General features: G+C 47.8%; 1 protein-coding gene and 2 pseudogenes across 1 annotated transcript; 2 read left to right on the forward strand and 1 right to left on the reverse strand.

The window, feature by feature from the left end:
• Positions 1-6,196: 6,196 nt before the first annotated feature.
• Positions 6,197-7,533, forward strand: LOC144108654 (uncharacterized; annotated as a pseudogene).
• Positions 7,534-7,699: 166 nt separating this feature from the next.
• LOC144108655 (uncharacterized) lies at positions 7,700-34,042 on the forward strand (annotated as a pseudogene).
• Positions 34,043-36,758: 2,716 nt separating this feature from the next.
• LOC144108656 (uncharacterized) lies at positions 36,759-41,027 on the reverse strand. Its single transcript, XM_077641836.1, has 6 exons — positions 40,969-41,027; positions 40,709-40,852; positions 38,577-38,729; positions 37,726-37,787; positions 37,155-37,372; positions 36,759-36,881 (listed from the first exon to the last, which is right to left on the reverse strand). Exons 1-6 carry the CDS (start codon positions 41,025-41,027, stop codon positions 36,759-36,761), a joined length of 759 nt encoding a protein of 252 aa, XP_077497962.1.
• Positions 41,028-67,092: the final 26,065 nt, after the last annotated feature.

Raw genomic sequence — 67,092 nt, forward strand, 5'->3', positions numbered from 1 at the left:
GATCTGCTTCCAGCGAGACCAGGAACAATAATATATAGGGGGACGTGGTCACTTCCATGCGTTTCTTCGTCGGCAAACTACCGGACGCGTCTCGTAAGGCACCGAGACACAAACGCAAAGTCTAGAGAACTGCTGTAAGACAGACTGCGACTGTACGTAGGAGAACCGTCTTTAAGGCATTGTAGGTCGTGGTCAGAGGAAAAACAGAAAAGACTTCTTCCCTTCGAGTTCATCCGGATGCCTCCCCACATGGCCTGATGTGCATTAAAGCCCCCAGTGACGATTGAAGGCCCAGGTGTTACAGCCAACAAGTCCCTCAGTCTGTCGACGTCAAACCTTGTTGTTGGAGATGAGTACGCGCCAACTAGCGTAACGCCAGGGTGCGCCGGTTCACCGTTATACAGACGTACTGGTTATGGTTGTGAGGGGGAACCGTATGGTGCACATAAGTAAGCTCCCTTCGAATGTAGAGGATGACTTCGCTGTTTCCCCAATGCGTGGAGGATGCAAACGCTTCATAGCCGGAAATTCAGATGGGATTTTTTAAACTGGGCCCACCAATAACAAGGATTGAAAATCTGCGTTTATAGACGTACTAGCAAATGTCCGAAATGCGGGAATGGAGTCCACGGGCATTCCACTGGAAAGTAGATGCTTCTCTGATTTGGCTTTCAAATGGTAACACAGGGTGAGCCATTTCGTCTGCTACTGGAAAGCTGCAAGGACTAGATGCAGCGCCTCCTGAACTTGTAATGCACTCCGTGCTGCTGGCGAGTGAAAGCTAGACAGAATCACACGCATGGCGTCCATAAAAGACCTCAAGATGGCGAACACCTGCACTTCCTCACCTAGGGCTGGATCTCTGCTTCGGGCTCGCTCAGCTGTAGGCGTGGGCCCGTGGGGGCGTGGTGCCTGCTCAGACACCAAGGTCGAGCGTGGCTTTGGCAATGGTGGCCATGTCACCTCTGAAGCACTCGTTCCGGCTTCACCAGTCACCTGGCTTACATTGCTCGGTGGAGGGCAGGACAAGTAGCAAGAGCGATGGGGACTTCCCTGCCGCTGTGGGCCTTTCGTCTAGCAGATCGTCGACGACGATACCGACGCCGACGTGCCGTAGCTGCGGCCTCTCTGTGCGTTGAATGGTTTCGCACTATTTGCTTAAACACCGTCCGTTCTTTCTTCAGGCGGGGACAGACTTTCGAAGAAGCGTCATGAGGGCCACGGCAGTTGTCGCACTTCAAGACAGTGGCGCGGTAACTGTCATCGCTATGTGGTTCCGAGCAGCGCGGACACGCTATGGTGTTATTACAAACACCACTTACATGCCCAATTTTCATGCACTTCCGACACTGAAGCGACTTCGGGACGAATGGGTGAACTGCATGTTGAAAGGGGCCAACCTTCACGTGCGATGGAATACAATCGCCCTTAAAAGTGAGCTTGACGCACCTTGACTTGCCAAGGCGCTTGACCTTGGTTATTTCGATGTTGTCGTCGCTGGTTTAATGAATATCGGCAGGTCGGAGTCACAGATTTTCACATCAATGTAGTGATGATGGTGATTATGGATTTTTATAGCCCAAGGGCGTCTATGGCCAAAGAGCGGAATAACGCAAGGTATTTTTCCATTACTCAAGGTGGGGTTAAGGACCCATTTTTCAAGCATTTAAGCCCTTACTAGCCGAGCAACAGGCCAGGGGAAAGCTTGTACCCATTGTATCACAGGTGGATACCCGGCGGCACTGGGGATCGAGCCCCGCACCTCCCGCATGCAGAGGCGGATGCTCAACCACTGGGCCACCGCTGCTGTATCGATGTCGTAGATCACGCCAGTGGTTGTGCCATTGTTTTCAAGAACAAGAGAGCGGACGGGGATGTCGCCGATCTTCTTGATGGTGGCTAGACATTCCAAGGCGCTCCGCTCCGTTACATCGATGGAAAGGAGGTTCCTTCGGCTGTTGATTCTGATGTTTTTGATCACCCCCGGCACACGAGCCTCCAGGAACACCGACGTAGCTTCTCTGTTCAGCAGGTTGAGGTTGTCGGTGGGCGTTTCAGGTGCAAACAGGACTGTATGCGCCAATGCACCACGCGTCGTGACGGCGGTAGATGTACTTGATGAGGACGAGTCGTCACTCTTACGCAGTCTTCTCTTTGCTTTATTGCTCATCACTGGGAGGAAGCCGTCGTCCGCCGAGGAGTCCTCGCTTGTAGCTGAGTGCAGCACGGTGGCCTGGCTGCTTGTCTCGCTCGATTGGTAGAAGCGCTTCCTCTGGACGGCTGCCGCCGACTCACCGGGTTCCAGAGGAAGCCTGACGTCCTCCACTTCCATCGCCGTCACGAAGAGAGAGCGGCGCCTCCCTGATTTTGAGAAAAAAACAATAAAACTTCATAGGCAAAGAGAATGCGTTCTGGTCTGGAACAACTTCGTCTTTTTAGTCTGGTGCAAGGTTGTTCTAAACAATGGTACCTCGATGGCACTCCCCAACCCTTCTTCCAGTTAAGCTATACATTATCGTCCTTAAATGCAACGTGTATTGATCTCGGATATTTCAACTTACCTAGCATAGACTGGCTCTGTCTTCGGCTGAAATTACACACTTGTTCGCCTGCTTACGGTGTCTTTCGTGAAATAAACAACGCGCATTCACTGTTTCAATTTGCAGAAGGTCCTACGAGAACAACCTCCACTAGCACAACTCTGTTCCATTAATGTGTTGCTCCGATCGCATGCTTATTTCTTTGGTCGATTTAATACCCGGAAATATGTGACCATGAAATTGTTGTTGCAAGCCTTCCTTGCTTTGCAAGCCGATCCCGCAGTCCGCCACCGCGATTGGTATTCCAATATGACCGAGCAGATTACGCTTCACTATCTAGAGAATTAGACGCATTCCTGTCCGATTTAGAGAACGCACGTCTTCCCTTGATGTAAACTCTGCATGGTATCTACTGAAAACCAAACTTCTATCGCTAACAAAGTGATTTGTTCCCTTCTATGTTGTCTTCCAAACGCGGTACTGATAAGCCTTGAATGAACAGGAATGTTCAGGCAGTGGTAAACAGGAAAGACCGCTTATACCGCCTGTACTGCAAATCGCCGAAACCTGAGCTGCGTAGAAAAACGAAAAAACTCAACAAAGAGATAGCAAAAGAAATGCGCGAGGCAGAAAGTGCGTATCTGGGCGTTCTGGGTGAAAAATTAAAAACCAATCCGAAAGAAGTTTGAAGTACGTCAGAAGCAAGCGAGGAGCAAAGGATGCTATTCCGGATGTTACAGATGACAATAATTATGCCAAAGACCTGAAAGGAAAACCTGAACAATTTAATAGCTATTTCAAATCTTTGTACTCAACAGTCCGATCCCCAAGCTAGTGACATATGAACTCGGAAGAATTTTCCACAAATGAACAAAATATCCTTTTCAGAACAGACCAAAACAACAATTCTGCAAAAAGTGAACGAGAACTCTGCACCCGGTAACGATCATATTTCAAATTATGTAATAAAAAACTGCCGCGTCAATTGCCCCATTCCTAATGACCCTTTTGGAAATCTTTCCATCTTAGATCATGACCATATGATTGGAAAACTGCACATCTGGTTCCTGTTTTCAAAAGTGGGGAAAAATTAAAGTTCAGAAACTATAGACCAATATCCCCCACCAGTGTTTCACGCAAAGCATTAGAACACATTATTACTCCAACTTGACGGCTCATCTCCAAGAAAACAATTATTTCTGCCCAAAACAGCATGGTTTGAGAAGAGGTTTTTCCTGCGACACACAATTAATTCAGTTTTCTCATGGCATAGCTCTATCAATTAATAATAGCAAGCAGGTTGATTGTTGCTTTTTAGATTTCAAGAAAGCGTTTGGCTCTGTAGCACATAATTTGTTAATGGTAAAACTGCGCTGAATCTTCCCAGTGTTCTTTTACGTTAGATTAAGGCCTAAATAGGTGACAGAAAACTGTGTGTAGTGCTTAAAGAAAGGAGTTCATCGCATAAAGAGGTCCTCTCAGGTGTCCCCCAGGGATCTGTCCTGGGACCTTTTCTTTTTTGATATTTATTAATGATATATGCGAACAGGCATCGTGTCGTATGAGATTGTATGCTGATTATTGTTCTCTTTAGTGTGAAATTAATGGCTCACATGACAGTGCACATTTACAAAGTGACCTGAACTCCATTACTCTAGTGTAAAATGTGGAATATGACACTGAATTTTACCTAATGGAAAGGTGTCCAGTTTACTAACAAACGTCATGTTCTGCGTAGTACATATTCTTTTGAAGGTGAAAATCTGTAGATTGAATCAAGTTATAAGTACTTGGGTGCTTTCTTTAAAATTGACTTCTTCGGCAATGAACATATAGACTACATTGCAGCTAAGGCTGGTCCTGTCCTTAACTTCTTAAAACGGAATTTCAAACAAGCCCCTGCTAGAATAAAAGAAACACTTTACTTTTCAAACGGGCGCACAATATTGGAATACGGATGCTTCGCGTGGGTTCCTGCCACAAAAATATGTACTGCCGAATTAGACCGCATACAAAAGCGTGCAGCCGGGTTTCCCTCCTCAAATTATATTTTCACCCAAAGCTTATCTGACATACTAATCAATCTCGGCTGGCCCCTTCTGCAAGAAAGAAAATACATCCGCCTAAAGTTATTCTATAAAATTTGTTTAAGGGCAACGGGCATAAGGAAAGAAACATATATACTTCATCCTACCTACAGATCCGCCAGAATAGATCACTCATTAAAAGTTCATGAATGCAAGTGTCGATCAGCATATTCAAATGTGCTTTCTTCCAAAAACAGTTCATGATTCGAATGCTTTGCCGGAGCATATTGTATCAGCGCCGTCCTTTGGTTTGACGGTGCTCTTGCCGAATTTTTGTTTACTTAGTGTGTAAAATTTACTTCGTGGGTTTTGTATACACAAGTGTAGTTTTTGTATCCAGTGATTGTATATACGTTGCTTGAGCATTTTTTTTGTTTGAATACGTTGTGTATCTTGCTTTATCAGTGGAACATAGGTTTACATTTTTTTTACTGAATTGTGCTACTTGTACCATTTTTCTAGGTCTTTCCGGTTACAATAATGCCCGTTTCAGGGTGCTGTTGGTATCTGAAAAATAAATAAATATATAAACACATGAAGAGCTCATTGCTTCAACGTTTAAGGACTAGAGCGCTCCAAAAGACGTCAACGTGAAACTCCACCGCGTACTGTGCTTTAATTGAGCACAATGACAACCATGACGTTGCGCACATTTGGTGTGATATCGATGCTGCCTCACCACGCTGCAAGAAACCGCATACATCATCATTCGACGGTTGATAAAACTTCTGGCACTATTTGGAAAGTTTGCATGAATGCACTCCTTATTGCTTGCGAATTCGTTGATGTTTTGCGTTTCCTGAAAGTATCCGCGTCCTGTGAGTTATTTTAGCATAAATCTTTGCTGCAATTTTTGTTTTATGCAACCAGCAATCTGGCGGGCTTGAACCATGGCACAAAATATTGCTCACAGAGCAAGCGCGAAAAAAAAGCTTATTCTCCCTAACGGCACACATTCTATCAACTTTATTTGCAGAAGTGTTATGCTTTCCTGGCTGCTGAGAGAAAAGTTACGTTATGGGCTCATCGGCGACAATGACCAGCACGAAAGGGCGCTGAACACTACCAGAAAAGACCACAGCTCCTGTAATCTCTGATGAAACAGAATTCATTTCAGCGGCAGCCACTTCCAGTGAGAGAAGATCTGTTCAGCTGCCGGTCCTGCGCCAACGTTTCATCGAAATTTGCCGATGTTACTAGACACAGACAACTTGAGAAAGCACGAAATGCTTGTGAATGCCGTAGGGATCCATGGCTATTTGCGAAGTGTGACGGTGAGCGTGATATGCTGTGTTCCACAGGACTACAGTGCGAATCTCTTCCATGCCCTTCTACTACTCCAGACCCTAACACATTAACTCGACACGAGCCTACGCACACTGGAGAAAGCCCCTTCAGTCGCGATTGTCCTGTTACAGCTGCAGACTAGAGAAACGTCACTCCACAGGATAGTACGCACATTGACGAGAAACCCTTAGAGTGCGGTACGCAATCTCTTGCAACTGCAGACTCTTCAGCCTTAACTCCGCACATCCTTGCCCACACTAAGCAAAAGCCTTCAAATGCGATATGTGCCCTTTTGCCGCTGCACATTCTTCTAACTTAATCCGGCACAAACGTACACGCACTGGAGAAAGACCCTTCAAGTGCGATATACACCCATTTACAACTGCACTGTCTTCGACCTTAATTCGGCACAAACGTACGCACACCTGCGAAAAACCGTTCAAGTGTGATATCTGTCCTTTTACCACTGCATACTCTTCACCCTTAATTGGGCACAAACGTGCGCGCAGTGGCGAAAAACCGTTCAAGTGTGATATCTGCCCTTTTACCACTGCATACTCGTCACCCTTAATTGGGCACAAACGTGCGCACAGTGGCGAAAAACGGTTCAAGTGTGATATCTGTCCTTTTACCACTGCATACTCTTCACCCTTAATTGGGCACAAACGTGCGCACAGTGGCGAAATACCGTTCAAGTGTGATACCTGTCCTTTTACCACTGCATACTCTTCAACCTTAATTGGGCACAAACGTGCGCACAGTGGCGAAAAACCGTTCAAATGTGATATCTGTCCTTTTACCACTGCATACTCTTCACCCTTAATTGGGCACAAACGTGCGCGTAGTGGCGAAAAATCGTTCAAGTGTGATATCTGTCCTTTTACCACTGCATACTCTTCACCCTTAATTGGGCACAAACGTGCGCACAGTGGCGAAAAACCGTTAAAGTGTGATATCTGTCCTTTTACCACTGCGTACTCTTCACCCTTAATTCGGCACAAACGTGCGCACAGTGGCGAAAAACCGTTCAAGTGTGATATCTGTCCTTTGACCACTGCATACTCTTCACCCTTAATTCGGCACAAACGTACGCACACTGGCGAAAAACCGTGCAAGTGTGATATCTGTCCTTTTACCACTGCATACTCTTCACCCTTAATTGGGCACAAACGTGCGCACAGTGGCGAAAAACCGTTCAAGTGTGATATCTGTCCTTTTACCACTGCATACTCTTCAACCTTAATTGGGCACAAACGTGCGCACAGTGGCGAAAAACCTTTTAAGTGCTATATATGCCCTTTTACCACTGCATACTCTTCAACCTTAATTGGGCACAAACGTACGCACAGTGGCGAAAAACCGTTCAAGTGTAATATCTGTCCTTTTACCACTGCATACTCTTCAACCTTAATTGGGCACAAACGTGCGCAGAATGGCTAGAAACCGTTTAAGTGCGATATATGCCCTTTTACCACTACATACTCTTCAACTTTAATTGGGCACAAACGTACACACAGTGGCGAAAAACCGTTCAAGTGTGATATCTGTCGTTTTACCACTGCATACTCTTCAACCTTAATTGGGCACAAACGTGCGCAGAGTGGCGAAAAACCGTTTAAGTGCGATATATGCCCTTTTACCCCTACATATTCTTTAACTTTAATTGGGCACAAACGTACGCACAGCGGCGAAAAACCGTTCAAGTGTGATATCTGTCCTTTTACCACTGCATACTCTTCAACCTTAATTGGGCACAAACGTGCGCAGAGTGGCTAAAAACCGTTTATGTGCGATATATGCCCTTTTACCACTACATACTCTTCAACTTTAATTGGGCACAAACGTACGCACAGTGGCGAAAAACCGTTCAAGTGTCATATCTGTCCTTTTACCACTGCATACTCTTCAACCTTAATTGGGCACAAACGTCCGCAGAGTGGCGAAAAACCGTTTAAGTGCGATATATGCCCTTTTACCACTACATACTCTTCAACTTTAATTGGGAACAAACGTACGCACAGTGGCGAAAAACCCTTGAAGTGTAACATCTGTCCTTTTACCACTGCATACACTTCAACCTTAATTGGGCACAAACGTGCGCAGAGTGGCGAAAAACCGTTCAAGTGCGATATGTGCCCGTTTATAACTGCAGACTCCTCATCCTTAATTCGGCACAAACTTAAGCACACTGGAAAAAAACCGTTCCAGTTCAATATGTGTCCTTTTACAGCTGGAGACTCTTCAGCTTTAACTTGACACAAGCGCGCGCACAGTGGCGAGAAACTGTTCAAGTGTGATGTCTGTCCTTTTACCACTGCATACTCTTCAACCTTAATTGGGCACAAACGTGAGCAGAGTGGCGAAAAACCGTTTAAGTGCGATATATGCCCTTTTACCACTACATACTCTTCAACTTTAGTTTGGCACAAACGTACGCACAGTGGCGAAAAACCGTTCAAGTGTGATATCTGTCCTTTTACCACTGCATACTCTTCAACCTTAATTGGGCACAAACGTGCGCAGAGTGGCGAAAAACCGTTTAAGTGCGATATATGCCCTTTTACCACTACATACTCTTCAACTTTAATTGGGCACAAACGTACACACAGTGGCGAAAAACCGTTCAAGTGTGATATCTGTCCTTTTTCCACTGCATACTCTTCAACCTTAATTGGGCACAAACGTGCGCAGAGTGGCGAAAACCGTTTAAGTGCGATATATGCCCTTTTACCACTACATACTCATCAACTTTAATTGGGCACAAACGTACGCACAGTGGCGAAAAACCGTTCAAGTGTGATATCTGTCCTTTTACCACTGCATACTCTTCAACCTTAATTGGGCACAAACGTGCGCAGAGTGGCGAAAAACCGTTCAAGTGCGATATGTGCCCGTTTATAACTGCAGACTCCTCATCCTTAATTCGGCAGAAACGTAAGCACACTGGAAAAAACCGTTCCAGTTCGATATGTGCCCTTTTACAGCTGGAGACTCTTCAGCTTTAATTTGACACAAGCGTGCGCACAGTGGCGAAAAACCGTTCAAGTGTGATATATGCCATGTTACAACCGCACTGTTTTCAGCCTTAATTCGGCACAAACAAATTAACGATGGGGAAAGAGTGTGACATATGCGCTTTTGCAGCGTCTAGGCGAGAGAGCTTAAAGCGCCATATGCTGTCACATGCAAGCGCAGAGGGCTATCGCAGTATTTTATGCTCATTCACGTCTTCAAATAGAGAGGGCCTCAAAGAGCATGTGCCCGGTCACTGACAGTGAAAACTTCAGACGGGCGCGCCAAAGGCGGGAGTATGCTACTGCCGCGGCAGGCCACTCCCCATATGCCTTTCAGGATGAATGAGATTCCCCAATGAGTCACGACATGAGACGCACTGTTCTTGAAATCTAAAAGAGATCCGTAATGTACAATTAGTTTCCTATTAGAGGGACATAAATGCAAAGTTTTTGCACATTTAATTAATCTTAGAGCATCATATGGCTTAATTCATCATATGGCTGCTGACCCGAATGACGCCGATTCTATCCTTGCCGCGTCGGCTGAATTTTCATGAAGGCCAAATTCTAGAGGCCCATTTACTGTGCGATGGCAGTACGCGTCCAAGAACCCTGTGTGGCCGAAATTTCAGGAGCCCTTCACTACGCTGTTCCTAATAACCTGATGTCGCTTTATGACGTTAAACACCATACCCAACCAAACCATCCAATTTCCCCCTCATCCATAAAGGTTTAGATGAAATCCCAGCGATGGCATTACTGGCAGACCTCAATGCGGTGGCAGTATTCCGCACTACATTCGCCCCAAGATTTTGAGCAACTGTTCGGCGTACAGCGTTCCGGGTGTTTCATAGGGTTTCTCTTTGCATATAGCTTACATGTTTTGGACAAGTTGTAGGCTAACTTGGTACAGAGGTTCGGGTCGATGATATGTGCACCTGCAGTTGCATGCTTTAGGCGCGGTTGTATGCCACGGTGACGTCATCCTCCAGTTTTGTGACCTCTGCTGCTGGCCTAAGGTGAGGCCGCGTTTCGTTCCTGATGAGCTACATAATTTCGTATTAATAAACTAGAGATCAAAGCTGGCTTAGCCGTTGTGCTCTCGCCCCTTTTCTAAGAGAGCGTCACTTGATGTAAAAGATGCGTGAGAACTAAAGCCGAAAGCAGAGTAGCTCCACAACAGTCTTCTGCCAGAATTTGTTTATCATGTTAACGAGAAATTTGGGCACCGGACATTGTGCATGTGGCGATAAAACTTCCACACCAGTTCTCCACGAGGCTCGCTCGTTGACTTTTGCCTACGATGTCTGCTTTTGAATCCACGCTGCTCATCTGCACTTCTACATTCAAATCAAGTGTAAAGAAGAAGATGACAAAGACAAAGCAGATGACTCATGACAACGAAGAAAATGGTCCTGCGCGTCAGCCGTATTGCTATCACCACGTGTTTCTGTGCCCGACCTGGTTGCCCTCGGGCTCTTTTCGCCCCTGCTCCAGTCCTCCCAGCTGTTTTCAATAAACCCCCGCATTACATTTGGTGGATGTGCGAAGTACCAGCCCTGGAATTGCGCAACCGTACACTCCCGCCACCTTCCAGGCCTAACGGCGTTCAACATGAAGCCCTGCAAGTGGGCCCAGCTGTTGCCTGCGTCGGCTTCCTTCGCCAACGGGACCCGGGCATCTTCAGTGAGACCGATGAGCAAGATATCGAAGACTGGCTCACGTCTTACGAGAGGGTGAGCCTTTACAACAAATGTGACGAGGTGATAAAAATAATAACGTAATTTTTTCTCACCGGCGTGGCTTAAATGTGATATTGGAACCACGAGGTGGACATCCGAACTTTTTCTGCTTTCAAGACAACCTTCTCCGAAGTGTTCGGTCGTCCTGCTGTCAGGAAACTCCGCGCCGAACAACGCTTGTGCGAACGGTCCCAGCAGGACGGCGAAAGCTTTACCAGTTACATAAGAGATGTAATCGACCTATGCAAGCGTGTCAACCTCGACATGTCAGAAGCTGACAAGGTTAAACACATTTTGAAGGGTGTTGACGGCAACGCCTTTTATATGCTGGTAGCACGCGACTTGCGCACCGTTGCTGAAGTCGTCACCCTGTGCCAAAGCTTCGAGGAGCTGCGGAAGCAGACTCCTAACTCGTCAGCACCTCCGTCAGGATGAGTCGCTTGCTGGACTGACGCCAGCACCTGACACTTCATCGCTGCTGCAACAAATCAAAGACTTTGTTCGGGAAGAAGTGGCGCGCCAGCTTTCATTTCTGCCGAGCCCTACAGAGCGAGCTCCATATTCGGGTCCCGCTTTTCAACACGCCGTCCAAGAGCAGGTTGCAGAGGCTCTTCCACCCCCATCTGCCACCACCTGTCGCCGCTCCCCTGACATATGCCGACTTCGTTGCTTAGAGGCCTCTCCCTATGGCCGCTCCGCTGGCATACGCGGACGTCGTCGCAGGACCTCGACTGCCTACCAATTCTTTGCCTCCAATACCTGCACGGTGGTGGCTCCTTCTTTTCGACCGGCTCCGCAAGTCAGCAATTCTTGGGGCACCATCGACAACCGCACCATCTGATGCAATTGTGGCTTGCCTGGTCATGTGGCCCGGCTTTGCCGTCGTGGTCTCCCAGTCTACGCGCCACCTCCTCTAGCTCCCGCGCACTGGCCTTCCACGAGTCAGTACTCCGGCACTGCTGAGCCGCCGTCTGGTCAGCCTTTTGAAGCGATAAGCTTCACTAGGCTCGTCAACACCGGGCTTCGCGTTAGCCACACTACAGATTTGCCACAGGTCTGCATGCGCGAAACCGAGTGACGTCACGCGGAGCGCAGGTGGTCGCTGCTGCCGCAGGCGTCGCATTCTCTTTCTCTCGCTTCCCAATCACACCGAGCCACAGGGGTTCCGCCACTGTGCAGCGCCGCGCCTTTCCTCAAAATGCAACTTTCAGTTTTCAGTTTTGTCTTTCTTCTTTTCCTCCCTCCTTTACTTTTTCCTTTACTGCACGGTTCGGCTGTCCACCGAGATATGTGAGGTGGTTACTGTGTCATTTCCTTTCCTCAAAAACCAAACAAAACACGTGAGCCGATGGCGTTGATTCAATTCATTGCGTTGACAATTTTGCAAAGGCCGTTCATTTTCACGAAAGGAAAGGCGCACAACCGGCTCCATGGGTCAGTGGAGACCTCAATCTCGCTTTCATGTACATGGCGTTGGTGTCAAAAGCCTGCTTTGATTACGTTCCGCTCACTGGATAGGCAGCGCGCCCCCGCCTGCCACCACGGGAGGTCACATGCAGTTAATGGTTGATCGCGAGAGATTGATCACCAAATGAACGCTGCAACCTAGGTATTGCTGCAGTGCCGCATGTCAGCCACTGCGCTGTCAGCGCTAATTCATTCATTCCACATCTCTCTCTCACCACGAATAAAAGCACGAATGAGGTGTCCACATACACGTAATTGGCCAACTACGGGACACTTATATACCCCCATCCCTTCAGTCAGCAGATCCAGCCAATCTACCTCCACCTATCCCGGAACTTGATGCCGAGATTACCTTAAGGGCACAGGGTAAGGTAAAATTAGAAAAAAAATCGTTTTTTTTTCTTTTGGAATTTTAGAAGTTCAATTCTTTCTACACATGTTCCATGATCACACTTTCCTCAGAAAGCCATATTTACGGCTGAAAAACGCTTTTTCCGAAACCAAGTAGTGAGCGGCCACGCTCCCTTTCAGGATTAACGTCAATTTTTTTCAACCAAAAAGTCCACCACCTGATTTCAAAACTTGTCTAAAATCAGCTACATATAAAAAATCCTCTTAAAAAGCTCCTCTTTTTCAGCCAAGACAATCCTGAGACGCTTTGCACGTTTTTTCCACGTTTCTGCAACCTTCATGCAGCTGCGTCCGAGTGCTATCCCTTTCGATCAGTATTGTAAATTGTGCCGGTGTTGGTTGCTGCTGATAAGTTGAGATGCCCAGGGCAAAGAAGGCCTTCGTCAGGCATGAATTTCACGGCAACTGCTACGCTCATCGTGAAAAAGCAAAAGGAGGTCCACGACCGAATGAGATCCCGAACGCCGAACGCGCCAGCTCCTCGACATCGAAGCTTTCAAGATTTTCTCTGTGCTTCCAGGAAGAGGATGTGCTACAGAGCAGCAGCCAATATGCCTTAATAAACATGGACGGCATTTGTGCCGCAATTACACAGATTTGTGTGTGCAGAGAGCGCGGTGGAAGTTTTGAGCTCATCGAAATTGTGACAAAACGGGTAGGTGTTGCAAGCGTTTACAGTTTGAACTGTGAAGTGTGTAGTGCCGCACAACGATTTGAGACGTCGAAGAAACCTACTTCTGGCCTCTATGAAGCCAACCTCAGGTTAGTGTATGCCTTGAGGTCCACTGGTAAGGGAATGGCTGCAGGAAATATACTCTGTGCTATGCTAAACCTTCCTAAGCCGCCGACAAAGTTTGCAAAATACAATCAAGAGCTTCTAGGTCACATCGAAGCTGCTGCTCAGGAGTCGATGAAAAGGGCAGCTGACGAAGCTGTGCAGCTGAATGAGGGGGATAAAGACATCGCAGTTGCTCTTGATGGAAGCTGGCAGAAGCGAGGCCATACTTCCAATAACGGCATAGTCTCTGCGACCAGTGTAGACTCTGGGAAAGTGCTGGATGTGGAGGTTTTGTCTAAACGTTGTCCAAAGTGCCGCATCAAGGGTACAAACAGTGACCCCTTCATAGAGAGGTGTACCAAAGCAACTACCAAGGCACCAGCGGTGGAATGGAAGTCGCAGGAGCACTGAAATTCTTCGGCAGGAGTGAGGAGCTTCACGGCGTTCGATACGTCAAATACCTTGGGGATGGTGACAGCAAGGCTTTTATGGCTGTGAAGGCACAAATGCCATATGGTGATTCCGTTGAAATATCCAAGGTTGAGTGCATAGGGCACGTGCAAAAAAGGATGGGCACAAGGTTACGAAGGCTAAAAAGAGGAAACAAAGCAGGAAAACTCTCTGATGGAAAGAGCCTCTCGGGCCGAGGCCGACTGACTGATGCAGTAATAGACAAGCTCCAGACGTACTATGGTTTGGCCATCAGAAGAAATGTAGGAAACCTGGATGAAATGCGAAAGGCCGTTTGGGCAACCTTCTTCCACTTATCGGCCACAGACGATGACCCATGCCATGGACTTTGCCCAAAGGGACCTGATACGTGGTGTGCCTTCAACAGAAGTCAGTCAGAGGGCAAGCCATTTTTCCACAAGGAGAGTTTGCCTGCATCTGTCTTGGAGGCTATCAAACCCATTTATAGGGAGCTATCGAAGGCTGAGCTCCTAGAGAAGTGCCTGCATGGGCGAACTCAAAATGCAAATGAGTCGTTCAACCATGTTGTTTGGGAACGCGCGCCAAAGAATGTGTTTGTTAGGCTTCGGACCCTACGGATGGCAACACTGGATGCTGTTCTTTCATTTAATGATGGTAGCATCGCACGGGCCAACGTTTTGAAGGCGTGTGGATTGAACCCAGGGAGCAACACCATCAAGTGGCTTAGGGAAGCTGACCATAAGCGCATGTACTTTGCGGACCGAGCAACACGACAGCTTACAAAAGAGGCCCGACAGTCAAACCGACAAGCCGAAAAGCGAAAAAATGACGACAACAGTGACTACGAAGCAGGGGGCTATTAAACCAATTACTATGGAGGCGTTTCTGCGAATAAAAAATGGTTTTTCACATCTTTTTTCTCTTTACGCTCTATTATCTCAAAACAGTGTGTTTTCTTACAAAGGTACCATTATTTCCAATGCCTTTCAAGACAGACGGCTGATTTTTTATTGCAATCATCTACATAAGTGTTGCCAACTACTGAACTAGAATTAAGCAATTTCACTGAGCAGTTATTCTGTTATGAATTTTGAAATGCGCAAAGAAAGGCCAGATTTGTGTACTACCGGAAAGAATTTTATTAAAAATCGAATTTTCAACACATTTAAAATATTCTAGTTCAGTAAAAAGAGCACAAAATTTGACAAATATTGATATATGTATTATTAGGCTACTGTTAGTGGTTAGTGAGAAACATGTACCTCAACATGGCCTAAAATGCATGGGAAGTATAGGGCTTACACTGTGCCCTTAACCGAAGTCCGCCGAGCACTATTTAGTATTCACCGCTCTACGGCGCCGGGGTCGGCAGCATAACGTACAAGGCAATACTCAATCTGGACGATGTCTCGCTTCAGGAACATAGGGAGCTCTTTATTAACCACTGGCACACTGGGACGCTCCCGTCATCCTGGACCCATGCCAGCATGCGATTTATACTCAAACCGGGCAAACCCATCACCCTCCAAAATTTTCGCCCCATCTCCTTGACGAGCTGTATCGGCAAGCTCTTCGAGCATGTTATTTTCAACCGCCTGCAACCGCTCCTAGAAAAAACAGGCTTCCCCTCCAACGTTCAATTTGGCTTCCGTCCAAAAATCTCAGCGCAAGATGTACTTCTCGCCCTGAAAGAATCTCTCTTTTGCACCAAGTGCCGTAGAGCCGCTACGCGAGCCATACTGGCCCTGGATATTCATAAGGCTTTCGACAGTATAAGCCATGACCATATTCTGACGACATTAACCACCACCGGCTGTGGCACCCGTATATGGCAATATGTTCGGGCCTTCCTTCAGAGACGCACGGCAAAACTCTGTCTTGGGGATGTCGCCTCCCAGCCTTTCCCCCTGCCTAACCGGGGAACCCCACAAGGGGCAGTCCTATCACCTTTACTTTTTAACATTGCCCTAGCGCCACTGGCAAAGGCCCTTGCTGCTATCCCAGGGCTCCACACGGCCATATCCGTAGATGACATAACCCTCTGGACAACGGGAGGATTCATTAGAACAGCCCAGGATATCCTGCAATCTGCCATAGACATCACCCCCACCCAATTAGCAAACACAGGCCTCCGTTGCTCTCTAAATAAATTGTATCTCTTGCAGCTGAAACCCCTGAATTGAACTGCACATCTACGGGAATCCGGTGCCCATTGTGTCTCAGGTGAATATTCTTGGCCTTCTCATTAACAACACACTCGATGCTACCCCCCCCCCCCCCCCTTCAGCTCTTGCAAAGACAGACCAAACAGGTGGCTGCACTAATCAAGAGGGTGGCAGCACGCAATCATGGGCTGTCTATTCATGTTACTCACAGGCTCGTTTACATTGGAGCATTGGGTGAGTGGGGCAGTACATAGAAGTTAGAGAACAGCGCAAAAAAAAACACAAAATAACAAAACTTTATACAATAGTTAGCAAGAGGCACTCAGAAGAATACAAATAAAGTAATACAACACACAATAATTACGTGTTTCAAAATGTGGCAACATGGAAATGGAACACGATTTGACAGAGAGGCTAAAAAGCGCACAAGTTAGTTCACACTAAGCAGCAATAAAACATTTTTCGCAAGAATACACAGAACTGAGACAACTAGGCGAAGATTGCGGTTATTTTATCACGAAATGTAGCAGGATTTCTGGTATTAGTAGCATCGTCAGGAAGGCTGTTCCAATAGTTTATGGCACGTGGGAGAGCAGACATGTTGAATGCTTTTGTATGACCAAAAATACGCGTAAAGCTGCTATGATTATGGAGGCGATGAGATGTGCGACATGGCCGTGACAAAGGTAATGTGTGACTGTGAAGACTGAAAATCATTTTATGAAATAAGCAAAGAAGGGCTACGGTACGACGTGATCACGAGACCCTCACTATGACAAATGCATCAATCATAAGCCGCATTACATACCACCTCCCATACCACATTCTCACTCAGCGCCAAACACAACAGGCAGACATCCTAATACGCACGGCTGTCACCTCCGCCCTACGTCTTCCACGGACGATTAGCACGGCAGCAGGGCACGGAAAAAGGGCACGGCAGCAGGGCTTACACGCAGATGGTTCATCCGTTTGTCTTCTACGTGCAGATCGTCGCCAGCCTGCTGCTGATAGCAGCGGGACAACAAGAGTTCAACCGGCCTTTCGTGTCTCACCACGCGCATGTGCTACAGAACGCCAGCGTTTTGCCGCTTCCTATCCTGGAACCTGCGGATGGGACCCCATCATCTACTTCCAGCGGAAGTAAATTCTTCAAGCCGTTAAGCGCAGCGCCACCCCCCTTCCCGAGGATAAAACCCGCCAACGCGCCACCGCATTCCAAAGGGCAAAAACTAGTGTCATCCCTGGAGTTAAGAATAGATGACCTAGAAAATCGATCCAGAAGATCTAACCTCATCGTGTATGGTATGCCAGAAGATGAAGAAGAAAACTCCGAATCCCTGGAACAGGCAGTGAACGAAAAGGTCATTAAGGATACTTTAAGGTTAAATGAGGTCTCAATCGAACGGATTCATCGACTAGGCAAACCGGATGTAAAAAAGGCCAATAATTTTAAAGCTGTTGGATTTCTGAGAGAAAACAAATTTTGCGAAGCTGTCACAAACTGAAGGGGAGCGACTACGTCATCAGCCAAGATTTTTCACCCCATATTCGAGACATTAGGCGGAGGCTGGGAAACCAAACAAGGACTCTGGTGATAAAGTGGCTTTGGTTTATGACAAACTAAAGATCAACAGTCGCCTTGATTTTCGGGAAGAAGAAAAAAATGCTGTGTCCCATATTATCCACTTCTAATGAACCAAAAAAACTGGACTCCGATACTCGCAACCTGCGTCCACGCCGCCCCCAGTGTCCAAAATAACCTTCGTTAATGTTAACGCTCGAAGAATAATTAACAAGCTTGATCCCCTCGAATCGGTAATAATAAATTTTGAGCCAGAATTCATCGCCGTAACAGAAACTTGGCTAACCAAACACGTCAAAGACTTTGAAATAACTCCCCCAAACTACGTCATTATTCGGAAACATCGCCCAAAACGAGGCGGAGGCGTTGCTTCGTTGATAAAAAAAGAAAGAAATACCGTTCGTTACCTTGCCGGACGTTGAAGGAGTCGAAGCAGCTTTTTGTAAACTTTGCCTTGTAGATACTACCATCACTGTGGGATGCATCTATCGCTGTCCTTCTTCCGATCTGATTACAATGCAATCTTTGTACGCGTATATGCAGCAGAATGTGAAGGGAAACGAGGTGATATTACTGGGCGACTTCAATCTACCTGAAATTAACTGGCACACACTACATCATCGATCACCTTGCGCCGATGTTCTTTTTGATATCATGCTTTCTTTCGATCTAACCCAGATAACAAATGAGCCTACGCGGGTACAAGGATCTAGCTCAAACATTTTAGACCTAGTATTTCTTACTAATCATTTGCCTATCCATGAGGCAAAATCCGAAGTGTCAGCCGGCCTGTCAGACCACAAACTGGTCGATTGTGCCGTTCCGTATAATGGTCCTCTACCTTCGTCACGATCGACAATAATGTATAAAGATTACAGCAGAGCCGATGATACAGGCACCGTTGATACACTATCACTCGAACTCTCATCCTTCCGTCAACTCGCACACGATACAAACACAAACACAGAATCCCTATGGCATAAATTTAAAACAGTTTTGTCATACTGTGTCACTAACTACGTACCATTGATAACTAGAAGGACCCACAAACATAACCCCTGGATAACTCGAACCGTAATCCACGCAAAAAGAAATGTTCGACGACTCAGAAAGAGACAGAAAGACCATCCGTCACAACGAACAGTTCTAAAACTTATTTCCGCTGTTGATTTGAAATCAAAAATGAAGAGGGCCAAGACATATTATTTAACACAAACACTTCCTAAATTTCTAAAAAATTCTCCCCAAAAATTCTGGCGTTATATAAACCCTAAAAAACAAGGTGAAAGACAGGCATCGCCGGAGGATAACATAAAGGCAGCAACTACTTTAAATAACTACTTCTGCTTCATCTTCACAACGAATAACGGAGAGCTACCAGGAATGAACTCTAGCGCATTCGTGACAATCGAACCACTAACGTTAACTGAACCAGGAGTGTTAAACCTTTTGCTAAATCTGGACACTAAGAAAGCACCAGGCCCTGATAACATCTGTAACATATACCTACATATATGTCGAGTCGATAGCTAAATTCCTGGTACTACTTTTTAACAAATCATTATCCACTTGCACCCTCCCTAGGAATTGGAAAACCGCCAAGATAACACCGATACACAAATCAGGAAAAAAATCCGACCCTTCGAACTTCAGACCTATATTAGTAACGAGCACAGTATGCAAGTTATTAGAACATATTGTTTTAAAGCACATGAACGCTTATCTTCAAGTAAATGACATTTTAATCCCGTGTCAGCACCGCTTTCGTAACGGTCTTTGTACTATTACTCAGCTAATTGAATTAACACATGACATATTCACGAGCATTGATAACGAGAATTGATAGCCTTATATTTTTAGACTTCTCGAAAGCATTTGACCGTGTGTCGCATACTAAACTTATTGCAAAACTTCAACTTATTTTAGGAACTGGCCCTATTCTAAACTGGATTAAAGACTATCTTAGTAGTCGCATGCAATTTGTTAAAATTAACGATGAGAAATCAGCGACAACTAATGTTACATCGGGAGTACCCCAAGGAAGTGTCCTAGCACCAGTACTGTTCCTAATATTTATAAATGACCTACCATCTTGTGTTTCACAGAATATTAAACTTTTCGCAGATGACTGCGTCCTTTACAAGGAGATGAACTCTCTTAATAACCATACAGTTTTAAATAACGCTTTAACAGCAGTGTCCCAGTGGTGGTCAGGACTGGCAGAGAGACATCAATTTAAATAAATCTGTTCTTTTATTTATGACTTAAAAAAACACACATTAGCTTTTCAGTACACGTTTATTAATATTCATCTTGCATCTGTTCTTTAGCATAAGTACCTTGGTGTGACACTAACCTCAGATTTCAGATGGGATTCGCACGTTAATATCATCACATCTAATGCACTAAAACACGTCTTCTTCATTAACAGACGCCTTAAACTAGCACCGTCTGAAACAAAATTACTAGCATATAAAACTATTGTCAGACCAATTCTAGAATACGGCAACACCGTTTGGTTTCCCTTTACTAACAAGCTCATTAAAAAACTTGAAGGGGTGCAGAGAAAGGCACTAAGATGTCTATATAATAAACACTCCCTTGCAGTCTCACCAACACAATTACTAAATCGTGCAGAACTCCTAACCCTGGACAACAGAGCAAAATTCGCAAGACAAAATTATGTATCAGCTAACACACAACCAACTAAAAGTACCCGCTAGAAAATACATAACGACCACAAAAACTAGATCGACCCGCCACAACCTATCACACAAATTAAACGAGTTTCCATTCCGTACTGACATATTCAAATACTCATTTTTTCCTCGAGCTCCACGAGAATGGAACAATCTAAACATAGATATTACGAACAGCTCATCATTAGATGCGTTCAGTGCCCCGGTTATAGATCACCTGTTTGTTTCCCAGTAGTTATTCTCATTTTCCACACTTTTCTGCCCAGTTTATTTTTACCGTTTTGTTTGCGCCTAGATTGAAAATACAACAATAACTGCAGCCGATTTCCGTTTTTGGTATGCTTGTCATCATGTTTGCCGCCTATTATTTTACCTCAACTTGAATTCTCTAAGCAATTTTGTAACTATTTTTGCCGTATTGTATTGTTCAAATTGTTTACTAACCAACATGTGCACTACAGCTGTATCCTTCAGAGCCCTTCCTGTTACAGTCCCTGATAGGACTTACAGTATCAAATAAAAAAAACGCCTCCTGGAAAATGGTACCCACAATACAGTAATCGAATTAATAGAGGCTCAACGCACCAACCCATTAGTTCTTCTGAGTCGCACGGAAACAGGACAATGCCTACTGCGACAGCTCCGTCTCAATCCACCCATTCCAACACCAACAATTCCTACACCTTACATGATTTATCTGCGCATGCAGGATCACATATATCAGAAGCCCCTACCGCGCAATATGAGGGCTAGCCTCCATCAGGGTAGGCGGCAGGCTCGAGCGAGCTATTACACCAAAACATACAGCAACCGCTCCGATATCCTTTATGTCGACGTGGCAGAAAATTATAAAGTAGGATTCTTCACGGCAGTCGCAGCCTATGAAGACGGCACTGTAGGGGCTGCCACCACTATCCGGACTAATTCACCTGCAGAGGCGGAAGGAGCCGCCATCGCACTTGCGCTGGCCCACTCCACCATTGACAAAAACATAGCCGAAATTTGCACAGAATCCAAGGCCGCATACCGCCACTACCTAAAGAGCGTGGCGACGCCGGCCACACACCGTATTCTTGCCACAGCCACCTCTCTCGACCGAACGGTTACTCTGTCGTGGATCCCTGGGCATGCCTCGATCCCCGGTAATGAGCGCGTTCATGCGCTGGCCCGAGAACTTTCCTCCCGGACCCCGGATGATCAGGCACCCAACTCTACGCAAGAGGCCCCATCGGTGCTTTATACATATCATCAAATCACCGCATTCTACAAACTCAGCCGCATGACAATACCACCACCCCACAGTACTTTGTCTCCCTTATCCAGCGCTACACATGGCGACAATTACAGACGGGCTGCTTTATTTCACCCTACCGTCTCTCATGCTTTCACCCCACCCTTCCTCCTTATTGTAGCACCTGTGGCGTGCCCAGATCCACACTTTTTCACTACCTTTGGGAATGTCCTTCCCCACAGGCAGTACCCCCCCCCCCCCCCCATCCCCAATCGAACTCATTCTTCCTCGGAGGCTGCTTTACGGACCGCTCAGCCCGCTGGCCAGAAATGGCTGGCGGATCGGGTCTTATGAGAGGCACAAGCCCGTGGACTCCTGGACCTGTAGAAGACCACCCTGGAAGATTTTTTTCTTTCCTTTTTTCTAATAAAAGTTGTTTCCATCCATCCATCCATTCATCCAGGTAGCCACTTATGCGCCCTTTCTTTGGTCAAAGCCATCGCCATCTAGAACGTTGTCAATGCCAACGCCAATGAACACAGTGAACGCCGAAATCTTTCGTTTTGTATATCCTGGATTAGCCGAGCAAATCCACATTAATTTTTCTCTCCTCACCGTTTGGCCTTGTCTAGACGCCGTTCACCGTCACCGAGGCACCGCTCCGTTTCTATTTCAAAGTACATAATAAAAAACTGTGCCGCGTCAATTGACCCATTCCTAATGACTCTCTTTCCGAAATCATTCCATCTTTGTGCCTTACCATATCATTGGAAAACTGCAAATGTTCTTGTTTGCAAAAGTGGGGACAGAACAAATTCAAGATTATAGAGCAATATCCCTCGCCAATGTTTCACGCAAAGCACTAGAACACATTATTTGCTCATATTTGATGGCTCATCTCCTAGAAAACAATTTGTTCTGCCCAAAAGTGCAGGGGTTGTGAAGGCGACTTTTCTGCGACACCCAATTAATTGAGTTTTCTCTTGACATAGCTCTATCAATAAATAATGGTAAGCAGGTGGACTGTATCTTTTTAGTTTTCCAGAAGGTGTTTGAGTCTTTAGCACATAATTTGTTAATGGTAAAACTGTCTGCGCTGAATCTTCCCGCTGTTGTTTTACGTTGGATTGAAAGCTATCTAGCTGACTGAATGCAGTGTGTAGTGCTTAACAGAATGAGTTCATAGCATAAAGCAGTCCTCTCAGGTGTCCCCCAGAGATCTGTCCTGGAGCGTTTTCTTTTTTGATATTTATTAATGGCATATGTGAACAGGTATTGTGTCGTATCAGATTGTATGCTTATGGTCGTTGTCTTTACTGTGAAATATATGGCTCACATGAAAGTGCACATTTACAAAGTGAACTTGACTCTGTATTACTTTGGTGCAAAATGTGGAATATGACATTGAATTTTACTAAATGGAAAGTTGTCCAGTTTACTAACAAACGTCATGTTCTGCATAGTACATATTCTTTCAAAGGCGAGAATCTTTCGATAGAATCATGTTATAAGTACTTAGGTGTTTCGTTTAAAAATGACTACTCCTGGAATGAACATATAGACTACATTGCAGCTAAAGTTGGCCGTCTCATTAACTTCTTAAACGGAATTTCAAGCAATCCCGTGATAGAAGAAAAGAAAGATTTTTGTTTTCAAACGTGCGTACAATTTTGGAATTCGGTACTCCGCGTGGGATCCTACCACAAAGATATGTATTGTCGAATTAGAGCGCACACAAAAGCGCGCAGCGCGATTTGTCCCCTCAAATTATAATTTCACCCAAAGCTTATCTGACATAATAATCAATCTAGGTTGGCCCCTTCTGCAAGAAAGCAGGAAATACACCCGCCTAAAGCTTTTCCATTTTATTTATTCAGTTGCAACGGGCATAAGGAAAGAAACATATATACTTGATCCTACCTACAGATCCGCTAGACTAGATCACTAAATAAAAGTTCGTGAATGAAAGTGTCGAATCAACATACTCAAATATGCCTTTTTCCCATAACAGTTCAGGATTGGAATGGCTTGCCGGAGCATATTGTGTCACCGCCGTCCTCTACATTTGACGGTGCTCTTGGCGAATTTTTGTTTAATTAGCGTGCAAAATTTTCTTCATGTGTTTTGTATACACAAGTGTAGCTTTTGTGTTCAGTTCTTGTATATACGTTTTTTTGAACATTTTTTTTCTCGTTTGAATAAATTATGTATCTTGCGTTATCTTTTCAATATAGCGTCATATTTTTTTTTGCTGAATTGTGCTACCTGCACCATTTTCTTATGTCCCCCCCCCCCCCACCCTACAATAATGCCCGTTTAAGGGCGCTGTTGGTATCTGAATAAACAAATAAATTGTAGCGAACCATGACGGCCGCGTCTGATGCCGCATAGGCAGATCATTGACAGAGCGGCGATGAAGACGAGGCGCCGGCGGAAGACGAAGTTCACCGCGCTGCACGAGATCGCTTGGTTTTTGGACTGGCCGTCGGCGCTGCCCGCTGTCCTGCTCGCTGTTTTGTGTCGCCCGCCGTGAACTCTTTCCCCTGACCTATTTGTGCACAAACCCCCTTTCAAACTAAATAAATAAATAAATGTCGTCGCAGGCGACCCTGGAAAGTACACTTCCTAAGTGTGCTCATAAAAGACACCGCAGGAACTAGTTACCAAATGCCTCATCATAAGTGACGAATACGCGAGCGATCTGTCTCAAAATGTCCGTAGCGTGTGACAGCACGAGATTTTGACGCAATCAGATATGAGGTCGAAAAAATGATGCGGGACGGCGTCATCAAGTGGTCTAAGGGTCCATCGGCGTCTTCCTTAGTTCTGGTGCAGAAGAAATATTACACTCTTTGGAACTGCGGGAATGACGCTAGCCTATACAGCATAACAAAAAGATTTGTACCGCTCCATGTATCCATGACACCCGGGTCTGACTGTAACTCCAATTTCTTCTCGTTAGTGGTTCTCAATATCGCGTACTAGCCATCATTGACGAGACAGAAGGGATCGACACAGTACTTCCTTCATCACGCCCGTCCCGCATGAGTCCAAGGTTATGTAATTTGTACTTTGCTGCACAGCTTCATTTTATCAGCGGATCACGGGCAAGGGGTCTGCAGGTCTTTGGTGGCAGCGCTCTAGTTTTTGTGAGGAGTTTCTACGAACGCTTATGGAGGCTAAAGCAAGTGACAGACGCAATCATGTCTTATGGGCTTAAGCTGGAGCCGGCAAAGTTTCGCATCGTCCACCATAACTTTTCTTGACCTCGTTGTCAGAAAGGACGAGTAGTAATCCGCCAAATAACGGCAGCGATTTTTTTACATTTCCTGAGTCCAACCGAGAAGAGATATTTTTGGACTGCGCTCCTCTCCACACCAGTCACTATAAATTGCCATTATCTCATTAGAGCCGCTTTTGACGCACATGAAAGACGTAGACGTTCTGTTTCAAGCGGAAACACATCCAATCGAATTGATGAGGAACATCAATTCTGTTTACAAGCACTACCACTCCTCGCCCAGTGTAATGAAGAAGCCGAAGCCATTATTCCTACTGACACATGTAGCATGAACCACGGCATCTTGCTCATTCAATGGATGGATGATTACAGCCAGCAATCTCCTTTTTTATCACCTTCCTATGAGAGACTCAGGGTGACTATTCAACTAGTGAAAAACGGTCTCATAGTGAAAGGGGAAAAATTGCCATTTCATTTACAAACTTGCTCCCACATTTTTTTTTTATTTTTTTTGGGGGGGGGGGTGAATAAACTGTTTATGGAAGATGTGTAATTTTTCCAGGAAGCTTTCTCGTCATTGCGACGGATACGCCGTGCATTGGCTCTCGCCTTTCTAAAGTTTATCAGGTTCTCCTGGGTCGTGTACCTACCAAAAATTACCCATGCCTTATTTTGCACTTTTTTCGCCTCCCTATATTCTTTATTGTACGACACCTTGTGGTTCTGTCGAACCGCTCCGGAGGACTGAGGGATAGCTAGGCGTGCCGCGGCAATGATACAAGATGTAAACATTTCATTCAACCCATCAATACTGCGATGATCTGCGAATAGTTTTTCGAGAGAGGCCTTTTCCCGAAATTGCTCTCAGACAGCTACGTGAAGCTTCTAACGACGCGGTTTACATTGAATGATTGGTGGTGGTGACGACAAGTACATTACCACTGGAAGGTGATCACTTCTTGAGAACGTCCCGTTTAAAGTCTATAAAAACAGAACTAAAAGATGGGCCTATGAAGCTCATTTTTGCAGAGCTTGGAGAGCAATATGTGGGTTTTCCTGCATTGAACAAGCAGATATCATTGGACAGAATAAGATCCTCTAAAATATGACCTCTGGTGTCTGCATGTTCACTTCCCCAAAAACAACAGTGGGCATTAAAATCTGCGGCAACTAGATATTGCTCTTGTAGTTGTTAATGAATTCTTCTGGATAGTGTAGAGTGACTATTAAGTGTGGCTATAGGTATACAGAACATATTGTGATTGTTTTCAAATGTAGAACAGTGACTGCAAGAACTTCGTATCTAGTTTTAGGTTAGACCTCACGTGTTGCAACACCACTCTACCACAATAGGAACAGCTCGTGGGCCAACGGCACGTGTCGTTGTATGATCGCAGCATTATGTCACACATGAGAAGTGGCGGCTTTACCTGCTGGACAATCTGAATGTCATTAATGTGGACCGAGCCGTCGGTACTCTTTGTAATGTGCCATGCGAGCATGTGTAGTACTATGGAATCCATGTGTACCTTGAAATGGGGGTGGGCGGGGACCTGATATGACGTGACATTGCATCGCCGTCACATGACCTGGCATTATGTCACATTCACAAGATGTCATCACTAATACTAATTAGTCATAGAGTTACCTAATCGCATTAATACGCATTGGTTTGACATGCTGATCACTGTATGTTAATTAGCATAAATTACTTATGTGACGTAATCATCTTCGTCTCGTGACTCGTCGGCTCGTGACATCACACGGTGCCGTTTTTTTTTGGACACTTTTCTGCGCATATCACCTTAAAACTGGGCCATCTAATCCATTCGCATTAATGAACGAAGCCACTCACTTCTACATTGACATAAATACAACGCGCCTATGTTGGTGAACTACAGTTGCAGCTCGTTTCCGAAGGCAGCATACAGAGAACTGAAAAGTGCGTTTGCTGGGGGGAAAATTTTCATCTACGCCGAGTGCTCTCGCTTTGTTGTATAGAGCTAAAAAAATCTAAATATACTGATGTGCGTCTGCGCTGCCGTCAAATTTGAAAGCACATCGGCGACTAGTTTTTTTATATTCACTATTCTCAAGTCTAAGAAGCGTATCGCGAATACCTCCCCCCCCCCCCCAATGTTCCTATTTCTGGTAGATGGTGTAGAACATCTGTGTTTGTCAAATGCGTGAATACGCGACATGCTTCCAATACGAACAAGTCTACACGAAGAGTTTCCGTATACTGACACTGATAAGTTTACATTTAGTGTAGCAAACAATCAAAAATGTACCCTCCGACGTACCGCTGGCAATCGCAGGCCATAACCTTTCCGTGGATTCATCCCAGATTATGGTTTATGGGGGTTTAACGTCCCAAAGCGACCCATGTTATGAGAGACGCTCATCCCAGATTATAAGCTTCTCCTACTACGTGGTTATGAATAGTGTCTGTACACACCTTATTAAATATTTACAGACCGCTTAGTGCCTCAATTGTAATAAGCAGTCATTACAATGGTACCATCATCATTTTGGGTTTCCTCTTTCACAAAATTATCAAAATGGTTTTTGTTTGAAAAATTTCTTATTCACTTTGTTTTTATTTGTGGGTTTTGTGAAGTGGAGCAGCCGACCTCAACCTCAAATTTGAGGTTGAGGTGAGGTTGAGTGAGGTCGGAAGTGGCCTCCGGAAAAGTGAGGTGAGGTCGTCTCAGGAGACCTCAGCCTCAACTGATGAGGTTGAGGTTGAGTGATGTCGGCAATTTTTTTTTTGAGGTTGAGGGGTGGTGGAGATTTTTGAAGTGAAATGCCCACCTCTGGGCCTGGGCAGGTGCCGAAGCCTGGTGTGGTGCCCCGCCCCTTCGCACCACATCTGAGAATTTTGTTTTTGCAGTCAAGGAGAACGTGCCAATGGGATGTGAAAGTCGCTTCCGTGCTTCTCTGAATGAAATCTTTTCCTTAGTTTTTGGAGTTATCACTTCTTTTTAGGTTTTGCATGTTGGGCAAGATCTCGAGTAAACAACGTGGTCTCCTTCACAGTTCGCGCAGCGCAGTGCTGCTTCACAGTTATCTGAAACGTGCTCGTGTGAGGCGCATTTCGCGCATGTTTTTCGACCACGGCAACTTTGTGAGCTATGACCGTATCTCTGGCAGTTGTAAAACCGTCGCAAGTTCGGGATGTAGCGGCAGACATTTATTTTCAGATAGCTAACTTCTGTCGCTTCGGGGAGTGTGGTTCAACTGAATGTGAGGACCAAGTGCTTAGTTGGCATTTATCTGTTTTCTTTCCTGAATCTCATGGGGTAGACACTGTTTATATTTTGGTCCTTGACACCCTCCAGCATTTCATGTTCGGTCAGTTTGAGGAAGCCGGCTTCAGAGATTACGCCCTTGATGGAGTTTAGGGATCTCTGTGCAGTTATTGACACTCGTGTTTTGACAACTGACGTTATGGTGGACAGTTTTGAATGTTGTGTCCTGTCTTGAAGCTCCAGTAGAAGGTCACCACTACGCATTTTCTTTATCTTGCAACCCGTGCCCAAGGCATTGGTCAAGTTTTTTGCGACCAAGAACGAGGATATTGTTCTGGCAGTTATTTCTGTCTTCTCACTATGCACTGCATAAAATATGGCAATGTTTTTTTGGTTTCTGTAGGTATTGAGAAGTCAATTCGGTCCGCACTCGGTTTTGTGGGCGTTCTTGTTTGGGCGATCATTTTGTTGCGGAAGTGGACCCATAAATTAAGTGTATTGTTCGGCCATGGTACTAGCCACCCACCGTAGAGCCCAACGAAGGGACGGGACAGGAACTTGCAAGCAAGTCCTGCCCACGCCATTTCTCATGTGTTTCCAGCTCATCGCACAACCCAGAAAAATTTTAAAATACAAAAGCACTGTGGAAAAACAGTCCTTAAAACCACCTGCCAAAACGAACTATACAATACTTTAATCGCAATTCATAAAATAAACGCAGTTTAATCTGCCGGCAAACAGACTGCGCCCGGCCCTGATCAAATTCATTATAAAATGCTGGCACATCTTTGTCAGCCATTTGTGGAAGAACTTATGAGATTTTTAACAAAATATGGATGTCAGAAAAAATACCCCGAGAAGAAAAAAAACGGTTATTGTACCGTTCTGGAAACCTGGAAAACCCTCTACCTCCGCTAGCAGTTACAGACGCATAGGCCTTACAAGCTGTCTCGCTAAATCTTTTGAAAGTGTTGCGAGCATTAATTACACTGGTGTTCTTAGGCCTCGTGAACATCGTGATATCCACTAGTGTGTATTTAAAAAATCTTTATCGACAAATGACCATCTCTTCTGCTTTGAAAATACGGTTAGAGAAGCATTGATACATAGACAACATTGCCTAGGAGTATTCTTCATGCTTGGAGGACAGCCATCCAAGCGGACCTTTGCGGGCAGCCATCTTTTTTTGAAGCGATGTTTAATGCCTCAAGGCATAAAAAGTATGAAATGAACGATGAGTAAGATGCTTAAATAAATGAAAAATGTTGAGCTGATTTGATGAAATCAAGAAGTGAACGATGATATGGACCCTGTGCCCATGTAATATATGAATCCGGATTGTCCGGTGAAAGTCCCACTGCCGCCAGAAGCCTAATTCTCGTCGGCTTCAGCGCCGGGAAGTCCCACAACAGGTGGTGGATATCCGCCTCACAGTCTCTGTTCTTGCAGACTGGACACCCGTGGCGGGGTAATAAATCTTTGAAATGCGAACACTTGCGTGTCACAGTTGGAGTTAGGGCAACCCCGACCCGTATTCTCCGAAGCGCCACCTCCTCTGGACGGGTAAGACCACGGGGGAGGGTTACCACACACGGAGGGATTAGAGCACGTGTGCGGCGCCGGACATGTTCCTTTCTTGTTAAAAGGAGGTTGCTGTCATCCAGAGTGAGGACTCGAGGCAAAGACGAAGTTGTGGTCGAAAGGCGGGTTGCAGAATCTGCGCGGCTTTGTGCGCTCAGGAGGTCACGCGGGACCCACTCAAAACGGATTTGTTGCGGGATGCGTGCCGCTAGACGATGGATGCCTTGGCAGATTTCTGGGGTGTGACTGACTCGTCGTAGTAGGCGTGTGACGTGAAGGGCGTCAGTGCGCATGACAATGCGGGCCGCGGGTAGCATGGGAACGGCGGCCACAGAGCAAAGTGCCTCTTGAACCGCAAGCATCTCCACACAGAAGGAGGATGTTCTGATACTCGAAACCTTGACGTTTTGTTCAGAGGAGGCTTGCAAGGACAGTAAACTGCTGCTGTTGTTTCGCATTCCTGAATTCTTGCGTCAACGTACATAACGATGGAGCCATGAGGCAGATTAGCGTCTTGCTGTAGAATTCGGTCGCCAAACGACGATGCCGCGCGGGCAGATGATGGCCTAAGTAGATCAGTTGGCTTGTTGTCGCTTAGCTGCACCAAACGCCAGGAAGGAAGAACTGGCGGGGGCGGCTGTAGAATGGAGTGCGATGAAGCATATGGCCTTAGTGCACACGTGGTGTGTGTAAGGCTTGACTTTAGGCGGCGAGCATCGCGTCGTTGCTGCACCAGCTCATCTAGTGTATTCAGCGGCGCATGTTCTTGGTGCGCCACGATCTGGGTAAAGCGGGGAAGGCAAGTGATGACCCACATTGCCTCTCGATTAACAGCTTCTAGACGATAACATTGAGATCTTGTCAAATGCTGGAATTGGGCTTGGTAAACGAGGCGCGGTTGCACAACCACCCGCACCAACTGTGGTGCAATATGAGAGCGGGCTCCGCCTGTTTTAGGAGCAATGCGTCTAATCAGACCCAATGCCTGAACTGCTTGCTTTTTACCCGAGAAAGCCAGGCAGTACCTACCTGTTCCTGAGTCGTGTATTGTCAAGCCCAATATTTTTACTGTCGAAATTTCTTGAATTGGAGTTCCGGATAGATGGAGAAGAATTGGTGTTGCAGCCAGTTAAGAGCGCCACCAGCAGTTGGCGATTGACACGAACGTGATTTTGCTCACTGAAAGCTGCAAACCAATTGAAGAAGCAAGAGTCGACGTAATATCTATGGCTGATTGCAGGACTGCTGCTTGAGTCATCAGGTCGTTGTGAGTGCTCCACGCCGTGATGTCATCAGCATACAATAAGAACTTAATCTCGGAGACATCATGCAAGCGCCAAGCAAGGGGGATAAAAGCAATATTAATTAATGCTGGCGATAACACCGATCCCTGAGGAACGCCGCGAAGAGGCACAAATGATCCGATGGCCTCACCACTGAGGCATATGGGAAAGTGTCGGCCTTCATGGAAGAATATAACAAAATTGCGCACTCTAACGGCGAAATGCAGCATGTCAAGCGATTCCAGGATGGCAGCATGACTGATATTATCGTACGCCTTTTCAACGTCCATGGCCAGTACAGTACGTACATTGTGGCTGTGAGTTGAGGCCAGAACTGCTGACGCCAAGGCAGCCAGGCCATCTTCTGTACATATGGACACACAAAAGCCAATTTTGGTGGGATGGTAGAAACCATGGGGCTCAGGCCACCACGACAGTCGTGTGGCAAACAATTTTTAGGTTAGCTTGTATAATGTTGGTGAAAGCGATATAGGCCCGAAATTTATGTCTGTCGGCGGCTTCCCGGGCTTTGGTATGGGGATCACAATAGCCGATTTTAAGGTTTCTGGTACGACGCCTTCTATCCATACCTTGTTAATGGCGGCGAAGAGTTGAGGCAGTACAGCGGAACTTAAGTTCTTCTAAATCTCGTACAGAATGGAGTCCGGACCGGGCGCAGTCTTCCGACGGGCCTCGTCTATTGCTGCAAGAAACTCGGGCATTGAAAATGGGCTTGCAATTTCGTCGGCGTCGGCTGTAGATGAGAGCTTATCGACACATGCTGGAATGGCAGCCAAGGGGGCTCCTATGACCCTTGGAGGCAACACATCATACTTGGGGGAAAAACTTCCGCGCTGCTTCTCTGGCGAAATTATCCGGAGCTGTTAGGTGCGAAGCATGCTGTGGACGCTGCGTCAGGACGACGGGAACCATGTTTCATTGCGCGAAACGTTCGCCGGAGAGCAGCATTCGATGACTTTGTCGAGACCTGCTCACACCACGCATGCCACTGCCGTCGCGAGAGATTTCGTTCATATCTACGAGCCTTGGCAGTAAGGTAATTCAGCCTTTTCCGTGCTTGCGCAAAAGTCGGGTCTCGGGAAGCTGCCATCTGCGCTTGCCGGCGAGCAGCCCACAGGTTAAGCAGACCAACATCCGGCGCCGGGCGATTCCCGTCCGTCCAGGTGACATCATTAGCCTTATTCAGCGCAGTTTGTAAGCAGTCCACAAGTAGTGTAGATGATTGCAGAGAGAGATCTTCGACGGTGGTGCAAAGCTTGTCCCATTTGACCGCAGAACACCTACTGCGTAATTGGCGGGCCCTTGATGGATGGAGACCGTTGATGATAGGATGGTGGTCACTATTCCAGCAGTCTGGCTCCAGGCGCCACGATCGAGTCCCGGGTCCTGATCATCACGTAAGGTCCGGAGCATATGTTGGACTGCGAGCATGGCGCACAGTCTGCGTTGCTGAATCTGGATGGTTGAGAAAACAAACAGCGCATCTGCGAATGCGTCCCGCACACGCCTGCTACGGGGTCTTGAAGTGGGGTGTCCCCAGTCCGGATGAGGGGCGTTAAAGTCACCACCGACTGAAACAGGCCACCCTGGGTGCTGTCGTCATTGTGTTAATAACCACCCCAGATTAATGCGGCATAGAGCTCCACCCATGGGTCTTACATAGAAAGACACGACCACAACAGTTGCCTTGGGAAGCTTCACAGCCACTGCGACTACCTCTTGATATGGGGTGCAGCAGTTTTCTAGAGAGGCGAACTTGAGGAAAACGCTCATCAACGACCAGCGCCGCCTTTCCCGGAGGGGCAACAGTGTGCACACGATAGTCGTTCATTGAAGGAGACATGTATCCATTAAACCCCGGAATGGATGGCAAGGCATTGGTCTCCTGCAGTAGCAGGGCCGACACCTGGAGTTTGTTCATGCGAAGTCGAGATTTGAGATCTCCCAGCTTTGTGCAGAGGCCTCTGCAGTTCCATTGGAGCACACCACAACAACGTGTACTTGTCATTTCGAGACTAGGCCTCGAAGCGTTGTAATAGAATCTATGTCAGGTTAGATAACTGGTTTACCATAAATCGGAGGAGGGATGTTGGTGAGTTATCCTGCTGTGCTGCAGTAGACCTGGTAGATTTTGCGAAAAACGCATGAGGGCTGGGCCGGGATTACGGAACTCGCTCCGACCTCTCTACAATTGAGAGCGCTCTAAAATGCCCGCTCCTATTGGTCGCCGGCGCCATTTTGAAAAGTTGCGTCACGGGAAGCTGCAATGGCTTCACGGACAAGAAAAAACGCATGACGTGGAACACCTAATTATGCCCGCGGTTTTAGACTGTTTTTTGCGACCGCGAAGAGTCGATCTACAGAGTTTTAGAGGGAAAATGGCGGCGGCGGCGTCTGCTGTTTATTGGTGGCGGAGGCGGCAACGTCGGCGCCAGCAACGACGAAGGACGGTGTATGAGGACGCGTATGACTTGCCGGACGAGCTGTTCCGTCGGTTATTTCGACTCGATAAGGAGAAAGTGGAGTGGTTGTGCGGCGAACTTGGAGACGAACTGCGAGGCGTACGGACGAGCGTTTTGTCGGTGCGGCGGCAGGTGCTGTGCGCTGTCCGTTTTTTTTTTGCCTCCGGGGGCTTTCAAGTGTGCGTCGGCAACGAGCAGACCGTCGGCCTCGCACAACCGACGGTGAGCAAGTGCGTGCGGCGTGTGGCTGAGGCCAACTGCAAAGTCGGCGCACAGAAGGGATGGGTGCGTTTCCCGGCGCACCCCGAGGAAAAAGCGGCAGCGAAGGCGACCTTCCTTTCCCACGGCACCATCCCCGGAGTCGTCGGCTGCGTCGACGGCACGCTGATTGCCATAAAAGCGCCGCGGGGAGACCCAGCGAACCGGGCAGCATTCTGGAGCCGCAAAGGATACTACGCGATGAACACCATGATCGTGAGTAGACTGGCTTTCTGACCGCATGGGTTCGAAAGCCGCGACCTCGACAGTGGAAGTTCACGTCCAAGATTGTCTGACTGTGTTTCTCGAAGATCTGCGACGCAGACATGAAGATCCTTGCGGTCGACCCTCGCTGCCCGGGGTCTTGTCACGATGCCTTTTCTTGGCGCTACTCACGGCTGCGTCGGAAGGTGGAGCACGGGCTGCTGGAGGATGGAGAGTTTCTTCTGGGTAAGCAGCACTTCGACAGCACGTATTAAGCTACAGCAGTGGCTCATACCTAAAAGAGGCGGGTTATAACATGGATGACATGCAATAATATGATGTATCGTATTTATTTTTGTGTGTTTACTGTTACTGCTGGTGCAGAGGCACAAGAAACATTGTTATAAAGTGAATCGTATTTCAAGCGTAAAACACCAAGGCAGAAGAGGTGTGCACATCGTTATTGTCGTGTAAGATATCACAGTACATCATTAACCTAGAAGGCTGTGCTTACAGAGGTACCCCTTAGTCATGAATATTCTGCATGCCTATGAATTCTGGTTCAGCATACTGGCTTTGAGCTGCTTGATATGAACCATTTATTACATAGGCAACAACACACTTCACTGCAAATTTTGGTCGTGCAGGATACAGTGGATATCCACTGGAGCCGTGGCTGCTCACACCAGTGTCAGGGCATCCTGGTGCAAACACTGCAGAAGGGCAGTACAACGCAGCACACGCCTCAATGCGATGTGTTGTGGAACGCTGCATTGGTGTTCTCAAAAGCCGCTTCCGGTGCCTTCAAAGGTACCGGACACTCCACTACGAGCCGGAGCGGGCGGTGGTCATCATTGCAGCATGTGCTGCGTTGCACAACATCTGTCTTGAAGAAGCCCTGGCTGCAGACGAAGACGACACTACTGATGACCCTGACAACAATGGACCACCTCTGCCTGCCGGGTACTTGGCGGGGACAGGATCCCGCATGACCTACCTGCGTGGTAGAGCCATGCGAGACCGTATAATTGGCCTCTTTGGCACAACCCGTCCGCAGAGGCAAGCACACTTGCAGATGGTGCGGCGACAGCAGCAGCGGCAGCAGCAGCGGCAACAGCAGCACCACCGGCAGTAAGCCCTACACCATCTGGCAGCTGTGGCTGCAATGACTCGCCGTGCTGGCGTGGCGAGTTGTCGTAGCCACTCTTGCTACGGGCAGTGCCATTGCCCTCTGTTAGTGCGTGAGCCCCTGTGTGATATGATGCCCTTGGCCACTGGTAGCCACATTCCAGCATTTGTAAATTACTTTTTCTTACGTGTGCTTGAAAGCCTTCAGTGTCAAGATATGAAGTGCACACACCAACTGCTGCTCCACCGGCAGTGGTCACCAGTACGCCTTTCAGTGCATCAGCAAGCTTGCCGCACAGCTACTGCACTTTCTCCTTCTCAAGTCGAAATACACGCCGAAACAGCTCGTGCAACAAGTGAAATGCATCCTCGTACACCGTCTTTCGCCGTTGCTTACGTCCACCTGCCCACTTAGTCAAACAGTTGCTTGCTGTAACTATGTGTTTGATGAATGTGCACGAGGGAAAAGTGTGGTGTGGAGACTGCTAGGAACCAGTAAAGCGTTTGTTTTTGCACCACGTTTATTCATTGGTCACAATAATTTTTTTCGCCACAGCTGTTCATACTAGTTCCCCAACTGTAACACACATCAGGGAAACAAAAGCATGCAGCATCAACAGTGATTTGCATATGCCTTGTCGAGTACTGCGCAGAGATTGCACAAGAACAGTTTTATCTTACACTGTGGCCAAACGGGCGAGTTGGCTGTACATTTTTAAGGCGAACAGTGCGAAAGACATAGCCGGAAAGCACAGGAAACACAGGATGAGCACTCGTCCTATGTTTTCTTTGGTTTCCGTCTAAGTCTTACACGCTGTTTGCCCCTTAAAAAAAAAGCTTCATCTTGACTGCCAGCTTGAATGCTAGTAATCACAGGTTTGGCATGTTGTGCAGACTTGTAGGCCCGATGTAGCCCTGGTTTGCACTTTGCTGAAACAGATTACATAACTGGTGGAATGCACAGCAAGTGCTACACAAGACATTGCTCTTCGTAGATTTTACTGGACTAAAAAATCATGTTACGTGTAAAAGACACACGAGTATCACAGACGATGATGCCAACATGGCTGCGTTTGAAGTTGTAAAGGGACCCACAAACGAGAGACATTAACATTGTTGCATCATACCTTTAAAGGCGGAGCTCAAGCATCCGCCAAATTTTTTTTTGCCTGCATTCAACACTAGTTCAGAAGCGACTTTGGACGAATGCTGGCAAGCCTCATTTTTCCTCGGGTCTACTGAGGATAGAACATGTTACAATGCACACAATGGACACTCTACGGAAAAGCAGGAAAAGTAATGCGAAAAAAAACGACTCAGGAACATGCAAACAACCTTAACAGACACAAAATCGAAGTGTTCAAAATTTATCCAGAATCCCCATATTATGATGCCCTTCATAACTACAGTCACTTCAGAACAACTTTGCCCCACATATTGCACTTGCCCACATATTGCAATGAAAGAAAACAAGCACTAGAAATTGCACCTTGTGCACCTGCCACAGCTGCAGGTAAACATTTGAAAGGAATGGAAAATAAAAGAGTATAGGAGGCTTTCACACCTGGCAGAGCTTAAATTACATAACTGGAAGAAAATAAACAGTGTGAAGCATCCGGGCCTGCAGAGCTTACAAGAAATAAAAAAATGATGCTATGGCACATGGCAGAGATGATCTTGAATAAATACAAAAACAGAAACCTGACAAAGAAGCAGACAATGTAAATAAACAAACACATAAAACAGAAATTTTAACAAGCAAACTAAAAATAGTTCAATGAGTCTGCACCTGGCAGAGAAGTAAATAATGTTCTTGAATAAATATAAACATATGAAGATGTTCTTTCATAAAAATAAAAACAAGCAAATAATGCACATAAATATGAACAATTCAATGTGGTGAAGGTGGCTCAAGCTGATTTAGTAAGATTAGCGTCAGTAGGTTCACATTCTGGATGAGCAGCTCTTGCTGACCATTTGACGCCTGCACAGCATCTGTCACCTCCCATATGGCCTGCATGCAAAAATACTTCCAATTACAAATTATTACTGACAACCAATTTTGAGATCTCGCTTAAGCTTTATGTAAAATTTCAGGTGCTGAGATATTTTGGACAAAGTATGGCTGTAGAAGACTCGTGTCAGTTTCATAAACTCAGCTGTCCCAACCACCTCCCACAAGAGGCGTCAAAACAGAAGTAGAGGTGCTCAAAAGAGAGCATTGATATTTATGCTTCAGGTGACGGCTTCGACTCTTCAAAGTGCAGTGTGCGCAGCGAGTACACACCTCCAGCATGCTTTGCTGAAAAGCAGCGTCCTGGCGGTTCCCGGCGTCAGTAAGGGAATCCAAACGATGCGATTCATACAGCATCTGGCGCAGCACCTTATTGGCCCCATCGTCTCGCCGTCGCTTCCCAAGAAGGCTAGGCGTGGCACGCGTTGAGGGCTGCAGTGGGGGCTCTGGTGTGTGCTGCTGTGAGGGCTGCGGCGAGGGCACCGGTGTAGCTGTCGGGAAAGAAAATGTGCTCATCACGTGGTGGAATACGCAAAACATTTGGTACAATGTGTTAGAGGACTTGACATAAATATACAGGACAGCAATCTTGGGGAGCATTGTAGTAGCATATTTCATGTGCACATTTGCTAGACTGCTAGGAGATGTCACAGCCTCACTGCAAGAGAAATAAACATTCTGCACTGCGTGGCAAAGCCAGAGAGAGATAGTTTTGTGTGTACTGTAGAATCACTGCAGTATTTTGGCTACTGCTGCAAATGCTGCCAGAGAGTATAGTGCTATTACTTTCAATCAGCTGCCAGAAAGGGTAGTATGGAGCTTGAATAATGGAAAGCCAACTCACGGTCTGTGGGGCTCCGTGTGTCTTGTCGACAACTTGCTGAGGCTCCCCGTTCTTCTCCTCTGCTGTAACAGGGTAAAAGGTGCGGCTGATTGGTACTGGCAAACCATGAAACTAAAAGAGCACTAGCAAAAGAGAAGCAATCAATAATGCTCAACCACTTGTCTATGCATTCCTGCACCTCCTCCGAGACTAAAATACACCACATATGGAATAAACAGTGCTAGCAAGGCGCAAGGCACAGACATCATGTTTTTAAACGGCCGACCCCTTGTTGTTGAGAATCGACGCAAGCTGGATCCACAGCTCGCGCTTTTCAACAGCTGTGTATGAGTTTGTTAGGTCGGCAGAAGCCCGAGCCAAGAGCGGATGGCTCTCCGTAGACTCTATTACGATAAGCTCCTGCTCGCTAGGCATTCTTCGTGTTGGCGCCATTTCGAGACTATAATTCCCGCTTAGAGAATTGCAGCAGCGAACACAGCGGGGAAAACAAAGAGGGAATAGTTTCTGTTCCGCTTTTCGAAAGCAGGGAATAACAGGGAAAAACCTTTGCTGTGAGTTCGGGCTAATATGTTTTTACAGGAAAGTATGCGTGTGCTGCGCTGCAGCAACTTATAGCACAACCAAGAACGACCGAAAGCGAGCAAGGTTGTTAGCGTGCGCCCAACCGCCTTGCTTGGTTCTTGCTCCTTCCCAACTGAATCATTTGTGCCAGACGTTTATGAAGCCAAAAAAGTTGATTTTATCCAACAAGCCGTGCTTCGTGGACGCCTTGTATTTGCTAAAGTGAAAGAAACAAAACCCAAATTATATGCTTGGCATGTGGCATCTTTAAACCAATAACACAGGCTTACCTCAAGTTGTCTTCGTCGATTTTCGGGCCCGTCGTTTCGTGCAGGTTCCTTTCTGGAGGCCCGTGACCTTCACTGGCTTCGATAATTGTTATCCGCTCACTTTGGACAACCAAATAGAACCTTGATTTCAGACGACGCGTAAAAAAGCAGGAACTAGCCTTGAGATCAGCTGTTTTTTAGAAGGCCGCCATGTTCAGTGTTCACATCTGCCAGCGCGCCCTCATGGCAACAAAACTTACCCACGAAAGCAGTTATTTGCAAAAGTGAATGTCCTTCTTGTTTTACTTCATGGCAGTGAGAGTGAAATACACTTTTATGAAAGAATAAAACAATGTTTATTTTATTCACTGCGTATTCTTATAAAAAAGTTAGCATACGGCCCCTTGCCGTGCAAATTGGCCTCTTCTCGTGCAAATAAACTCTTCCGGGGCGGCACCCTACTAGCCATTGGTTGATTCCGCGTTCCGTCACGCGTTGACGTCTCGCCTTGTCGTCATGCTGTCGTAATTTTGACGTAACGCTCTACAACTTTAGAGAGAGTTCCGTAATTCGGGCCCTGGACTTAGTAGACGGCGCTGCAGCATTGATTGGTGTGGAGTTGGATTCCGCTGGTTGTCTACGGCGAGCAAGCAGTTCACGGCGTTGCCGTAGCTTAGAGACCTCGGCTAAAAGGCATGCAATTTGGTCGTAAATTGCTGCCATGTCCTCACGCAGAGGTTCCATTATGCTGTGCGTTTGTGTAGCTTGAAGGCGACGGCGATCCTCGCGCACTTTATCGCTGTACGACGGTTGGGCAGGGGCTGCAGGTGGATTGGGTTCAGAAAGCTCCGGCCAGTCGTCTTCATCCCACTGAAGAGCCGCAAACCTCTTGGATGTCTTTATCGGGGCTCTGTTTTCATACGGAGGCACTTGCTTACGGATTCCACGCCGAACCTTCTCAGTTGCTTTCTGTTTTGTTGGGCAAGTTTGAGAGGTAATCTCGTGGTCGTCAGTCTTGCAAAGTCCGCACCTGTAAGACGGTGTGCCTTGTGGCCGAGCCTCATCTTGCGTTGTAAAAGGGCATGGTCGGCGCATGTGGCCAGGTTTGAAACAGCTGCAGCAATAGACAGCACTCGGTTTGTAAAGGCGAGGCCGGAGAATACAGCCATAGTAGTAAAGTCGTTCTGAGAGAGTTGGTGGGCCCTGTAGTGTGACGATGCACGAGCGCCCCTTTCCCATATACCGCGCTTGGATGACACGGTGGGTTGGACAGTACAGCTCACGCTGGAGGGTCGTCTGGTCTTCGGCAACGTAGACGTTGTAAACAACACAGCGTTGTAGGTCCGAACCTTCCACTAGGTACACCTGGACCGGCACTGATACCTCGCTTGTAATCGATATGCACTTGAGCGTTTGCTGCTTCTCGACAGCAGTCAAAGTTGGGAGCCACACGATGGTATTAGATTTCGTTCTAGACCTGAAGCCACGAAAACCTTTGATCCCAAGACACTCGTCCAGGTTCGCCTGAAAAATCCTGTTCGGAATGTCTGTCTGGCTTTTGGCTGCCAGAGCTTTAATGACCACTTTACACGATACCGATCCCGATGTCGGCATAGCCACCTGGTTGGCATACGCTGGGCAGGAACGCTTGCCTTTTGAGCTGGAGTTGGCACAAGACGAATCCTGCGCAGTCTCCCCTGATGGGCGCTTTTGAGAAGGGCGGGAAGCCGGTGGCACGGATGGAGATGCTGAAGACAGGTCCACTGGAGAGCTCTCCTCCTCACGCTGCACGTCTGAAGCCCCATCCAGCAGTGAAACTGGACAACTATTGCCGAGTTCGGCCGAGAGGACAGATCGCTCACGGGCTGAGGTGCATTTGGAGAGGGCGGGATGTGCGCTGCCGCTGATGGACCGGGAGCAGGGACCGACGCCGGCGAAGCCACCTCTGCCAGCGCGTCACCGGTGGCTCTAGGCCTAGCCGCGGAGCCCAGTCCAGCTGCCGGGATGACTGAAGGAAATTTGCTTACTGCCACCCAGTCAGACGGCGCATGAGCCTCGGGAGCTTCTTCAGATGGTGCGAAATCAGTTCTCTTGATATAAGGAACGTATTTATGCGGATGGCGAGATTTTTCACAGGAGCGATGTGCAGCCACCTTAGCAGGGACACTTCCTCTTCTTCCGGGCAGCCATCTTCGTCCACAGGACTCTGGCCCAGGCGGAGATTTTGGTGAGTGATGCGGTTGTGGCCCCCATGGAGTTCGTCTGTGTGAGGGTTAGGCTGGGTCGAGTTGACACAGCTGTGGGAAGTGTATATGTGCGCCCCCAGACCCCTTGGGACGCCGAATACTTGCCGCAGCTAGTCAGTCTCATTGAGGGCGACTATTTGCTCTGTGGGGACTTCAGCGCTGCTCACCCGTGGTGGGGATCCCGCAGGGCGGATCGCCGCAGCCGGCACCTAGTACTGGGCTGCATGTTTTGAACACAGAGGTCCCCACGTTTGTCCGTCTACAGGGCGTCCGCACATGCATTGATCTATCCATTGGGACACCCCGATGTGTTTATGGATGACACCCCTCGGCGGACGCCTTGGGTTCGGACCACTACCCTATCATTCTGGCTCAACGGCGCCAGGCAGAGCGGAGGGCTCTCCGCACAGGTCAGCCCGAGCACTGGACCGTGCACAACCGGCTCGACGCGACGTGCCGCCGGTCTCACGATCGATTCCGCAGGGAGTCGTGGGAGGGCATCTGTGCTTTCCTGGTGGCCGCCAGGGTGAGTGCCAGGGCGTGGCGCCTGCTCCGTTCGCTACTGGAGCCTCCCATTCAGCGGACCCCTACCTGGTCATCGCAGTGGCAGGGGGACTCTCCTTCAAGCAGCTGGCTGATAAGCTGGCAGAGGCCCTCTTCCCCCGGGAGCCTCCTCCTGCAGGGCTCTGCCCAAGGAACAACTGCATCCAGCCAGCCTGCAGACATGCTGCGGACATCACGGCCGTCTGCTCCACGGCCCTCACGAAGGGGGAACTCTCCTCTGCCCTGCTACAATCCAAGCGCCGCAGTGCCCCTGGACCAGATGGCGTCACTTATCAGATGCTGCGTAACCTGGACGACGCCATGAAGACGAGCCTGCTCAAGACGTACAACGAGGTCTGGTCCACAGGCTGCCTTCCTGAAGCCTGGCGCACAGCCCTAGTAGTCCCGGTCCTCAAGGCGGGCAAGCCACCTTCTGACCTGCTGTAATACAGGCTGGTGTCTTTGACCTCGGCCCTGAGGAAGCTCATGGAGTCCATGGCCTTGGGGAGGCTGGAGTGGATCGCTGGGGCCACAGGCTTCCTGCCCGAGCAGCAGTATGGGTTCCAGAGGCACCGTTGTACTGCTGATGCCATAGCAGAAATCGTGTCCAGCCTCGTGGAAGCACGTCACTATCGCCAAGTCATCTGCCTCACACTCCTGGGTGTGAAGAGGGCATTTGACAATGCCTCCCTTGAGGTAATCCTCGAAGCCGTGGACTGCTTTGGTGTCACCGGCAGCCTCCGGGGTACATTCGGGGTTTCCTGCAGAACCGCACGAGCTGTGTCCGAGCTGGAGGCGCTACCAGTGCCCCCCAGGCCCTCACCAGAGGGGTTTTCCCGGGCAGCGTGCTGAGCCTCATGCTCTTCAACTTGGTGATAGCCCAGCTGCCCAGCTGCCTTCCAGATGGCCTGAAACTTCCCGTCCGCATTGCCATCTACGTGGAAGGCATTGCCCTCTGGTGCCGCGGGCCGCGGCGCCGGAGGGTTCAGGTCTCAGGAACGTACAGCGGGCCATCAGCAGGGTCAGCTCCTACTTGGAACGGGCTTGCCTGCAGCTCTCCCCCATCAGGTCCGAGGCCATGCTGCTAAACATTCGGCCAGGAGCACGCCCGGGGAAGACTTGCCTCAGCGTCGCAGTACGGGAGCTCCCATGGCGGCATTCCTGCCGCTACCTGGGCCACCTGATTGACCGCCACCTCACCTGGTGGCCAGCTGTCAAGGCATTCGGCAGACAGGCAACCAGGATCCGTGACGCCATCCCGAGTCTCCTGGCTGGAGGGAACGGCATCACCCCACAAATGGGGCTCCGGTTCTTCCAGGCCATGGCAGGGACTCAGTTCCTGTATGCCCTCCCGCTGGTCCAGATGATCATACACCAGCAGTTGGCTATCGAGCGCTACTAGAGGGCTGCAGTCCGCCTGTGCCTGTGACTTCCCCGTGGCTCCCAGGTCCCGGCCACACTTGCAGAGGCCGGCGTGTGGCCCATGGTGCTGCAGGCCCAAAGGACGACACTCCGCCATGTTGAGCGTCTGCACCTCGTTCCTCCTGGAGAGCCTCCTTGGCCATCCTCATTCACGAATGGGGAGGGTTGCCGAGGAGCTCGAGCAGATGGTGGGTGGGCAGCCAGAGCGCCTTCCTCCCCCTCCACGACCGGACCTGGGCCATCTGTACCGGGTGCTCATGTCACCACGTGGTGCCAAGCCGAAGCGCCTCACCACTGCAGTTGGCGTCCGGCAGCAGCGACCCTGGAGGAGGACTTGGCCGGCTGCACGCAGCTATACACGGACGGGTCGGTCCTCACGGGTGCCTGCCCGTCTGCCGCAGCTGCCTGCACTGCACCTTCATTGGGGGAAAGCCGGAAAGCCAGGCTTCCGTTCGTGGCCAGCTCGACCACAGCAGAGCTGGCAGCCCTCCACCTGGCTGCCGACATCCTGGAGTCCCACCCCGCACTGCAGTCTGCGGCCATTCTCAGTGACTCCAGGGTGGCCCTCCAGCTTCTGCAAGAGCCACGGTGCCGGCTGCCAGTTGTAGGCAAGCTGGCCGCCAGACTCAACAGCATCTGTTCCCGTGGCTGCTCTATCTCCCTGGCCTGGATACCCAGCCACGTCGGAGTCGCAGGCAATGAGGCAGCAGACGCCCTGGCCAAGGCTGCCCACGGAAGCCGTACCCTCTGCTCTACTGCTGCGGTGCCCCTGGATGTTGCCAGAACCATCACGGAGCGGCAGCTGCTAATGGAGCACCCCGACCCCAGGGTTGCCCAAGAGACACCCCCTCAATGCCTGCCAGACAAGGGGATCACTAGACGGCAGAGGTCCCTCCTCCTCTGGCTCCGCATCAGATGCTCTTGGATGGGAGCTAGGCTCTATCGCAAGGGTTGGGCCCTCACTGCAGCCTGCTCCCGCTGCGGCCACACGGAGGAGACCACCGATCACCTCCTCCTCGATTGCCCCGCCTTTGCCATCCACCAGGCAAAGCTGGCTGCCTGTTACAGGGACTTGAGCCTTCTTTCCGACTCTGCCAGTGGCCTCCTCTTCCCAATCGGCCCCAACGCTTCCAAGGCGCTCCGGTCTCTCCTCGCCTTCCTGGAGGAGACGGGCCTGGACGGCTATTGCTAGCCTAAGGCAGCTGACTGATACCACTGCGTCTCCCGCATCTTTATTCTCCCCTTTTGCTCTTCCCTCTAAAATTCTACCTATCCTTCTCCTCTCTATCTGAACGCCAGCATTGGTGGTGGTGCGAGAACATCAGTGACAGGCACGTGCACTTTCCTTTCCTCTTCCTTTTTCATATACTTACTACTACTATTCACATCGAGAAGGCTTATGACAACACCTGGAGGTGTGGCATTCTCCGCGACATAGCAGGCCTAGGTATCCGCGAAAAAATGCTGAACTTTCTAAAAGATTTTCTTTCTGACCGTTCATTCTATGTACGCCTATGTTCCACCCTTTCCAAAAAATTCGTTCAGTAGATTGGGGTACCACAGGGGTGTATTTTACATGCTACCTTGTTTGCCGTGAAAATGAGTTAAAGAACTAAAATGGTTCCAAAGTCCATTGTGTCTTCTCTGTATGTCGGTGACCTTCAAATAGCATGCACATCCTCCAGCCTGTCAACCATTGAACGGCAGGTAAAACTGGCATTAAACAGACTCACGGTTTGGGCATACAGGAATGGGTTTAAGTTCTCCCCACAAAAAACAGTTGCTGTTCTGTTCTTGCTTAAAAGAGGTTTGCAGATTGATCCCACCCTCCACTTAAATGAAATTACACCTCCAGTAAAACAAGAACATACATTTTTGGGCGTAACATTTGACAAGTAGCTCACATTCCTGCCACAGATAAACATAATCAAAAATAAAGCCTCCCAATCTCTTATTATAGTGAAAGTCTTGTCACGAAAATACTGCGGATCTGATAGAAAGTGTCGTTTACAAATCTATCGGTCTGTAGTACGCTCTACCCTAGACCATGGATGTGTTGCGTATGGGTCCGCGAGGCCATTATATCTAAAGCGTCTGGTCCCAGTGCATAACCTTTGTTTACCTCTTTCAACTGGCGCACACAGAACATCGCTCATAAATGGCCTCCATATCGAAATCAATGAGCCCTCGCTTACAGAAAGAACTATGCTCACATGCACATAAGTCTTGAAAATCCGTTCCTTGTCGAAACATCTCTGCTGTCCCACAGTTACCAAGTGCACCTCTAGGACACTGTTCATCAACAAACCTCAGCCAATCAGACCTTTACATCTCCGCTTCGAGGATATTTTCCAAAACTTGGAAATACTAAATATCCTTCCTGATGTCGCCTCTGGGCACGTCCCACTGCCGCCATGGTACTGCCTTCCCGCTGTATGTGATTTTACATTACACACTTTCGGAAAAATCAAACTCCACTCAAGTTCATTGCGTGTGACGAGGGGTGAGTTTCCCTCTGCTGGCCTTTGTTTGCAATGCCAAGTGATATGTTTGAGGGTTGATGTGTCGCCGCACCAAGGACAGCAGTCATCGTATTGGGACGGGTGTAGTTTGCTGAGTGTGTTGGGATATGTGTTGATTTGTAGGCGTCTCCTGTCCCTGCATTGCCAGCGTGTGAGTTTAGGGTGGCATTCGCGAGCATAACAAAGTGGCAAGGGAGCAAACACTCCTTGGCTTTGTGTACCTGTGGACAGGATCTAATACCAAATAGGAACCCAGGAAAATGGTAGAATGTATTGCAAGTGACATTGATGAGCTAGGAGCTCAGGGCGAGAAAATTATATTGGGCGACATGAATGCACACATAGAAGACCTGGATGGGTACACAGATTCGACCGGAAGCATGCTGCTGGATATGTGTGGTACGCATGATTTTGTTGTATACAACAGTACTTAGAAGTGTGAAGGGCTCATAACATGGGAGGCAGGAATTCTGAACTCGAGGGTAGATTATGCATTAATATCATAGGGAATGTATAATAGATTAGGGGTAATGAGCGTAGATGAACATGGTTCTAAAAGTCTAGGTAGTGATCACAAACGTATCAAGTTGAGTTTCAGAAGAGAAACCAATGTAGGGTTGAAGCGAGATGAACAATGAGAGGGGAATTTTTACTGAGAAAAGAAATTGGAAGCAGCGGCCAAACAAATTGAGAAAGTAATTTTTGAGGATAATGAAACTGAATGGACTTATACGAAATTAACTCGATAACTTGGGCTGGAGCTAGCTAAGGTGCGAGTCAAGCCAAACGGGAAAAGACGCAAGCCCTAGAGTTGGTGGGATGAGGGGGTCAAGAAGGCGATACAGAAACGTCAGGAAGTGTCCAGCGAACACAGATGCTTCAAGAATAGGGGGGAACCAGAAGCTGAAGTAGACAGAAAATGGGATACCTTCATAAATTGTAGAAGGGAAGCATCCTATTTGACTAATGGGAAAATTAGAAGAAAGGGTGCCCAATGAATGACAAAAGTAAATAAAAAGGATAGAAAAGCAGCTCACAAAATCTGGAAACATCTAAATTCAATGGGTAATAAGAGTAGGCTAGAGCAAAGTTTTATTGTTAGATATCACTGTATTCGACTAGAAGGGGATGAAGCAATGAAACACATAGAAACATGGATGAGAGAAAAATTTAAAGAAACAAAGCACACAATTAATCGAAGGAGGATAGACCGGTTACTGCAATTGCTTCAGTTCAGCAAAGAGAGAGGGAAAGGGCAGAGAAGAAGGTTCCTAGTGCGGCGACAACAGGACCAGATGGTATTCCGATTATGTTAATAAAGAAGCTAAGACCAAAAGCCAAGCAAACATTAATACTGGTAGTGAATAAAATGTTAGTGGATGGCAAAGTCCCCGATGAATGGCGATTGAGTAGAATGAACATGATATATAAGGGAAAGGGGGACAAAGCTGACGTAAGTAACTACCGTCCCATAACAGTGACATCTGTGGTTTACAGTGTGGCGATGCAGATTATAAAGGACAGACTGCAGGCTTAGGTGGAGAACGAGGGAGTGCTTGGGTAAGGTGCAAAATGAGTTCCGGAAACAAAGGAGGTTGGAGGACAATCTTTTTTCAGTGACGCAATATATAGAGATTGCTGAAAAGGAAGACAGGCCTTATGGCTAGCATTTCTGGATATCAGGGGAGCCTACGACAATGTTATTCAAGAGTATTTGTGGAACTTACAGGTCCCATTTGATGTGGAAGATGAAGTAACTAAACTTTTAAAAGATGTATATAAATGCAACACAGTGCTTATAAAATGGGAAAAAATGGACAGGGCCAATAGAGATACAGCGGGGGCTTAGGCCAAGGATGTCCTCTGTCTCTTTTGGTGTTCATGTTGTGCCTGCAAGGGTTAGAGACCAAACTAGAGAGGATCGGACTAGGCTTACACCTTTATTTTTTCAAGCAAAGGAAATGGAGTAAACAGTCATTACCGGGACTAATATAAGCAGATGATATAGCGCTCATGGCTTACAACAAGGAATTTTTACAGAAGCTGATAGACATATGTGGAACAGAGGGAGATAGATTACGTTTCAAGTTTAGCAAGGAAAATCTGCAGTCATGATATTTATTGATGAAGGCGGTGAGCATAGAATACAGGAGTTCACGCTAGAAGTAGGGGATAAGTACAAGTATCTTGGGGTGTGGATAAATAAGGTGCTGAGCACGTGACAGAGCCTGAAAAATATGTAAAGAAAAAAGCTAGTAGGACTCCTGATGTCGTGAAAAACAGGGCAATGTGGAATTACAATAGGTATGAAATTGTAAGCGGGATCTGAAAAGGGGAGATGGTTCCTAGCCTGACTTTCGGTAATGCGGTCCTGTGCATAAAACCAGATGTTCAAGCAAGGTTAGAATTCAAACAACGCGGCGTAGGGAGGCTAGCTTTGAGAGCACATGACAATACACCAAATCAGGGGGCACAGGGTGATATGGGATGGGCGTCGTTCGATAGCAGGAAAGATAGCAATAAGATAGCATTTGTGGAGCGATTGAGAAAAATGGGGGAAAGGCAGTGAGCTAGGGTAGTTTTCAGATACCTGTACATATGGAATGTTGACACGAAATGGAGGCAGCGAACTATAAAATTGACAAGCAAATATCTTGACAGCAGTAGAAAGGAAAATTAGCAATTATCGGTTAAGAAAAAGTTTAAAGAAACAGAGTGACCTCTGCGGAAAACCGGTATGCTGAAGAAATCAGCACTGGCAATATACAGGATCTTTAAGCAGGAAATTGCCAAAGAAAATTTCTATAATAGATGTAGGGGAGGTTCTTTGTTGTTTGAGGTCAGGACGGGAGTTTTGCGGACTAAGACATATAGAATCAGGAACCACGAGATAGACACGTTGTGCGCTGCGTGCGCAGAGCAGGTGGCAACGGCTGAGCACTTGACACTTTTCTGTAAAGGGCTCCACCCTAGAGTGGAAAGCAGTGGGGCTGATTTATCCAAAGCATTGGGGTTTAAGGACAATGAAGGGAAGGTAGATTTTAAGCGGGTAGAGGTAACTGGCAGCTAAAGTCAAGAGAAGAGTAAAATTTCGCAAGACGTAGCTAGGTGGCCTGAACCACCGCCCGATTTAAAGGGCTCAGCCTTATCCATCCATCCATCCATCCATCCATCCATCCATCCATCCATCCATCCATCCATCCATCCATCCATCCATCCATCCATCCATCCATCCATCCATCCATCCATCCATCCATCCATCCATCCATCCATCCATCCTTCCGTCCGTCCGTCCGTCCGTCCGTCCGTCCGTCCGTCCGTCCGTCCGTCCGTCCGTCCGTCCGTCCGTCCGTCCGTCCGTCCATCCATCCATCCATCCATCCATCCATCCATCCATCCATCCATCCATCCATCCATCCATCCATCCAGCCAGCCAGCCAGCCAGCCAGCCAGCCAGCCAGCCAGCCAGCCAGCCAGCTTTTGTTGACTTTTTTTTCCAGCCTGCTCGTCCTGACGTCGTGGTGTGTGCGCTTCATCGGTTCACGAGAACGGGTTTTCGACCACGTTTTTCGAGGTACCGTAGTGAGCTGAAGTGTTTTTAGTGTGCAGGTACAACTGCAAAATTGCGTACGCTCGTTCAGTGCTGTCCAAGTAACGTATATGGCGTATCAGAGCAGAAGCAGCCGCTCTGCCAAATGTGTTTCTTTGTTCTAGATTGGCAGAAAGGGCGGCGCTCGCTCACATTGTAAAGATTTGAAGTCAGAAAATACGGGCGATGTTATTATGTGCGCGTGTTTACGTGCCAGAATGTATTTGCATTGTAGCAATCGTTGTCCTGAAGTCGGCGTTAGTGAAAAGGACGAGCGCTGCCGTGGTGTGCAGACGTAGAGCAGCTCAGCGCTACCACGAACCTGCCTCGAATGGTAAGCAATCCTATTTCGTCATGCATATTGGTTCCCATTTTACAAAGGATATGTTATGGAAGAGCTGTCTCGGGGCTTGCCGTTTCTAAGTACCTAAGTCCCAAGATTTGCAGTGCGACAGGCCGCTCTTTCCTCGTACCCTAGGAAGAGAAGCAGGGCTGAACACAGTTCGCCGAGAATCATTGTGCACACAGGTGTTTTCGTTTTGACGAGACTACTGTTGCACAGTACTGCCGCATGCTGCTTAAGAGCTATACTATGTGTGTTGTGTCAAATTTAAAGCCGTTTAACGCTATTTATGGTTTATGAGGGTTTAACGTTCCAAAGCGACTCAGGCTATGAGGGATGCCGTACTGAAGGGCTCCGGAAATTTCGACCACCTGGGGTTCTTTTACGTGCGCTGACATCGCACAGCACACGGGCCTCGAGAACTTCGCCTCCATCGAAATTTGACCGCTGCGGCCGGGATCGAACCCGCAACTTTCGGGCCGGCAGCCGAGTGCCATAACCACCTAACCACCACGGCGGCATTTAACGCTATTTCGAAAAATTGCTTGCCTTAGAGTTTATTCGTGCGTGGTAATTTTTGCAGCGCTGCGTAGCGACTGTACCGTACCTCTGCGTAACATGGATTGCGTAAGCGTGATGTCTGAGATAAACTTTTAATTTTGTCTGCTGCGCAGACGCTGACTGCAAGTCGTTTTGTGCATCAGGCCGCTTTGCAATTTGTTGGCGCTGCCATCTATTTTGGTTTTTAGTTGTTTTTAGAACGCCACCCAGATTAAGGAATCCTGCGCTGTTAAAGCTAGGTATATTAAGCTTGCCTTCTCAAAATTTTAAGAATTCATTGTTTGGCCAGAGTGACCTAATTAATAAATTTTGGCGGTGTGTAATCAGGATGGTATTAAATGAATGTCTGCAGGGGAAACATCCGCATCCACATTGGAGCCTACAGCTATCACCTTGTTGTCAACTGGAAATATTCATGAGGAGTATGGAAGCTAAGGTAATAATAATTATTGGTTTTGGGGGTAAATGAAATGCCGCAGTATCTGTCTCATATATCGTTGGACACCTGAACCACGCCGAAAGGGAACGAATAAAGTAGGGAGTGAAAGGAGAAAGGAAGAAAGAGGTGCCTTAGTTGAGGGCTCCGGAACAATTTCGACCACCTGGAGATCTTTATCGAGCACTGACATCGCACAGCACACTGGCGCCTTAGCGTTTTGCCTCCATAAAAACGTAGCCGCCGCGGTCGGGTTCGAACCCGGCAACTCCGGATCAGTAGCCGAGCGCCCTAACCACTGAGCCACCGCGTCGGGTGGAAGCAAAGGTAGGTTTAAGTTTTTCAGCAAGCTTCTTTTTATGTTGTTTGTTAGGTTCTCTTTTGGGCCACTTTCGCTTCATTTCTTCATCAAGCGGCTTCATGAAACAGGGTACATAGCCTAACCGTGTCATTTATTTTTACATCCTTGCTAGTTCGTAGTGAGCACAGCAGTATTGCAAACCAATTTGTGTGTTGTTTAACGTAGTTTTTGAAACCCTGCATTAAACGAATAAGTGCCAAATATGTGGATGATTTTTTTACATTTATATTATATTCAACCAAAAACTTTTCCAATAACTTGTGCTCGGCGCATGATGGCCTCAGTTGCCTATGTGCCATAAAACCCGACACAACAACAATAGAAGGCAAAGAAACTGATAAAAATGTTTAAGAGATGAAAACATATAAGGCATGTCAGCAAAAAAATTATATTTTTGAGGCAAGTGACGTGTCCCTCGTCTGTTTTCTAATGGCAGTGGGTTTTACTTCTTCAAGTTTAATTATAACAATATTTGTTTTAAGCGCGAAAAAATTTGCAGTTGTCCCTGCGTTCAATTCCAGCATTGCTCGCTTCACGGTGCTCCAGGTGGATGCTCCTCATATTTTGGTTTTGAAAAGTCCGCTGGCATGTTCATTCACATTTTGTCACTTTCATCTCGAGCATGATGTAAGTCCAGCATGCACCATTGAGAGAGAGATAAAAGCTCGATATGGTGAAACCTGCTTATTGCTCTTAATGGTAGTTGGTTTATGGGTTGGGTTCTGGGGGTTTAACGTTCCCAAGCGACTCAGGCTGAGAGACGCCGTAGTGAAGGGCTCGGAAATTTCGACCACCTGGGGTTCTTTAACGTGCACGTACATCGCACCCTACACGGGCCTCTAGAATTTCGCCTTCATCGAAATTCGACCGCAGCGGCCGGGATCGAACCCGCGTCTTTCGGTCCAGCAGCCGAGCGCCATAACCACTCACCCACCGCGGCGACTGCACTCTTAATGGTAGTGTTCTTATAAATCGCCTAGTGAGTTCACCTTAGTTTTCTTCAATCGTTTTTTGGAGCACCCAGAGGGCTACAACACATTTTATAGTTTTGTTCACCAATGTAAACAGCTCATAGAGCAGTATTTGATCTCTGTGTGGCCTGTGAATACTTTCTGTTGTAGCCAAAGGCCTTACAGTTCCTCCAGTGCAGTCACAAGCACTCTTCGCATGTGACGGGGTGAAAAGGTCCGTTCCACTTAAAACTTGAAATCATTTCCAATGTAGTAGAGGTTTTTAACTCTGATTGGTCAGACCGCAAAATGTGCTTCCCGGCTCAGTACTGTTTGTGTTGAGGAACAATAGCAGTCCTGCCATCCGGCCACTTCATTTCTGCTTTTTGTAAATGTACCCTTCAGCAGGTTTCTGTATTCACGAACCTGGAGGCATTGAAGCTCCGCACACCATTGTATTCGAGCAGTGCAGTGGTGGTTTTGTGTATATTTGCATCTGGCGGCAAAATGTGTTGCAGTGAGGAGAAGGCACGGAGAAATGGCAGATGTGTAACGCAGGCACTGAACTTGCAAAATTGTTTTCTCACTTAAAACAAAAATTCTCCGGTTAAACTTCTAGAAATAAATGCCATTAAATGCCATTGTGCAATTTCCTATCTTTCATAATTTAGTTCACCACATTATGGAATAGACTGCTGATTGTCTCAAAAAGCAAATTTTCTCAAATTTAGATTTTTTTGCTGACAGGCCTTATGCTTTTTGCTCTATGAAACATTTTTATCGCCTTTTTGCCTTTAGGACAGCTTAGAAAAACAGTTGGAATAGCTGCTGTGAGAACATAAAGCTTGATCAACGATTTCAAATTTTCAAATTTTGCGCCTTCTTCCAGGTTTTTTAAAAAAAATTAAGTTAAATTTACTGCATATGGAAGCACAATACTTTTTATTTCTATAAAGTAAGTTTCATAGTCATGCGTAACCATGTTTTTGTTTACAAATATTTCCAAGGATAGTTTTGGCTATGACTTCGAAACGTGAGATGACGGTCACAACAGCAAAAATTTATTCTGCCAGAATGAAATGAAGAAATAAGTCATAGTAATGCAATAAGGCGTTATTTTGTTTAAATAAATCGAAGATGCTTGAGTACTAAGTTTGAATCAGTTGGCGTGGAATGACCCAATGACATTTAAATGAAAACTATGTGCTGGTTTGAAGGAGCTTTTATGATATTTTTGTAGATCGATTAATATTGGAGTGTAGCTAGAATGCTATTTTTTCTGCTTGCATAAGTGTAATGTTTCCATATCATGCCGTTTACTTTGCCTCTTGCGTGCAAATTTGTATTGCTTTGCAACTACCTTGTGGTGCAGGAATTTGCCCCATATGGATCCTGCTGCTCTTGAGCAGTATTCTCAACTGGGCCAGGGGAGTGGTAAGACTATATATACCTTTGCTGAATTTTCGAGAATATTTTATGTATTTGGCTGATTGGTATTTTGTGTATTATATGTAACGGCAGATGAAATGCAGGTCTGTCCTAAGGATGAATATGGCCATTTGTTAACACCATTTTGCAGTAGCGATGTTTGCAAAATTATTTAATCTATTTATCTATTTCGTACTTTTGTTCACTACATGGTGCATATATTCCTTAAAGAAAGGGAACCAGAACTCATGGAGTAGGAAATTTGCCTGTCTTGTTGAGAACATAGTGATGCCACAGCTAGCATCACAATGTGATCTCCAAATGCACACGTTTATGTGTATGTATTTCTTCAAGAGCGGGTGCAGAAAGCAAACATCTGCTTGGTACCCCTTGTGGTCGTTTTCTACATCTAGAATTCATCTCTTAAGAATTTGTGACAGCAGTTTATTCTTGGCAAAACAGCACGCATTGTAACAGGACACAGGCAAGACTCAGATACAAAGCTGACTAACAACTGAGAAATGTATTGCTTTGCTCAAAATAAATGCTGCAAGCATCATCTAAAATGCAGAGGAGGAAAGTCATGGAATCGTCATTTTGTCAAATCTGTTGTGATCATTTATCCTTTCCAATCTCAATTTCTTTTTTTGTTAACATTACTTATCATGTGCTTACGCAGGTTGAACAATTCTTATGTATGATGTGCGTCTGGTATATACCGCACATGAGTTATCGATTATATTTCCTCAGAATTTTACATTCTCGAAATTGTGGAATGCACTCATAGCCCAACAAGTGTCTTGCTACCATGCCGCGATGTCCTGTCTGTGTTGTCGACATGCTCCATTAGATGTACGTTGACACACCGACCTTATTTTCCAACATATCACGCTCCTCATGACAGAGGCATCTTGTTCACTAAGCCACTGTCGCATATTGTGAATTTTTTTCCGTGCATCGTCTTACAATGGGCTCTCTTTGAAGCACCTTTGCTTGGCGTGTTGCATACTAAATTCAGCTACTTTCTGTGAAAACTAATGAAGCCATTGCAAAGAAATTCTACAAGCTGCAATAGAAGGTCAAGTGCCAAACATTGAAGAAAGAAGCCCAAAAACTTGTGTGAAGCCAACAACTCGACCAAACTAGGGCTTGTTGTGAAGAAGGGTGAGGGCCTAAGCCTTCTTTACGGCAGAAACACACAAGAATAACTGGTCTTTTGGTGTAAATGTCTCTGAACAAGTATCGTGGCAGCAACCCTTAGTGTGGTATCTGCAAGAATTGCTCACCGTGGAAGACCTTTTCCTGGAAAAGAAGCCAGGAATGTCTGCATTCCTCTGGAACAGCTTTCTAGAAGAAGTGTCTACTCCATTGTAATCAAGGACTTAGGTACATTACATGCTGCCACATACGGCCTTATTTGAGATGGTAAGAGGAGGCATTGATTCCATGTGAGCAGTACGATTCCAGAACCAATGCGGATGGAGTCCTGGAGTTGTTAACCATCTATTTGCGTTCTACTTATGTAAAGTTTAATGATGATCTGTACATTCAGTGGCGAGGAGTATGCACCGATTCCTGGGATTCACCAATTCTCAGTGAAGTTATGCAGACTTGCCTGTCAAGATAGCAACTGATAGAAGCCTTTCATGGCACGACTATGATAACGACCTTCCGATTTGTGTACAACTTCCTAGTAATCCGCAAGCTAACCAGGGGAGGTACAGTTTCAGTTTCTAGATCTCTGACAGTACATCAGAGAGGCCCATATCTGCTAGTGTTATCTTCCTCAGTCGAAAAAAATGCTGTGGCTACAGACGCACTGATAAATGCCCTAAACAGATTGTGTATTCACCTTCAGCAGGAAAGATCGAGGCCCAACTTACGCGCTTACGTGAAGCTAGTTTCTCAGATGACCTCATCTGCAGCCTCGGCTTCAAGGTAATGAAAGAAATTTGCCGATCTACCCCAACGAGGCTTCAGAAAGAAGACGGAAGTTAGCTGTCATTCCATATGTGCACGGTATCAGCTACGCGCTAAAGAAAGTGGTCGGGCGGGCTGCTGTGCACTTAGTAGGCAACGCGCCCAGCTGAAGTGCTTCAAAGACCGCCCGGTGCAGGTCGAAGCAAAGAAACAAATTAACAGCATGCGACAGTGACTTGGTTTACAAAATCCCTTTGTCATGCAGAGCATCATATGATGGGAAAAAGGCCGGCGTGTCAACGCTCGTCTAATGGAGCATTTCGGCAGCACCGACAGGATATGACAGCGAGGAAGCAAGACACGTGTTATTCAGCGAACGCATTCCGTGCTTTCGATGTTGTAAAATTTTGAGGATATATTGTCACGAGGTGGTGACGGGAACTCCGCCGGGGTCACGTAGCACCGACTGGGGTCCGGTCTTGAGGAAGGCACAGAGCAGCTCGTAAGAGAATACTTTAATAGGCTGGCTTGCGTCCACTAAGAACAGCTCTGAAAACTCAGCGGCGGCGATAGCAGCGAACGTGCTCGGCGGTCGTCGACTAACAGAATGCCCGCCGCTCTTAGCCGTGCTCGATTTTAAAGGCGGCAAGGAAAGTTCCAGAACATAGTAGGCACACTTGCGCGAGGCTAGGAAAAAACGAGATAACTCTGGTCGCGTCTCGCGTCCCAGAAAGTTGATAATGCGGCGTGCCTGCCGCGATAAGAAGATCAGACAAAAAGCAAGCTTCCCGGCATTACTCCCCCCTTAAAGAAGCATCGACCTGATGCTTAAAAACAGGGATAACGGACATAAAGATACAGAGCATACAAAATAAATACTCATAATGTAAACACAAAGAGTCATTAGCGCGAATAGTAAGGCTTCAGACGGGCGACGTGGACAACTTCTGAGCGTGTGCGGCGTCTCTGGGATGCTGTAACTCCGTCAGGGACGACTTCATAGTCCAGATTACCCAGTCTGCGAAGAATCCTGTACGGGCCGAAATAGCGGCGCAGAAGTTTTTCACTCAGTCCGCGGCGGCGAATCGGCGTCCAAACCAAAACTCTATCGTCTGGCTTGTATTGCGTCTTCGAAGATTGTAGCGTCGGGCGTCGGTGCGCTGCTGGTCTTGTATTCTCTCACGGGCAAGTCGTCGAGCTTGTTCTGCGCGCTGCAGGTAGGCGGCGACGTCGAGGTTACTTTCGTCGGTAACGTCGGGCAGCATGGCGTCGAGTGTGGTCGTGGCCTCCCTCCCGTGGATGAGACTAAATGGTGTCATTTGGGTGGTCTCTTGCACAGCGGTGTTGTAGGCGAACACCACATAGGGAAGAATGACGTCCCATGTCTTGTGTTCTGCGTCTACGTACATAGAAAGCATATCGGCGATGGTCTTGTTGAGGCGTTCTGTAAGCCCGTTTGTCTGCGGATGGTACGCAGTTGTTCTCCGGTGACTTGTATGGCTGTGCTGCAGAATGGCCTGGGTTAGCTCCGCCGTGAACGCTGTCCCCCTGTCTGTTATCAGTATTTCGGGGGCGCCGTGTCGTAAAAGAATGGATTCGACGAAGAATTTGGCGACTTCTGCTGCTGTGCCGTTCGGGAGGGCCTTTGCTTCGGCGTACCTGGTGAGATAATCGGTCGCCACAATAATCCACTTGTTGCCCGTCGTTGATGTTGGGAAGGGGCCAAGTAGGTCCATACCGACCTCCTGGAAAGGTCTTGATGGCGGTAGAATCAGCTGCAGGAACCCTGCTGGTCTTTTCGGTGGCGTTTTCCGGCGTTGGCATTACGACAACTCTTAACGTAGTGCGCGACGTCGGAGGATAGACGAGGCCAGTAATATCTCTCTTGGATTCGGCGGAGGGTGCGAGTAAACCCGAGGTGGCCAGCCATTGGTTCGTCATGCCAAGCCTGCAGAATTTCCTCCCGAAGGCTCTTCGGGACGACGAGAAGGTAGGCGGCCTTGTTCGGTGAGAAATTCTTCTTCACGACGATTCCCTGTTGCAGACAGTAGGACGATAGTCCACGCCTGAAGAGGGCAGGAGGTGAAGGAGACTTCCCCTTAAGATACTTGTGCAGGCGCTGTAGGTCAGGATCAGATTGCTGCTGTCGTGCGAAGTCGCTGGAACTTAGCAGTCCAAGGAAAGCGTCGTCGTCATCGTCTTTTGGCGGCGTGTCGACAGGGGCTCGTGACAGGCAGTCAGCGTCGGAGTGCTTTCGCCCAGACTTGTAGACCACCGTGACGTCGAATTCTTGGAGGCGCAAGCTCCATCGAGCGAGACGGCCAGAGGGGTCCTTCAAGTTAGCCAGCCAGTACAATGCATGGTGGTCGCTCACAACCTTGAACGGGCGTCCATACAAGTAGGGACGGAACTTCGATGTAGCCCAGACGATCGCAAGGCACTCCTTTTCAGTGGTCGAATAGTTCGCTTCTGCTTTCGACAATGAACGACTTGCATATGGTATTACTTTTTCGACTCCTTCGTTTTTCTGGACGAGCACGGCGCCTAGAGCAAAGCTGCTTGCGTCGGTATGGATTTCTGTCTCGGCGTTTTCGTTAAAGTGCCCTAGCACCGGTGGAGACTGCAGGAGGCGCTGACGTTCGTTGAAGGCTTCCGCTTGTGCCGAATTCCTTGTGAATGGTACGTCTGCCTTGGAGAGCTTGGTCAGAGGTTCCGCGACGCGCGAAAAATTCCCCACAAAGCGTCTGTAATAAGCACACAATCCCAGAAATCTGCGGACCGCCTTCTTGTCATGAGGCTGCGGGAAATTGGCAATGGCGGCTGTCTTCTGCGGGTCGGGGCGCACGCCGTCCTTGCTGATGATGTGGCCGGGAAACAATAGTTCGTGGTAGGCAAACCGGCACTTTTCAGGCTTCAGGGTAAGTCCGGATAACTTGATTGCGTCGAGGACTGCCTTCAGCCTCCGGAGGTGTTCCTCGAAGCTCGCTGCGAAGACTACAACGTCGTCTAGATAGACGAGACAGGTTTGCCACTTGAGGTCTGCCAACACTGTGTCCATTACCCTTTGGAAAGTTGCGGGTGCGGAGCAAAGCCCAAATGGCATGACTTTGAACTCGTACAGTCCGTCCGGTGTGATGAAGGCAGTCTTTTCCCGGTCTCTTTCGTCGACTTCAATCTGCCAATATCCACTCTTGAGATCCATCGACGAGAAATACTTGGCGTGGCAGAGCCTGTCCAGAGTGTCGTCGATCCTCGGGAGGGGGTAGACGTCTTTTTTCGTAATCTTGTTCAGTCGCCGATAATCGACGCAGAATCGAAGAGCACCGTCTTTCTTTCTCACTAGAACGACCGGTGCCGCCCATGGGCTCTTCGAAGGTTGGATGACGTCGTCGCGAAGCATTTCCTCTACTTGGTCCCGGATGGCCTGTCGTTCTCGCGGCGACACACGGTAAGGGCTTTGGCGGAGAGGTCTGGTGTGTTCGTCGGTTATAATTCGATGTTTGGCTATCGTCGTTTGTCGCACCTTTGATGACGAGGCGAAACATTGGCTGTAACTTTGAAGAAGAAGGGTGATTTCCTCTTGTCGGTCCCGGGGTAATGCTGGGTTGATGGCGAACGTGGGAGCATGGTCTTGCTTTAGGCTGTCATTTGCAGGTTCGTCGGAGATGATGAAGGCGTCCAGTAAATCAGTTGCTTCGTCCAAGAACGCAATTGTAGTGCCTCTGTTGAGGTGTCGGTATTCTTCGCTGAAGTTCGTGACCAGTACTTCGGCTTTTCCATGCCGCAAATGAGCGATGCCTCTTGCGACGCCAAGTCGTCTGTCTAAGAGAAACTGCGTGTTTCCCTCGATGATGCCTTCTGCGTCTCCGAAATTTCTTGCACAGACGGGTACGATGACGCTGGACCGGGGTGGGATGGTTAGTTCTTCATCGAGAACACTGAGGGCCTTTGACTGCTCTGGGGTCGTCTTCGGAGGTAAAGCTTCGTCCGTCGAAAGCGTGATGGACTTGGACTTGAGGTCGATGACTGCGCGGTGCTGTGTCAAGAAGTCCATCCCCAGAATGACGTCACGGGAACATTTCTGAAGTACGACGAATACTGTCGGATATGTGTGTCCGATGACAGTCAGTCTCGCAGTGCACCTTCCTGATGGCGTGATGAGGTGTCCGCCTGCTGTGCGTATCTGCGGGCCATCCCAAGTCGTCGTCACTTTCTTGATCCGGTCGGCGAAGGAACCACTCAGCCCGGAATAGTCAGCTCCCGTGTCGATTAGAGCAGTAACGTTTCGGCCGTCGGCAGTCACCTCTAGATCGGAAGTCCTTGCTCTTGCGTTGCACGTAACTTTCGGCGTCGGGTCACGGCTTGGTCGGTGATTGCGACTGCGGCTGCAGGGGCTTGTCGATGTCGGTGGCCTGGGGGTCTCTAAGTTGCGTCGTGTCGTCGTCGGTGCGGCGTCGCCGTGAGTTCTCGTCGTTGGAGGGTCTTCGTTTTTTTGCCGGGAAGCAACCTCGCCTCCTAAGGTTGCTGTTTTCAGTTTCCCCTACGGGGGCTGGGGGACCTTCCTCGCACAGCCGCTGCCTAGCTGTGGCAGGGCGACGTGAAGCGCGAGGCTCGCGGCGAGGGTGAGCGGGAAAATCGGCTCGACACGTATTCGTCGCGGCGCAGGTAGTCGTCGATTTCTTGTGGATGTTGGCCGAAGCGTGGTCGTGGTGCGTCAACGGCGAATCCGCGAAGACCGATGCGTCGGAACGGGCAGTGACGCAGGACGTGACCCGCTTCACCGCAGTGGAAGCACAGCGGACGGTTGTCACGGGTTCTCCAGGTGTCGCATTTCCTTGGGCCCGAACGTTGTTCGTAGGTCGGGTGGGCGGGGCCCGGAGGGCGGCGGTCCAGCACTGCTGGCTCACGTCGAATAGGGATTGGGGTGGCACGTCGAGGCGCGGGCTTGCGTACTGCAGCGACGTAACTCATGGCTGGAGCTTGAGGTTCAGTCGTCGCAGAAGGGGAGCCAAGCGCATGCCGCACTTCTTCACGGACGACTTCCGTCAGGCTCGCTACTTGAGGTTGTAAAGATGATGGCAGCAGCCGGCGTAGTTCTTCGCGGGCGACTTCACGGATGATCTCCCGCAAGTCGCTGGTTGTAGTCGTCGTGTCCGGAAAGCTGGAGCAGACCTGCGGTGGTCGGTTGTACTGCCTTGTGCGGGCGTCCAGGGTCTTCTCAATCGTTGACGCATCTTCGGCGAATTCGGCGACAGTCCTTGGCGGATTTCGTACGAGGCCAGCGAAAAGAGACTCCTTTACGCCCCGCATTAGATATCCGGTTTTCTTCTCCTCCGTCATATTCGGGTCAGCTCGGCGGAAAAGACGCTGCATTTCTTCGGCGTACATGCTAACAGTTTCGTTTGGGTGCTGCATCCGTGAGTCCAGCAGCATCTGCGTCTTTTCCTTCCGGAGAATGTTGGTAAACGCCTTCACGATTTCAGACTTGAATAATTTCCAGGTCTTCAAGGTAGTCTCGTGGTTTTCGTACCACGTTCTTGCAGGACCGTCAAGGGAAAAGAAAACATAGCGGAGCTTCATGTCATCTTCCCACCTGTTAAATGTAGCCACGCGCTCAAAGTTGTCTATCCAATCTTCCGGGTCGTCGCCAGGGTAGCCGTGGAAGGTTGGAGGCACTCGTGGCTGGTGGAGCATGACAGGGGTGGACGTCGCTGGCTCGGTCATGGTGGGCGCTGGAGCTTGTTGTCGTTGTCGAGTAGGACCCGGTAGTAATCCGTGCTGAGCTTGCAGGCCTTGAAGACGGCGGCTGTGTCGTACCTCGGGATCTTCTTGGCTCTCGTTCTCTACGGTGGATCTTCCAGGTTGGGTTGGGTACATGTACCCCGCACCTCCACCAGATGTCACGAGGTGGTGACGGGAACTCCGCCGGGGTCACGTAGCACCGACTGGGGTCCGGTCTTGAGGAAGGCACAGAGCAGCTCGTAAGAGAATACTTTAATAGGCTGGCGTACGTCCACTCAGAACAGTTCTGAAAACTCAGCGGCGGCGATAGCAGCGAACGTGCTCGGCGGTCGTCGACTAACAGAATGCCCGCCGCTCTTAGCCGTGCTCGATTTTAAAGGCGGCAAGGAAAGTTCCAGAACATAGTAGGCACACTTGCGCGAGGCTAGGAAAAATCGAGATAACTCTGGTCGCGTCTCGCGTCCCAGAAAGTTGATAATGCGGCGTGCCTGCCGCGATAAGAAGATCAGACAAAAAGCAAGGTTCGCGGCAATATAATCGATAGTTCATGTGCGAGATATATGAGGCGTACATCATATTTACGAATTCCTCAACCTGCGTAAGCACATAATCCCCAATGTTAATGAAAAAAGAAATTGAGTCGATATATAATCCAGCCACGGATATAGTCCGTGATTATATCTGGGTAAATAATCACGAGGGATGTCACAAAATGATGATTCCATGTCTTTCGTTCTCGGTATTTTGGATAATGCTTCCTGTATTTAATGCGAGCAAAGAAAAAATTCTCAGTTGTTAGCGCTGTACATGTGTCATCTTGTCGATGTCCTGTTACCCTCCGCGGTTTTGCCAATAATCATGCACCAACTGGCCCGACGGCTTTCTGTGAAGTAGTTTAGTGACCTCGTGCAAATTTTTCTTAATGGCTTTTGAGTTTACTGGCTGCAGACACAGAACATATGTTAACTTGGCACTGTTGCCTGCCTTTCAAGATGTCACATACTCGGTATAATAGTGAATGCGTGCTTTCTGTTGCGTTGAAGTGGGCCACTGTCATGGAAGGGGTTGCATCGCTGACTTTGACACAGATACTATATTTTCTTCTGTCACAGTGGATGTTACACCTGACTTTTCGTTGGTGCGATTGTAAAGCATTATAAAGTGCGCTATATTTTCGTCTTTTGCGGTGGTGTTTGGAGCCTTTTAAAGTTAGTTCACTCTCCAGCAGAGCAAGTTTTCTGCACAAGCTTGTAGCAATTCATGCAGAATTAATTGTATCGCCTGACCACCCTCACTCCATTTCCTAACAGGTAACTTTCTAGCTTACACATTGTTTTTATAATCACGTTTAGAACTATCTTCTCTGAAATCACACTTACCTTATTGGAATGGTTTAGGAAATAACATCTGGCGCTTGCTCGCCGTAAGGGCCGATTTTAATATATCTGTTAGCGTTAGCAAGCATAATATCACACATCATTAATGAGTCGTATGCTGGCATTTTATAAGGATCATTGAGCAATGTAAACTGACATGAAATGTACTGTTTTTGTGTAAAATGAAGACTCACACTATGCATGGCCTTCTGCGAAGGAAATCCTGAGGTGGCTGAGAACCTGTTCGTCGAGGGAGGATGACTACTCAGCAGGCTCCCCACTGCGGTTCACTCTACAACTGCCATACTGTCAAGATAATTAATGTTCAGCAAAAGCCACCTTCTGTTTTCGTACAAGCTATTCCTGGTAGTTAGTGTCAAGGTCGAAGCCTACTTCAGGCTGGTTTAAAATGGTGCACAGGATGAATTTTCGATTGCTTCCTCTGAAAAAATCAGGTGGTAGATGTAACTGCCATTGAATCTTAATTTTGCAGCACCTTAACACCAATAAAGTAGGCATGGTGCAGTCGTTCTTTGGATTACAGTAAAGAATTCATTGCCGAAGCTTCTTGTGCTTTGTGGATGTCTTTGTTCGGCCAATGAAAATTTTCCACATTTCTATAGTATTGTGATTGCGAGTCAATAATTGTTTTTTATTGGCACACAGCCTGTCTACTGCTATGAAGAGCTCCAGTAATACAGGTGTATTACATTATGTAAGCATTAGAATGGTAAATTTAAAGAACACTTTAGAAAAGCAATAAAAGTGGGGAGAAAATATGCACCCATTGCATGCATTTTTCCTGAAGGGTGTAGGGATGTAAGAAGCGCTAAAACGCCATTGGCTCGGCGGTAATAGCGTGCGAGTCACACCAACACCTTTAGGTCCCTATTTTTTATTTTCTGGCTGGTTCTTTCACTAAACACCCGCGTGAAAGGTGTATGAAAACGCAGACTCCCTTCTGGGCCGGGTGCAAAGTTGCGAGTAATAGACACGCGAAAACTTCTTTAAAGGTGTGTTGTTCTTTACAGAGCAGTGGCGACAATCCTGTCAGTTTTTTCTGGTCGTTTAAAGCTCTTTATTTCTCCTACCTTCGTTGAGATCAGTTCAGTTAAGTAAATTTATTAACTTAAAATCTCTGCTTTTGCATTTTAACGCGATAGCGTTAAGGAGCTCGTGTCGCTGAAAATCCGGCGTCGGCGTGCTTGACCGTGAGCAAAAAGTCTACGAAAAATCCCCAGAAAAGAAACGTGGGAGGCAGGTGGGCCACATATAGGTCATGTAACCTTGTGGCTCAATCCAAACCTGCTCACCGGATTCTGAGAAAACGGCGCACCGTGGGAGGTGGCAGTTAAAATAATGATTGGTCGCCAGAGGCTGCTCTGCAAGGGTAACCTGGGCCATACATGCCCCATCGGTGGTAGCGCCAGTCATCGATGGGCAGTGGCTCATCGCTTTACCGCTGCACCACTACGCCAGTGGTGTTATGAGCACTCCCAGGGATCTGCGACTGTTAAGTAGAGATAATGAACAGGTCTGCATATATGGTCGTTAACTCCATGACCTTTTACGTCATGCCCTTAACTCGTAGCTTAAGTTTTCCCTAAAATGTTTTTTATTGTTTAGTTTGCGAGTAATTTTTCGCCACTCTTATTCAACGGTCTTTGTACATGAGCCTAGTTCTTCAGATACCTTCGCCCACCATTCATCGCACAATTTCCTCAGCATTCTTCATATAATACTTTACTCTGAGCATCTGGTGCTTCGAACGATGCCCAGCCCATGTCCCCCTCTACTGTACTGTAATCTACTCTACCGTACGGGAGACGCGACTGACGATTTCACCAACTTAAGGGGCACCTCAGTTCATCTATATGACACCTTTAGAGAGGACAGCTGCCAGAGTCAGCCTACGTACAATACCGGTTCATTTCAAATTTCACATTAAAGCCGCACTTGATTGTCAATAACACAGCGCTTGCAGTCGGGCCATGTGATCTTCCATGATTGTCTTCTATGGCTGTGACAAAACAGTGCGAAGAACACAAAGAACTAGACAAACGGATGATACTGTCAACGCTTATATTTTAAAAGCAATGATTTTTATTCGTTATTGACGAATATAATAACCCACCCCTTAAGGCGCTCGGCTACTGATCCGGAGTGCCCGGGCACGAACCCTACTGCGGCGGCCGTGTTTCGATGGAGGTGAGACGCAAAATGCGCTCGTGTGCTGTGCGATGCCAGTGCACGTTAAAGATTCCCAGGTGGTCAAAATTACAGCGGAGCCCTCCACTACGGCACCTCTTCTTTCCTTTCTTCTTTCACTTCCTCCTTTATCCATTTATTAACGGCGCGATTCGGGTGTCTGCGGACGTATATGAGACAATTACTACGCGATTTCCTTTCCTCAAAAACTAATTTTAATTTTCAACCCACCCCTATACGTTCCCCGTTCCTCCCAATAACATTAGACCACCTATGTTTTACTCGTCGCCGTGCAGAAAGACTTTACAGACGGACCAAATGCTTAAGCGACCTCAGAGAAGCGCGTCGTTTGCAGAGGAAAATCAAGCGACAAATGGACACGCTGGCGGAAGAGCGATAGAATTCCTTCTGTCAATCTCTGGATCCTCGAAAGCGCATGTCCCTCATTTGTCGGACAGTGTGGGGGTTTCGAATGCTTCCACAGCAAAGACAGCCTTTCTATCCGTTAGCTGTACATCAAATCCGTCAGCAAATTGAAGTTGAAAGTGAGTTCTGGAGGACAGTCGCGGGTGCAGTGACTACCTCGGGTTCCCAGCGTGTTCCTCCTGCATCACGAGATTCAGAGATGGACGTTATCTTTGCTCGTGAAAAACTCGATGCTGCCCTTTCAGAAAATAAGCGTTCGTCTTCACCAGGGCCAGACGGCATTAAAAATGGTGCGCTTTGCCACCTTGACCACGATGCGCGAAGAGAGCTACTCAGCCTTTACAACCACTCACGCCAAGACAGAGTTGTTCCTCCCCAGTGGAAAGGCAGTCGCATGGTACCACTACTAAAACCAGGAAAATTCCCGCTCTACCTGTAATCATACAGGCCAAAGCTTTGGCCAGTTGTGTGGGAAAAATCATAGAAGGAATACTTCTGGCGTGTGTTGAGTAGTACCTTGTGCACTGTAACGTGTATCCTAATGCCTCGGCGGGTTTCCGACGGGGTCGCTCCTCTGTAGACAACGTCATTGATCTTGTGGCCACAGTTCAGCAACAGAAACGCCAGAAGCATCATGTGCGCGGCACTTTTTCATGATGTCAAAGGTGCTTACGATAACATGACAGATGAGGCCACCCTTAATGCGCTAGAGGCTGTTGGAATCGGTGGACCGATGTACAGGTGGATCCAAAGCTATCTGATCAAAGGACATTGTTTATCATGTGTGAAGATGGCTTCACACCCGTACATTACACCTACTGGGGCGTGCCCCAGGCCGGAGAGCTCAGCCCTACTTTGTTTAATCTAACACTTATAAGAATCCCGGAGAACCTACCTGATACCGTCTATATCTCTATGCCGACGTGTAACGCGTCTCCTGGTGCGAGCAAGAATTCAGAGGGCAGCAACCATAACTCACTCCTATCTCCGAGAGCAAGGTCTGAGCGTGTCAGCCGAGAAGTGCGCTATAGTGGCATCTATGCGCAAAACTATGAGTCATTATACGCTAACTACTGAAGGCCAAATCATTGCCTGTCGTTCTTCTCATCTTTCTTTTTAGGAATTACCATAGACCGTAGTTTATCATGGAGCTCGCATTGCAGCTTTGTAAAGGAAAAGCTAATCTCTATCACATACTTGGTCAGATTTCTTAGCAGAAAATCATGGGCTCATCGATTCGGTCGAAGCTGCAGCTGTACAGAGCACTATGTTTGGGATTTTTGCGGTATAGTACACCCGTGTTTTCAAGCACATGCAAGACGAATTTTCGTGCCCTCCGGACTTTACAAGGTCAGGCACTTCAAAATATGCCTGCGTCTCCCTCGCAGCGCACCAACAGGCTGCTACCATTGCTATCATTCAGGACAACCCACTTTCGACGTATATAACCCTGGACACCCTGCTGATCCACATACGTCATCTACAAAGGATTCCCCAGTGTCACCTTGTGTCAGTGGCGGTACAAAGACCACACGCAGCGTTTTCAAAAGCTTTAGCAGCCCATCAGTCGTCCATCCCGTCACAGTTCACCCCGGCAGCACGGCCTTCTTTACCGCTGTGGTTTTCTGTGGGAGCCATTTGTGCACCTTACAATTCCGGAGATACCGAAAAATAGAACTGATCGATGCCGGCTATTAAACAGTTGACACTCTACTCCGCGCCGCGTATAGTGACTGCACTCATGTGTAAACAGATGGTTCGGTCTCAGGCACTAGTTCAACCTACGCCGTGGTCATTCCTGCGAGACAGTCCAGTATTAACCCGCAAATTTTGCATCAGCCAACCTCGACCGGGTCAGAATTGGCCGCTCTTAGTGAGGCTGTGCAGTACATCGCTGCACAAGCACCCTACAAATAGGCTGGGGTCTGCGACTCAAAAGGAGCCCTACAATGTCTTAATTCTGCTTTATGCCATGGCGATCGCGAACAACTCGTAGCTGAATTAAGACAACTTCAACACCAGGCACAGGTAGAGTGTCATGGCATCGTCTTCAAGTGGATACCGCGACACTGTGGCACTGTCGGATACGACGCAGCTGACGCTGCAGCTCGATGGGCTCACGGAAGTGCCAACATTCTCCAGGTACTGTTTACAAGAGCCGACGCAGCAAGACATCTGCGAATGCTTGGCCGAAATGAGATACTGGTCTTCTCCTAGAATCTCCGCATGCCATCTGCAGAGCCTCGACCCCTTACTTCAACTCAGTCATCCGTCCGGCCTCTCCCGCTGCAATGCTACGCTGTTGTGTCGCCTGTGGCTGGGAGTGGCGTTCACAAATGCCTAGCCCCACCTAAGTGCCTTACCCCCACGAAGAGTCTCCTCCGTGTGATATCTGTGGGTGCTACGAAACTAAAGAACCATCTTTGTAAGTGCCCTCGGTTTGAGCGTGAGCGTGCACTCCTGG

Source organism: Amblyomma americanum, chromosome 10 (genome assembly GCF_052857255.1).
Source record: "Amblyomma americanum isolate KBUSLIRL-KWMA chromosome 10, ASM5285725v1, whole genome shotgun sequence".
Taxonomy (NCBI): Eukaryota; Metazoa; Arthropoda; class Arachnida; order Ixodida; family Ixodidae; genus Amblyomma; species Amblyomma americanum.

Bases quoted from the DNA above. Each gene is read 5' to 3' on its own strand.
- LOC144108656 (XM_077641836.1), bottom strand. From the start codon at position 41,027: ATGCAGCCCAGTACTAGGTGCCGGCTGCGGCGATCCGCCCTGCGGGAT. The intron at 40,853-40,968 runs GTGAGCAGCGCT...CACTTCCCACAG, and splicing joins CTGCGGGATCCCCACCACGG to CTGTGTCAACTCGACCCAGC. The intron at 37,373-37,725 runs GTGAGTTGGCTT...CTTTCCCGACAG, and splicing joins CACACGGAGCCCCACAGACC to CTACACCGGTGCCCTCGCCG.